This window comes from Euphorbia lathyris, chromosome 4 (assembly GCF_963576675.1).
Source record: "Euphorbia lathyris chromosome 4, ddEupLath1.1, whole genome shotgun sequence".
Taxonomy (NCBI): domain Eukaryota; kingdom Viridiplantae; phylum Streptophyta; class Magnoliopsida; order Malpighiales; family Euphorbiaceae; genus Euphorbia; species Euphorbia lathyris.
In genome coordinates this window covers 64,061,460-64,133,548 of record NC_088913.1, presented here as the reverse complement: position 1 = coordinate 64,133,548, position 72,089 = coordinate 64,061,460, and the positions used below count along the sequence as shown (strand labels likewise).

At 36.7% G+C, this 72,089-nt stretch overlaps 2 protein-coding genes and 2 non-coding genes across 8 annotated transcripts in view; all 4 read right to left on the bottom strand.

The window, feature by feature from the left end:
• LOC136226784 (uncharacterized) overlaps positions 1-8,311 on the bottom strand; it is a 10,750-nt gene extending 2,439 nt beyond the window's left edge. For 2 of the 3 annotated variants that reach the window (XM_066015435.1, XM_066015434.1), the window contains exons 1-9: positions 8,080-8,311; positions 7,816-7,925; positions 6,383-6,446; positions 6,176-6,286; positions 5,538-5,600; positions 2,018-2,087; positions 1,341-1,381; positions 269-349; positions 4-39 (exon numbers count right to left, since the gene is read on the bottom strand). In XM_066015435.1, coding sequence (XP_065871507.1) covers positions 4-39; positions 269-349; positions 1,341-1,381; positions 2,018-2,087; positions 5,538-5,600; positions 6,176-6,286; positions 6,383-6,446; positions 7,816-7,925; positions 8,080-8,190 — 687 coding nt within the window. In that variant the 5' untranslated portion in view covers positions 8,191-8,311. Of the gene's footprint in view, positions 1-3; positions 40-268; positions 350-1,340; positions 1,382-2,017; positions 2,088-5,537; positions 5,601-6,175; positions 6,287-6,382; positions 6,447-7,815; positions 7,926-8,079 lie in introns of those variants that run through there. The other variant, XM_066015437.1, reaches the window with a different exon arrangement.
• An 11,346-nt stretch (positions 8,312-19,657) lies between these two features.
• Positions 19,658-19,729, bottom strand: TRNAW-CCA (transfer RNA tryptophan (anticodon CCA)). The gene has a single exon. It is a non-coding gene; the product is annotated as a tRNA-Trp (tRNA).
• A 15,884-nt stretch (positions 19,730-35,613) lies between these two features.
• Positions 35,614-46,363, bottom strand: LOC136226788 (uncharacterized). 3 transcript variants are annotated; one of them, XM_066015441.1, is made up of 14 exons: positions 46,132-46,363; positions 45,868-45,977; positions 44,435-44,498; positions 44,228-44,338; positions 43,590-43,652; positions 40,070-40,139; positions 39,393-39,433; positions 38,321-38,401; positions 38,056-38,091; positions 37,594-37,677; positions 37,059-37,192; positions 36,504-36,592; positions 36,223-36,371; positions 35,614-35,970 (listed from the first exon to the last, which is right to left on the bottom strand). In XM_066015441.1, the coding sequence occupies exons 1-14, from the start codon at positions 46,240-46,242 to the stop codon at positions 35,824-35,826; spliced, it is 1,290 nt and encodes a 429-aa protein (XP_065871513.1). In that variant the 5' UTR covers positions 46,243-46,363; the 3' UTR covers positions 35,614-35,823. The 3 variants fall into 3 exon arrangements, with proteins under 3 accessions (XP_065871513.1, XP_065871512.1, XP_065871514.1); XM_066015440.1 differs by having other exon boundaries at positions 35,614-35,965; XM_066015442.1 differs by lacking the exon at positions 46,132-46,363 and having other exon boundaries at positions 35,614-35,965; positions 45,872-45,942.
• Positions 46,364-57,708: 11,345 nt separating this feature from the next.
• On the bottom strand, positions 57,709-57,780 carry TRNAW-CCA (transfer RNA tryptophan (anticodon CCA)). Its single transcript has one exon. It is a non-coding gene; the product is annotated as a tRNA-Trp (tRNA).
• Positions 57,781-72,089: the final 14,309 nt, after the last annotated feature.

The window sequence follows — 72,089 nt, the reverse complement described above, 5'->3', positions numbered from 1 at the left end:
GACCTCTTCGTGAGCTGCATAATCACGGTCAGCAATGACCTGCAAATAAGGATTAGAAGAAATGACACAAGATCAAACTCAGAAGAATTTTTTTTTAAAAAAATAAAATTAATAAAGCTCCCAGATCATATTGTGATTCCAAGAAATAGAAGTGAAAAAAAAGATAGTTTTTTAGTTAAAACAACTCACAAGTGCCATTCTACTATTGCACTCGTGATAATTAGACATAGAAGGAAACATAAATAAGTCACCAAAAGAAAGAGTATACCTCGGAGAATTGTTTCTCTTCATCATTTAATACAACAGCTTTAGAAAACCCATCATGGTTCAGGAAATCTGCAAATGGAATCTACAGAATAACCTAATGATTCAAAGCACTTTAATATGAAAAAATGAACACAGAAGACAAGAATTGTCATCGAATCGGACTCGATTGAATTACACCAAATCCGATACATTAACCTTGTTTGGATCAAATCCCATGCAAGAAAATATTTGAATCTATTTACTAGAATTCAATTCAGTACCAAACCATTTCCTATGTTTGGAAAACATATCTAATATACAAGAATTAGTAATTGAGAAAATATGTCCTTCACAAGCTACTCTTAATTGAATTATCACAAAATTGGGCCATCTTTGCCCTAATTCACACATCACAAGCTACTCTAAAATATGAGAAAATCACTTCTTGTATTTTTTTTTCCAAACATGAAAATTGTGCAAATAGAATTTCAATTGAATTGATTCCACCCAAAATGGGGGTTTCCAGAAACTCTGTAAATGATTTTTGAAGGCTGTTTTGTCCATTAGTCCAGCTGATTTTGAAATACCTGTCCATATCCAAACCCTAATGCATTAAAGATGATCTAGTCCATACTTGTGGCCAAATCTCTTTAAAAATTAACAAAAGTGAAAATAAAATAACAGAATTAAGTTTTATGCATGCCAACTTAATAATATAATCAAAATTAACGAATTGTTATAGGTGCATGTACATGTGAGTAGAGAAGTATAATGTCAGATAATTGATATAACAAATCATGTCCCACTATACCTAAAGAAATGTACATGTACAACCAAGAAAATATAAGACTGAACTGGGAAAACAATCATGACAAATATATTTACATATTCAATTTAAAATAATTGTATTAAATAATTAATATATTAGTATTACCTTCAGGTCAAGATCCATATTTATGCACTCTATTATAGATAATAGTAAAGACACTAGGGTTCTAATTGGACAATTTTATAAATATTTCAAAAATTCAGATGCTCTTACACCAGAATCAATTCAGATAAGGTTTCAATATAATTTCATGATAAGGCATTACCAGAGATACACTTTTTCTGCTTCCCCAAGCTCGAGATTTAACTGTCATATTCACACACATACAAAAAAATATCACCATAGCTTTCTTTTTTTGGTGAACAAGGAAAGCTAAGAAAAAAAAAACAGGAAAAGGGAAAAAAAAAAAGAGCAACAAAGCAGACTACACTAAGTAGCAATTAATCTGGGGAAAGAAGTTCCCAAATAATCTTCCCAAAGGAGATCTTGAATTCCAGGAAACTATCGTTATAGCTTGACATACTCCAAAAGGAGTTAGTGCTAGCACTTAAACAGCAACAGCAAATTAAAACGAAATCAGCTTTCTGATTTTTCTTTTCACAACATACAAATTTAAGTATTTCTGAAGCAATCTATATCATTAGGACCATCATCCAGTCCATTTATACTTTATACAAGATTAGCTGTTTGATTAACTCATAGTATTCAACCCATCATTTATACTTTATACAAGATAGCTGTTTGAGCAACAAAGTTGGAAAAATATTTGCAGATTAGAAAAAACAGTATTGAGTAACCAATTGGGGTTAAAGAGGGAGAAAATCTTTAAAAAGATTTGAATGTTCTTAATGGTAGAAAAAGCTCTTTATGTTCAAAACAGGAATTTAAGTACGAACAACCAGAAACAGAGAATGACCCAAGTTATCAAAAGAAGTTCCTCACCTATAGCATATGCATGCATGAAATCCTGAAATGTGATGCTCCTTGAAATTTGAGGGTAATCCTCAAGAATCTACAAAGGAGAAAATTATTATGACAAAAATACACAAGGAGCATTAACAATCACACGTCTTCATTAGGTACAATTAAGCCTGAATCAGTATGATTTGAAGTTTTAAGGATTTCATCATCTCATATCTTGAAATGGCAAAATATCTTCAAGGATATGAGATACTGACACATATTTCTTCCCATCATACTGATCATAACACCAAACTCCTCTTTCTTTCAAGCTATTATCAAAATATAGGATAATAGCTTGATGCTAACACATCTATTAATCTCTTTCTATCCCCATTTCTTTACTTTTTTCTTGAGATAGTAAGAGCCAAAGAAGTGGAAAGATTAGTATCTTAACTACTCTCCACTTTATCATCTGCAAAAACTTGAGCCAAAATGGGAGCTTTACATGAGATTACTGCTGCTAATATGTTCTCCATTCTAATTTTGGACGGACATGATTAGATCTTTTTAATTTTTCAAGAACTTGTTTGGGATATTATAATTTCTACAAGTCAAAACAGTAAAAAGAAACCCTGATTGTGCAATTCCGTATAAGATTGTTTGTTAATTTAAAAGCCCAGTCTAATGAGTAAATGAACTTAGAAGAAAGATGGCTTATGAAACAGGCAAAAGCTGGTGAAAAGAAGGAAAAAGTGTATAGAAGTTGGATTTACAGTTCACATCTGCAAGACAAAAATTTCAGATTCCAAGCTTGTAAACTAACCAATAAAAAGCAAAATGTACTTACTGGTTCCATTGTAAAGAAATATTTTTCTATTTGAGCTTTTTGTTTGATTGTTTCCTCATAAACGGAGCTTGGAGAAATCATGTCCAACTCACTTTTGCTCCAGAATTTTCAAACAACGAAAAACTATAAAATGCCTAAATACAAATGTGTTTCTGATCAGTTAGAAAGCAACAACACCGAAAGACTAAGCCACTCAAGCTTGAACCTCACAAATGTATTTCTGATCAGTTAGAAAGAAGGGAAAAGTACAAAAATAAACCTTGTGGTTACGCCCATTTTCGAACAACACCCATGTGGTTTAAAAGTTTGCAAAGTGGTACCATGTACTTCATTCCGTTAGCAAACACGTACCAAATTGACTAACGGTGTTAAAAGTCAAAGGAAAAAGAGTTAGTTTGGTCCTTATATTTATTTATTTTTATAAATTGACCTCCTTATTATCTAATTATCACAAACAAACCCCAAAATAAAAAATAAAAATCAAATATACCATCTTCTCCATCTCTCTTTAATTTCTTATTTTTTTCTTCTTTCTCTCTCCTCTCTCTTAATTCCTCTCTCTAAAATTCAATGTGTTGATCAATGATTTTGTGATTAAAAGAAAAACACCATAGTTCCCAAATCCCATTCGGTTATTTAACACTTCCAATAGAAATTAATCCATATGGTACTGTTTGAGTTCACATGGGTTCAAAGCAGGACCTTACTCAATCTCCTTGCTTAAAGAATGGACTGATAAATTTTCAGATGAATTGAAATTCAAGGTTTGGAAGTCCGGCCAAAGCCCCGAAGAAGCAATGTTCCTGAATCCTGACTGATGCTATTCGCCAGTTTTCCCATGGGAAGTAGACAACTTCAAAATTTCTTATAGAAACAAATTATATGCTCACATTTTTAGTCTAGTGCAAAGCTATACCTAGTACAGATGAACCCAAAGTGTGGACATAACCACAGTTACAGGCTCAAGTTTGAGCCTTATAGTATAGTTTTGGGAGCTAGCTACTTCAGTTTAAGTAAGGTCTCAGGTTCGAGTTTTTTATATGACAAAAACAGTTATTTACTTTGAGAGCCTTCCGAGCTCGAATTCAGTAAAAGGATACTGAAATACCAAAAAATTTATGTATACTAGTCTCAGTACGTTTTGAAAACCAAAGTAATTAAAGGAGAAGTTCAACTTTTATTATGTGCTTTTCAATGAGTTTGAGCAATGGTTGAAAGCAGGTTCAAATCATCTATATGATAACATATCAGCACTGGCAAGATTCAACCTTTTTCTTTCTATTATGTTTCTGATGAATATCAAATAGAACATGGTTTGTCATTGATGTTGTTGAGCGAATTCGTTAGCTGGGCAGAGTCCCTTTAAATCGAATGGGATTTGGGAATAATGGTGCTTTTCTTTTAATCAGAAAATCATAGATTATTGATCAACACATTGAATTTTAGAGAGAGAAATTAAGAGAGAGAAGAGAGAAAGAAGAAAAGAAAAATAAAAAATTAAAGAGAGATGGAGAAGATGGTATATTTGATTTTTATTTTTTATTTTGAGGTTTGTTTGTGATAATTAGATAATAAGGAGGTCAATTTATAAAAATAAATAAATATAAGGACCAAACTAACTCTTTTTCCTTTAACTTTTAACACCGTTAGTCAATTTGGTACGTGTTTGCTAACGGAATGAAATACATGGTACCACTTTGCAAACTTTTAAACCACATGGGTGTTGTTCGAAAATGGGCGTAACCACAAGGTTTATTTTTGTACTTTTCCCTAGAAAGAAATAGCACTGAAATAAGCCACTCAAGCTTGAACCTCACAACTTAAGATGCCTGAATATATATTTTTTTTTGAGGGAAAAGTACAAAAGTGACCTCTGTAGTTTTATCAATTTGCAAGTAGAGGAATGTGGTATATTTTTTTTTTTTTGCAAAAGAGTGCATGTGCTTTACATAGTTAACAAAAAAAGAATTTTACTAATATCATTTGCCACCTCATCAAGTTAACATGCCACATCATCAATTCAATATTTCATATGTGCCATGTCAGAAAATTCAACAAGTCAACATTACAAGTCATCGAAGTCAACATGCCACATAATCAATTCAGTATTTCATATGTGCCATGTCAGAAAATTCAACAAGTCAACATTACAAGTCATCGAAGTCAACATGGCACATCATTGAATACTAACACCATTAGTCAATTTTTTTTTTTTTTTTTTTTTTTTTTTTTTTTTTTTGCTGATTGTGTAAAGCACATGCCCCCTCTTACAATAAAAATACCACGTTTCTCTGCTTGCAAATCGATGAAACCACATGGATTATTTTTGTACTTTTCCCTTATTCTTTTATTAAGGGCAATATGACAGGCAAAATTCTTGTTGTTTGACCCAACCTTGAACTTTGAACCATGGCCATGTCAACCTGTTTACCGTTTTGTTTTAAGAAGGTAGAATGATTTTGAATAAAAAAGAAGATTGTCCTACAGATATATAGTAGTTCTTCCAATACAACAGCCCAGGACAGAGCATGTATGAAACCACTGATTGCAACACCAAATGGATCCAAAAGGACCAGAACAGTAAAAATGCATCACTCAAAGTGAAATAGGTATTGTGTAGCAAATGAAAGATGAAACAAAATTTGTAGAGAATTTTAGAATTAATGAAAGAAAAATTCTTTTCATGAAAATGAACAACATTATAACATTCACCGTGCTATGCATTTCTTCAAGCTGAGGAAGACAGCTGATGTAAGGGCCCCATTCAGTTTCCTCCTATTAAGGGAAAGAAGAGGGGAAATAGTCATTAGTAATGCTACTTGCATTAGAATGCAGCATAGTCAATCATGTATCTACTATTTACTGTTAAAATTTTCTGGATAGCAACTAAACCGAGTTGGATAACTTGAAGGCATAGAGAGACACGTGTGAAAAAAAAACCTTTATCTTTGATCCCTCCTCTTTTTGGTTTATGTGTAGCCAAATCAACAAGACAACTTTCAAAAGAGACGAATTTTCTCTGTCAAAGCACAAAGATGACCGGCTTTATGTCCTGACTTAACTTTAGGACTGAGAAAGGAAAGCTCTATATGACATTATTTTTCATGTGCTACTTGACCTTTTTGTTCAATGTCAGATTCACCTCGAGGTTCTATATTGTTATTTTGAGCACTTAAAATAAAAACTATTAAGGGGCCACAAGATCCAAAAGAGCTTCTCAAATTTCAGTGTAACAGCTAAGAAAATACATAAGAACTCTCTTGAAGCATATAAATATATAATGTTAAGATTTGAAAATTATTCTTCAATGAAACATATAATTTCCATATAGAACACGTATTATATTTTACCTTGCAAACTTTCTGCTCAACCAGAAGCACAAGAGCAAGCTTTGCAACACTCCCAATTTTATTGTCTAACAAGACTGAAAGTTTTGGGAGTAGACTATTTGATGCTATTTGCTGCAAATTCGTGTAAATAAAACTTCAACCACTTTATGTTATAGCTTACTACAGTCAAATTACTCTTCCAACAGAAAAAGCAAAATACACCCATACCGCACTATATGGAACCCTCAAGATGCAGTCTCCAGTTTGTATTCTTTCTGAAGCAAATAATGACCTGAATTTATACATATTATAATCAGACCAACAATATATATAATAAGAGAGAGAGAAAGAGAGAAAGAGAGAGAGATGCATCATTGGACACATTTTCACAACAGAAAAATATTTTCCAATGATGGTTGCTAACTTGCTGCTTATCTTAAGCAAACGAGTTTACATCCATAAACTTATAAAGATAAAGAAAATAAAAAATAAAAATCATAAAAAAACAATTAACCCTTGTTTACAAAGTACAAACTAATACAAGCTCTAGTAAAAATAAAATGTATAGACCATACCTCAACTTTCCAAATAATATTTAAATATCACAAGTATTCAACCTGTGTCTCAAAACTCCCCAATTTCTACTCCCTTTTTTTCAGAAAAAAAAAAGCCATTTTGACCAGAATCAGCCCCTGGAAACCTGACATTGGCATCCATGTAATAATGCATACAATGACATGGATGATGTGTTTTGTTATCAAGTTGACTTCTTTTATTACATGTCATCCGAGTTAACATATGGAATCCAAGTCAGCATATGTAGGATTACATAGATACCAACATGGCATTTCCAGCAAGCTGATCATTTGATTCTGGTCAAAACAATTTTTTTCTGGAATGAAATTGAAATTGATAGGTTCCTTTACACATTGAACTTTTACGGCATTTTCAAAACTATCAAGAAAGCTCAGGGACATTATTGCATTTTTTACCCGTAAAAGCTGCAGCTACTCCTAAAATATAGGAACACACCTAATAAGCTATTTAAGGGAGGACACATTTGTGTACGCACAATCATAACAGTCTTACGTGCCATATTACCAACATGGCATTTCGAGCAAGTTGATCATCTGATTCTGGTCAAAACAGCTTTTTCTGGAATGAAACTGAAATTGATAGCTTCGTTTACACATTAAAATTTTGGGGCATTTTCAAAACTTTCGAGAAAGTTCAGGGACATTAGTGCACTTTCACCCGTAAAAGCTCCAGATACTTCTAAAATATAGGAATACACCCAGGTAGAAGGATACATTTGTTTGTTGTAAGGCACAATCATAACAACCTTATGTGCCAAACAGCTACCAGATAAAAATGGCACACCCACAACAAAGAGATGCCAGGCCAAAATATCCAGGCATTTCTTTACACATAGCAGGGGCAGTTAGAAACACTTTCCTGTGAAACTCAAATGGTGGTGGTGGGCATAAACATTCCGTTTTGAGAAATTCGATGTATATGAAGGTACTTAATTGCTTACGTTAATAATACTATCCAACCATTGATATGAAGCCACACATTCATCATCAAATTTACAGAATTTGGTAAAAATTCAGACAAATTGCAGTTGATAATTCCATAACTCGGAAAAGAAAAGAAAAAACCTGCCATGTGGGGATTTCCCAATGTATAGCTTGGATGAAACTGCAACACCCGCTTTCCTCTCCAACCAAGGCAAAAAATCTTCAGTTTCCTCGTCGAAATGACTCAAGACCTGTCAGGATAAAGCAACAAGCCGATTAAAATTGCAAATTATGTTGAAAAAATCCCGCAATATAAACAATTAGCGGATATCTTCACATAATAATAATGATTAGTAACAGGATATGCTTTGAAATGACAAAATTGAAAGTGAAAGTGTACGTCACCTGCGGTTGAGAAATGGAGGAGAAATTTGGGGAAACGGAGAAACGATGAGAGATGACGAGGAAGCGGCGTAGAGAGCAACATGGTTGTAGGATGGCAGCACGCAGTAGCATTTGAATAAAACCAAGGCAAAAAGTGCAAGTGGTCGAGCTCGAGCTCAGCACGCACTAGCCTAGCAATGGGTGCTGCTGAAATCCAACAGTGACATGCTTGCTTGCCATCTTTGGAAAGTCTTTCATCGCTTAATAAACAGTTGACCCCTGAACTTATACAAAAAATAAAAATAAAAATAAAAAAAAATAAAAAAAATAAAAAATAAAAAAAATTGACTGGTACTCTAAACTTACGAAATATGTCCTTAAAAATATTACGATTAAGTCCTAAATCTATAAAAACCTCACCAAAATATATAAAACCAAAATATATAAAACAAAAAGTTAATTTGTAACACGCTGGTCCAATATCATGTAGATATTGTCCAGTCTGGCCCAATTTCAACACATTGGGCCTCACGGCTTCAAAACGCGTTTGTATGTATTGGATTCACATTTTACTAATAAGCCACAATCACTCCCTCTCCATTTCCGATGTGGGATTCAGTTCCCAATCACTCCCTCTCCATTTCCGATGTGGGATTCAGTTCATTCCTGCCCTCATCGTCATCCCTTAGGGCCGCTCCTTGCTCAGACCTTCTACCCCGGCGCCACTCTCTCCGGACCGGCACTCCCTCTCCATTTCCGATGTGGGATTCAGTTCCCAATCACTCCCTCTCCATTTCCGATGTGGGATTCAGTTCATTCCTGCCCTCATCGTCATCCCTTAGGGCCGCTCCTTGCTCAGGCCTTCTACCCCGGCGCCACTCTCTCCGGACCGGGTCGTTACAAGCCCACCAGCTTCCGCCTGGTTCGTCCCCGAACCACACATCGTACGTGGAGAGTCGGCTCTGATACCAATTGTAACACCCTGGTCCAATACCATGTAAATATTGTCCGCTCTGGCCCAATTCCAACACATTGGGCCTCACGGCTTTAAAACGCGTCTGCATGTATTGGATTCACATTTTACTAATAAGCCCCAATCACTCCCTCTCCATTTCCGATGTGGGATTCAGTTCCCAATCACTCCCTCTCCATTTCGGATGTGGGATTCAGTTCATTCCTGCCCCCATCGCCATCCCTTAGGGCCGCTCCTTGCTCATGCCTTCTACCCCGACGCCACCCTCTCCAGACCGGGTCGTTACATAATTTATTTTAAAGGTTTATAATTATAAATTATGGCTTTTATTTTTTAAGTTTTAATTTTTTTTTATAAATTGCAATGCATATCGCTTAAAAAAAAGTTCATGTGTCAAATGGATGATGGTAAGCAGTTCAGGGGTCATAGGTCACTTTAAACAAATTAAAATTAAGATAACCAATAAATTATTTTAAGCAAGTTGAACCTTAGGGGTCTCCGAGATGTGATTTTCTGCTGTCTTTGGTCACGTTCAACCTGCACACACACATCAAACTCCAAAAATCATTAGTCCAGATGCTATATTGACCTACCAGTCTTTAGATTCGAATAAAAACTCCTTTTGGTGTGACTTTTGGTGGATCAATTCGCCGAAATAAATAAGATGAAGTTCAAGTGTGTGCTGTTTTGGCGATATTTTGCCTAAAAACACCCAGAAATGCCTAATAACTACAAAAAGTAATAAAATGAGTGCGAAAAACTAAATGAAAGATATAAATGCATACAAGTGCGAGAAATGTTCGCTTATTTACCAAAAACTAATTAAAACTACCTTAAAAAACGTACCTAAAGATAGGGGGTTTTGACCCTATCACATTCGCGAACATTCTTTTAGAACAATTCTCATTTTTGTTGAAGAAAAAGCCTTCTCGAAGGCTGGTTTCAGCCCGTAAGGTGACTACTCACTCATGCTCATATTCAACTCACAAAAGATATTTTTAGAAAACAAGAGATAAAATGATAACTGGATAGATAATAGATCAACCAGTGATCTAGATAATAATTCAAAGATACAATCTGATATCCATAGCATCCTAGCAAGGAGCTATAAATAGAGTACTAGAAAGCATTAAAATAAAGATAATAAAACAACAACTTAAAAGTCAGTAACGGTAGAACAGTTTAGGACAAGACAAAGCAGTCCACGAAGTAGGACAAGCACAAGTAGACAACAAACTACTCACAAACAAACAAATTGTTCAACTTCCCATGTGTCACAAAAGGACAACATGCAAATAACTATTGTTTTAACTTTATTACGGTCATCATTAGAATTCAAGATTTCTTCTCCTCATGCAGCTGCATCACGTGACCTCTCTTTCTCTCTCCTAGTTTGACTGTTCTTGACTCCACTTGAGAAGAATCAGACACAAAAGAGAACAACTAAATAAGGCAATTTATAAGAATTATGGATAGTATTTGGCTCTTTTGGGTTCTAATTTGAGTCTAAATCCCGTAAAAATTCAGGTATAAATTGCACTTATCAAGCTCCAACTCCCTCATAAGGTACACAATATACAATACCCTTGGTAATTCAAAATCTATATTTTTACTCCATTCTTTAGATCAGAAACTAATTTGGGGTCGGGAATCTGGGCAAGCTTGCTTTATTTTGCACGAAGACTTCTCTACAAATTTGCACTCAGTTACCACCATGCTGCTCTGGTCAAGAACACAATCTGAATCCTTATATACCTACTTCTGAATCTTTTAACAAACAAAATTTTCTACCATGTTATCATGACAAAGTTTCTTCAGGGGTGTGGGGCGCTTGCAATGTTCAAACCGAGTACCTAGGGAGCCCTAAGGTTCCCTGTCAGCTATAGCTTGGTTTTTGCATCATCAGACAAAAGATCCAAGTTAACGTTAACATCATTATAATCTTTAGAAACTTAATGGGCTTTTGTGTATCGTGAGTAAATATCTTCTTTTATATCGAGTAATTACTTCTACTTTCTTTGACACAACCTCTAACGAGTTATCATTTCACACTCGTAAAGAAATCAATAGCCTCTTTGTCAGAATCACTGGTTCACAAGATGTTTAAAGAAGGTGATAATATTGACATTTCATCAAGGGATACTTTATTAGTATGTTTCTCAGATGGAGTGTTTTCGTTCAAAATGAATCAGGAAAATGATAAATAACAACAAAAGGGAAGGAAATAGAGAAATAACTAACCTGATAATCAAATTTTCTTCTCTTCGTCAAACTAAAGGAATGAATGATGTTTTCTACAATATTTACAGTAAACTCCAAGTGAATGTGACACGGTTCCTAGAACTAGACATGAGTCTATATACCTTTTGAAAACTTAAAACAACAGTCAATTATTACACAATGTAGTTTAATTTAATCTTAGGATCAATGTAAAGTCAGAATAATTAATATCCTTTCTTGTCAATGCTCAATTAACAGAAGGGAGGGGAGCATCTGCTTTAGACAAGCCCAACAATAGCCCAAAGTACCTTAAAGACCCATTTTAACAAAAGGATGCCAAGCTAAACTGCCTCCAAAAGGGCAAACTAGTTTTTTTTAACACCACCAGAACATATATAAAGTGTAGAACAGTAAATATAACTCAAGCTTCTCATTATGACTTGTATTATCTCTCTTTTTTATTTATTTCGTTAACTTTAACATCAGAGTGTACATTGATATAATATCCCAATAAATCTTATTTAGTTTCTAGAATTATAAATTTTTAGAATTGAATTGGAACAGTTAATTATGACTTGTAATTAGTTTTTAGAGAATTTAAAAGATATTAAAAGAGGAAGGGCTAATCTGAAATTTGACCACCATTAAAGAAATAAGTCTGCACCGGTACGCATCATCTGCTTCCTTTGCCTTTCAAGTTCCATTTTTGTTCTCCATTCTTCTCTAACCTTAATCTTCTTCAATTGTTCACTGTTCTTTTGCGTTCTGTATACCGAAATGAAGCTCTCAACTCCATCTACAAGTACATGTAAGTTTTATTGTGGGATTTTGACTTTTAAAAATCGTTTAGAGAGAGTTTATCACTTTTGTTATTCTCTCTGTTTCTCTACCATATGTTCATTTTTTTGCAATTATAACACAAAAAATGGACTCAGTGTGATCGATTTACCTATGGATACTCTAGTTTTTGATGCATGCAAGGAATTTTGAGGGGTAATCGGAACTACACCGGGAAAAATTAAGAAATCTACCAAAGTTCAGTTTTCCGGTCGAGTTTGGGTGTTTTGAGAGTGGTTATAGACTGATGGAATCATAAGAAACAAAGAGGTACAATTAGTAACCAACTTTAATTTTTCTAGTAGGCGGATCCGACCATCGATGATATTTTCTAATGACATACGAAATTAGTGCAGAACAAAATATTGTGTTAATTTCAGAATATTTGAAACAATATTAATTCTTAGACCTTGACCAAATTTCTTACCGTTTAGTCTCTATAAATTACTAAAATATAATCATTGTAAGGAAAATAATTAAGTTAAATATAATTTTTGGATCCTCGTTAAAAAAATTCAGAATATATAAGTTTAAAATAATACTTAATTAATTAATTATGCTCTTAGACTTATTGAGTATTTAGTTTGATCGGGATATATATTATGAATATGAATTATAAATATAAATGTTTATATGTTGTTTGAAGATGAGTCATTTTGGAAGTAAAACATTGGAATTATTGACAGTTATGGAATTGATGGATGATTGATGTCTAACCGGGTTGATAAATTGCAGTCTATGGAGTCCCGGTTTGGACTTTTGATATTTTGAATATAGAAGTGTATTTTATTACAGGGTTGACCCTAGTTATTACTAGGAGGACGTTCGTTTACAAAGGAGACTCTACCGAATTTTCAGTGGAAATTCTGTAAAACGTGACGAAATAAATTTCGATATTTTCCTAAACTTATATAAATTCTAAAAATAATATTATTGTTGAAACACCTTTCCACATGATTTTGATTTGACAAAATTATTTAAGTAAAATTAAATATATTCTAAACACACTAAGTTTAAATGCTTTGATTTATAATACTAATGTGTTTGTTCAATGTTAAGTTATATTGCTTATAAGACATAAAGACTAAAAGGCTTTAAGCCCAATACGGAAGTCAAAGCCTAAGTCAAACAGATCAAGACCACTTGGTCCGCGTGTGCAAAACGCTGCCGTTGTGTACAAAACGCAGCTCAACGAGAGAAGGTTCGAGAAGACCTTCGTTGAACAACTTCGGAACGAAGCTGCTGAGTTGTATCGACAAAGAGTACAAGACAGCAGCTGAGCAAGAACAACTTCCAGACAAAGTATTTCTACTTTGGGTAAAGTTCAGAAGACACAGAAAGCTGTCTAGTTGACCTTACCATAAATGGAGAGACATTCTGCCGGACTGACTAAAAGCTGCTCAGCACTGACCGAAGACAGAAGATACTTGAATCTGATTGGCCGAGAGCACTGAGCAGGACTGAGTGACAACGACAGGAAGCCGTTTCCCTCCAACGGTTATTTCAAAATTCGAAATAACTGATGCCTCAGACGTCTCTATAAATAGGGCCTTTCAGTTGCTTCATAAAACACAGAACTTTATCAAGCCATTACGCTGACCAAAATTCTACTCAAAGTTCTGTGAGAAAGCAAAGCAAATACTTACACCAAATTATATATCTTTCGTGTAAAAGTCTAGAGTGATTATTCAATCATCTAAGGTGTCTTAGCAATTGTTGTTTAGGACAAATCTTTATCATTTCTAGAGATTAGAAATGAGAGGCTGAGTACTCGGTTATAGTACTCAGCGAGAGATTAGGAGTGAGTGGAGGTATAGAGGAAGGTACTCTTGTTATAGGTGGGGATCGCTTGTGTAATAGATTTTAAAAGAATATCACGACCAGCACAAGATAAAAACTTGGTCCCCCAACTATTAAACCGTTTTCTCAGACGCTCCTTTAGAAAACTGAAAATAGCCGCTTTGGACTGCCTTATCAGAGAAGGCAAACCCAAATATTTACCAGTGTCAAGAGGAAGACTTACATTCAGAAGTGCTTTAATCTCTAATCGCAGATCTTCATTAACATTGGGACTAAAGAATATTCCTGACTTTTGTAAATTGATTGCTTGCCCAGAAGTCACTTCATATCTCCTAAGAATGTCCATGACCACTTTAGTCTCATCAATACTAGCATTAAAGAACAAAAAAGAATCATCAGCAAATAGCAGGTGGGACACAGACGGAGCTCTTCTATGAATACTACAGCCATGAATCAAACCATCTGATTCAGCACGATAAAGTTGTTTGGAGAAGACCTCAGCACAAAGAATAAACAAGTAAGGAGATAAAGGATCCCCTTGTCTTAAGCCTCTACTAGGAATAATTGGTCTAAGCAACTCCCCATTCACAGCAATTGAGTATGAAACAGTAGTGACACAAAGCATTAACCAAGAGATCCACTACGAATGAAAGCCTAGATGAGCCAAAACAGCTTGTAAAAAACCCCATTCAACTCTATCATAAGCTTTGCTGATGTCAATTTTAAGGGCCACATTGCCAACTCTACCCCTATTCCGGCGTTTCATAAAATGTATAGACTCAAATGCAACTAACACATTGTCAATGATAGAACTACCAGGAACAAAAGCAGACTGACTTTCGGATATAATATCAGGAAGGACAACTTTAAGCTGGTTCGCCAAAACCTTAGCAATAATTTTGTAGAGTACATTGCATAAGGCAATTGGCCTCAGATCCTTTACCCATTCCGGATTTTCACATTTAGGAATCAAGGTAATAATGGTATCGCTAAGATTAGCCGGAAATTCCCCTCTATTTAACCAACCAGAACAAGCATGAAAAAACATCATCACCTAACAAATTCCAAAAGTGTTGATAAAAACCTGGATTTAGACCATCAGGTCCAGGAGCTTTATCCGTCTGCATTTGAAAAACAACACTTTTGAACTCATCAACAGAAAACGGAGCAATTAGAATAGCATTCATATCAGCAGTAACCACTTCAGCAAGAACAGAAACCGTAGAGAAATCAGAGTTACCGCTGGGAGCAAAAACCTTAGTGAAATAATCTTTTAAAGTTGAACCCAAGCTAAACTGACCTTCCACCATTACCCCATCCTCACCACGAATTCGGCTAATTCTATTATGATTTAATCTGCCTCGCATACAAGCTTGAAAAAATTTAGAATTACAATCTCCCCCTTTGAGCCAAAAATCTTTAGACTTTTGTTGTAGGGAGACCTCCTCTTGATATAATAAATCATCCCAACATCTTTTTAGTATCCAGAAAACGGGTGACATCAGACGCATCAGTACTACCTCTAAGCCGTTCTAAAATACTTTTACAATTTGCAATCTTCCTTGTAAAACAGCTTCTAAAATTGCGGCCCCATTGATCCATAGATAACGAAACAGCCGCTAAACGAGAAACCATATTAGCACCTCTACCCACATTCCAATGTCGACGCACAATATCCTCGAAACCATCTTCCAAAAGCCAACTCATATCAAACCTGAACAGGTGTTTCCGTCTGTGACAAGACCTAACCGAAAAATCCAACAAGAGAGGAGAATGGTCAGAATAAGATGCCACTAAATTTGATAGTCTATGATTCTCAAACCTCAATAACCAGCTGTCGGAACAAAAAGCCCTGTCAAGCTTCTCCCTCACCCAGCCGTTAGTCCCCCTACCACGTTCCCAAGTAAATTTATCACCCAGCAACACTAATTCACGCAAGTTACAGTTGGAAATAGCTTCAGAAAATTTAGTAATTAAGGATTGTGGATAAATAGGCCCTCCAAGCTTCTCAGACTGATCCAATAGGCAATTAAAATTGCCAATAAACAAAGTCGGCAGAATAGACGTTGAGGCAATTTGCTGAAGTAAAGACCAAGAGAGAAACTGCTCAAAACGGTTAGCATACCCATAAAAACACACCAAACGCCAATCCCCAGAACTATCAGTTATACGAAGCTCAATATGGTGATCCGAGTAACTGACAATTTCCACCCCTGCTTCATTCATCCATAACACCGCCAAACCACCACTATGACCAAAACTATTAACCGAGAAACAATTGCTGAAATTCAACCGTTTCCTAACCATCTCAATACGCCTATCATCACATAAAGTTTCAATCAAAAAAACCACTCCGGGGGAATGATCTTTCACAAGCTCAGTAAGACTACGAATTGCACGGGTATTCCCTAAACCCCTGCAATTCCAACTAAGACATCTCATTTGGACCGGCGGACCTGGGCTGCAGGTCTCGCCGATTCAGGAATAGAGGAAGATTCAATATCATGTTGTGAATTAGAATTTTCCTTGATGCTTAAACTGTGCTCTGACCCCGACTTCAAAACACTACCCTCTTCATTGCCAGATGTAGGTTCTTTATCACTCCTAAAATCTTTAGCCCTTCGACGCTTACGATCTTCTTGAAGATTTAACCCTTCTTCTTCATTAGGAACCATCTCAACATCACCTCCCTGTGCGTCAATACCTCCAATAGCATCAGTTGAATGAGATGAAAGAACCTTACTATTAGGGGAAGACCATGAATTAATAATACCCCAATTACTACCTCCCAAACTGCCTCCGCCAGGCGCCCGTAACCATTTGGATCCACCCTGATCCCCACCCCTGTGAATCGGTGCTTTAAGCCATTCCCCCCACTCTTTCTTTATTTCAGATGAATGGGCTTCAAATAAACGTTCACAGAAACGATCCGGATGACCAATCAAACCACAAATGTAGCAGAAAATCCCAAGTCTTTCATATTTAAAGTGAACAAAAGTCCAATCTCCTTGAGCTTTCCTGATTTTTTTGAATCTTTTTAACGGTTTCTGAGTGTCAATCAAAACACGGATCCTCATATATTGTCGATAAACACCAATGCTATTATTGGGGTCGTACTCCCGGAAACAACCAATGAAATTACCCAATTGCTTCCCCACCGCTTCTGACATAGCCCCAATTGATAAATCATACACCTGAATCCATATTTCCAAACAACTAAGATCAACCAATTTAGGATTAGAGTCTACCTCCCAGTAGTTTAGTACTAAGGCGTAATTGTCGAAAGACCAAGGACCACCAGCAAGAACTCTATCACGATCAACTAGATGAAAAAACTCAAAAGAGTACAGATTGGTGTCGATTTCTTGAATTGAAATTCCTCTGCCATGCCTCCACAAATTTGAAAGTTTGATTTTCATCGCTGGGAAATTGATATGTTTATCCGATACGAACTGCCCTACAAGGCACAAACCCTTTTCCGTTTTTCCCCTTCAATTGGGGTCAGCCCTAAATCGAGCCCTTCCTCCTCTTCATCCCTGATATGTAACCCAGACAAAACAGATTCCATGGATAAATCAGAAAAAGAAGGCCTGTGAAAAACAGAACTGAAATTGACGCCGACAATAAAAGACTCGGAAGAAGAACCCCGCAAATCGCAGCAGAGAGAGACAAGGAGGAGAAAAACCAGGCCACTAAAAACCCTCACAAAGAATCGCCAGAGAATCGCGCCTCCCCACAGATAGGAAGGATGAACGATGAGAAGAAAAACAGATTTAAAAACCTAGGTCACAGAAAACAACTCTCACCAATGGAAGAGACAGAGCAAACTTTCACTAAGGAAGAGACCACTGAACTTTATCCATTTTTTATTTATTTATTAATGTTGCATTATATAATGAGTTTTTTTTTCTTTTAACTAAAAAATGTATAAGTTTTTATATATATATATATATATAAAATGACTTTTGTATTAAAAAGAGGTTAAAGAATAATCATTCTAAATACAAGATAGAATTTTCAAATAAGGACGGAATAAAAAGCTCATATGCTGTGAGCTGGTGAGCCGGAAGATTTATCGTTATTTACAGCTCAGAAGATTTATAGTTATTTCTTCATGTACCATTTCAAAATAAGAAAATGACCTAGAGACATTTAGAATATTTCCGACCAACACAACCATATTCTTCAAGGAAATATGATATGCTAAAAAGATCGCATGACATAGAATAAATTGACATATTTCAAGTTATTCCATTTATCCGTTATATATTTAAGTTTCAAGTTGATAAAAAAATAACAAACTAAAATTGTTATTTTAACATTCCAACAAAAGAAAAAAAAAACAAACATCAATTTCATGATACATTAAACCACATGATTTTTTTCTGTAATTTATCTTAATAATAATAACAAGAGTAAAAGGTCCAAATTTACTCACATTATATTTGGAGTAGTACATATTTACCCTTAATATATGAAATGATAAATTTTGCTTTCAACCTTTTCAAATAAAATAAATTTTACCTCTATTTAACAAAACAATTAAAGTTGACGAATACAATGTATGTAGACGGTAATATACGCGATTAAGGCTACTGAGGCCAGGCAATGGTTTCCACTCTGGATAGAGTATGACTCCTTGGTTACAGTGAACCTTTTGAAGGAAAAACGGAAAGAAGTTCCATGGAAGTTCATGCTTGATTGGTTGCACTGTTTGGATATTCTTAACACCATAACTGTATTCATCTCTCATGTTTTCAGGAAGGAGAATACAGTTGCAGATTGCCTCTCCCGCACAGGTACGACTGCCTCAATGGATCAGTGGTGGGATGGGTATCCCCCTTTTTGTTCTCAGTTCGTATTTTATGATGCTAATATAACTGTTTATAGAAGATTTAACTAGTCTTCTAGCCTGGGACATAGAGTCTATTGAAAGGTTCTCTTTTGATTCTGGTTGTCCTCCCCGCAATCGAATCACTTTTTCGAGAAATACGAGACATCTAAGTCCTTTTCTATTCATTTATTTTATTTTTTTTTATTTTTTCAATTTTTGTATTCTTTTCTTTTTATATTAATAAATTTAGTTGCATGGAGTTGATTTACTTTGTCTTATACCAATTTAGTTGGAATAAGTCGAGTTTCCCCCAACTTCCTGTTTTTACTTAAAAAAAAAAAAAGATGAATATAATGTATCAATGTGCTTATTGTTTACATACAGCTTATGGAGCATATTGAATAAATGAATACATCAATAGTATCTAAAGGTAATTTAATAGTGTTTTTAACATAGAGATAATGTACTAAATAGCTTTAATGTTTTTGCGAAATAACCAATTTAATTTTTAACGTATAGAATTTCAGTCACAATTTTTTTTACAAATTGTACAATTAAAGCTCTTAGATAAACCAACATGTATTATTTAATATATAATAGCTGAAATAAGTAAATAATTTTACTAATTTTTATTTATAAAATTTTTGATTTTATGATTTTGAAACCTAATCTTCTTTTAGGTATTGTTTTTCTTCTTTTTCAAATTATTTCATTAAGGAAAATAGAAAGCGTTTTTCTATGAGATTTTTATTGTATTGTGTATTTTTAAAAGATAGATAGCCAACATGTATTATTTAATATATATAATAGCTAAAATAAGTAAATAATTGTACTATTTCAGGAAAAAAAGAGTAAATAATTGTACTAATTTTTATTTATAAAATTTTGAAACGGTTTTTATGAGATTCTGATTGTATTGTGCATTTTTAAAAAGTTGGACCTGACGTGAATCGAACACGCAACCTTCTGATCTGGAGTCAGACGCGCTACAATTGCACCACAGATCCTAATTGTTGTAAACTCAAGGTTAATGACTTAAGAATAATGTTTAATCAACTAATGCATTGTCTCGGTGGAGTGTAATTAAAGTAAGGTAATGTAAGATGAAGTAAGGCTCTGTTCTTTATTACTGAAAAAAACTGAACTGAACTGAACTGAACTGAATGCTACTGAACTGAACTGAACTGAACTGAACTGAATGATACTGAATACTGAACTGAACTGAATTTAACTGAATGCTACTGAACTTAACTGAATGATACCGAACTTAACCGAATTTAATCGAACGTAACAATAATGATGATATTAGACTTTAAAATAATTTAATGATAATATTGGACATTAATAAGCTTATAATAATAATAATAATAATAATAATAATAATAATATGATGATCCGTGAAACCAAACCGGGCCGAATCATAAACACGGGCCCAACCTATATTTAGGCCCATGGTTCAAGATCAAACGGGCTCCGAATAAAGGAAGCGGGTAAAATGAGTAACCGCCCCGAAATCCTAAACGGAGCATTAAACCTCCCAAACCTCCCACTCAAAACAAACGAGACCACGTTTGTAGCCACGTAAGGGACGTGGTCTGGAAAGAGTAACCGCCCCCGACGGTTACCTAGGAACACTTATAAAAAGGACATAGAAGCAAATGGGAAGGTACATTTTTTTCACATCTTTTCCCCACAATACCAGTATCAATTTACCAACCTTCCCATAAAACTGACTTGATCGTCGGAGAGTTTTTCCGGAGATCCTGTCTCCGGTTCTGTTTTGCAGGTAACCGCGGCGAAGATCATCAAATCGAATCTAGCAAGTTATCATTGGTGCGGTGAGCGTGGACCTTTTTTACCAACATTTGGTTAAAGGTACCCTAAGAACATGTCAGAACCATCACGAACGGCCAGAGTTACAACTAGATCAGCTAGTACGAACTCAAGAGGTCCACGGCAGCCTGCGAGTACACAGCCTGTGGTACCCAGCTCGTCGAATCCTTCAGGGCAGTTGAGTCCCTTATTGGAGGTCCAAGTGCAAACTGAGATGGAGATGTCTAATAGCGATTTTGTACAAATGGCAGGACAGGTCTTGGCTTCGAATATGAGCCAAGCGGCTGGGGATCGAATGATTAGTTTGTTAACTGCAATCGCTGAACATAATACCGCCGTAACGACTGCCCCTCAAGAGCCTGTTGTCATCTCCACACAACAACCAACTATTCCTGCCATATCTCCGCTTCCACAGCCATCTCGAGAGCCAAATCGGATGAGTCAGAGTAGTCGCATGACACCACATAGCCATCCAGACCACTACTCACACCAAGATCCTATTATGACGATCCATCCGACCTGGCAGTCATCCCAACCAATGTCAGGAATGCAAGGAATTCTTCCGCTACGACAAACGGAACCCTTTGACCACGAACATTCAGGGTCGATGACGTCTGGAGGGAATATGTCTGGGCGGGAGCATACTTGGAATTTTGATCCTATAACTGGACAGCGGTTAGCCCCACGGCGAGAACAAGTGACGACATGGTATGGCGGGTGGACGTCACCCAGAATTCATCAGCAACGGATGGAAGAAGTTCGGCGGGAACCCAATACTGAATTGGAAGATCAACTGCGAAGCATGATGGAGCGGATGGGATACACAACTAGGGCAAGAGCAGCGGTGCAGAGTGATTCACCTTTTGCCCCATCATTGCGAGAATTTATTCCAGATCACAGAATAAAAGCACCGACGATACCTAAATATTATGGGGATCCAAATTCTGACCCTGAGGCGCATGTCAGAAACTATAGAGAGTTGATGGATGTTGCAGGAGCAAGCGAAAGCATAATTTGTCGATTGTTCTCGACCACTTTGGGAGGAGCAGCATCCGATTGGTTTCGGTCCCTACCAACTGAATCTATTCACAACTGGAATCAATACAGTCGTGATTTCTGTGCAAAGTTCGTGGGCTGTAAGGCAGCGGATGTGACGAATAGGCAGCTGAAGGAGATCAAACAGAGAAACTATAATTCCCTAAGGGAATTTGTAGTCGCATTCAATGATATTCTGGTGCGGTTACAGAACCCAGATATCGTGAGCATTCGCAACATCATGGCGGATGGAACCACAGATTGGAGCATGCGGGAGGAAATCATCCGCAATAAACCACGCACAGTGGCTGAACTCATGAAGATAGCAAAAGAATTCATGGAAGTGGACGATGTTAACAGGGAGCATAGAGCTCAAACCCGGCGAGAAAGAGATGCGGCTAGATCCACCTCGGACAATCGCCGCCATCAAGGCCAAGCATATTCTAAGGGTAATCTGGTTCGAAAAAGCGATCGTTCCTTTAAAGGGGGGGGGGGGGATATCAAACACCATTGAACACGACTCGTCATGAGGTGTTACTTTGGATTGAGAAAAACCCTCTGAAAAAGGATGTGCAGTTTCCTGAGGTGAAAGGTCGAACCAATTTGGGGCGATATCCTAACAAATATTGCAGGTTCCACAGATTGAACGGCCATGACACGAACGATTGCTATGAATTGAAGAGGGAGATTGAAAAGCTGATTGAGAGGGGAAAACTGAGTCAATTCATTAGAAAAGAAACGATTGATGAGAAAGCAACGCTCCCGCATGAGGTAGAAGCAAGGCCAGAAAAAAAGCAGAAAAAGGGGTGATTAACGTGATAGCAGGCGGGATCTATGAGCCTCCAACAAAAAGGGCTCGCCGTGAACAGCGAAAAAGCAACACGCGTAGGGGGATGCCCTCAACTACTCATTTGTGCGAATCACGGAGCCGCATGCGGATGCTTTGGTGATTACGATGGCCATTGAAGGATGGGACGTTAAGCGGGTCCTTATTGATACAGGCAGTTCTTGCAATGTCATTACTCGAACTGCATTCAACAAATTGGGAATTGACGACGAGCGAGTGGAACATACATTCATGGATGTAACTGGTTTTGGAGGTCAATCATCTCAAACAAGTGGACAGGTGGTGTTGGAGACAGAAATGGGCGACAAGAATCTAAAATGGCGAGGTGATCTAGAATTCGCAATTGTTGATCTCCCATTGGCCTACAACATAATTCTGGGGCGTCCGTTCCTGTCGAAAACGGAGTCGCTCATCTCAATGAAGCATTTGACATTGCATTTGCCAACACACCAAGGGCGAGTCATTGTTGAAGGGGATCAACTTATATCTCAACAAGCTTATACATTGTCACTTGAACCGAAGCCAGATGGAGAGGATAAAGTTGATGAGAAGTTGTCGGCTGAAGCGTTAGGAGAAACAGAACTATTCGCCATCTCAAATGATAAGAACGTACGGATAGCGACAGGACTTCCAAAGGAAACGAAGAAAACCATTACCGAGGTGTTGATCCAATGCGAGTCGGCATTCGCCACTCCGAATGAAGTGCTGAAGGGGATAAGTCCAGATATAGCAACCCATCGTTTGAATGTGGACAAAGGTGCAACCCCAGTGCGACAGAAAAAGAGAGGACATGCTCCAGAACGGCAGAAGGCGATTGAAAAAGCAGTGGCGGATTTGCTAGAATCAGATGCAATTCGAGAAGTCACCTATCCGGAGTGGCTAGCCAATGTGGTGCTAGTCAAAAAGCCAAATGGAACGTACAGAATGTGCGTCGACTTCAAAGATCTGAATAAAGCTTGTCCGAAGGATATGTATCCGCTACCTAACATTGATATATTGGTAGATGGGACTGCGGGATTTGAAGCTTTATCGTTCACCGACGTGAAATCCAGTTACCACCAGATACCAATGGAGAAGGCGGATGAGATCAAGACGTCGTTCATAACTCATCAGGCGACTTATTGCTTCAAGATGATGCCCTTTGGACTGAAAAATGCGGGAGCAACATATCAACGGATGATGAACAAGATATTTTCAGACAAATCAGGCGAGAACTTCTCGATTTATGTAGATGACATGATCATTAAAAGCAAGAAGATGCAGGACCACCCGCAGGATATTAAAGAAATCCTGGAGGTACTGATCAAATATGGCCTCAAATTGAACCCAGAGAAATGCACGTTTGGAGCAAGAGCATGAAAGTTCCTGGGTTTCATTGTTAGCGGCAAAGGAGTTGAGGCGAATCATGAGAAGGTTAAAGCAGTGATGGAGATGAAGACACCGAGGAACATAAGAGAAGTACAGAGACTGAACGGGCGGTTGGTGGCATTAGGGCGATTCATATCATGCTCAACTAGGAGATGTCTACCTTTCTACAATGCCATCAAAAAATCTAAGTCCTTTGAATGGACGTCGGATTGTCAAGAAGCATTTGAGGGGATAAAGCGATGGCTATGCTATCCGCCCTTGATGAGCAGGCCAGAGGATGGAGAAGATTTATTTCTTTACGTATCCGTCACCAGTATGGCGATATGCACGGTGATGGTGCGGGAAGAAGAGGGGCAACAATATCCAGTGTACTATGTGAGCAAAGTCTTGAAAGACGCAGAACTTCGGTATTCAAGGTTAGACAAAATGGCCCTCGCAGTGATAACCACGGCGGCTAGGTTAAAGCCATACTTTCAGGCGCATACTATCATTGTGAGAACTGGAATCCCAATGTGAAAGGTACTACAGAAACCTGACGCATCCGGCCGATTAATGGAGTGGTCAATTCGGTTGGGAGAGTTCGATATTCGCTACGAAGGAAGACCAGCTCTAAAAAGTCAAGTACTTGCCGATTTCGTGAATGAGTTCACGTGGGATGAAGACGAATGTCCAAAAGCACAAAAAGAAGAATGGAGTATGTTCACAGATGGGGCATTGTCCACAGATGGAGCTGGACTGGGAGTCGTCATTAAGGGACCGGATGTTATTCGCCTGTACTATGCGGCAAAGTTAACATTCGAAACTACCAATAATGCCGCGGAGTATGAAGCAATGATATGCGGATTGAAGTTGCTTAACGAACTTACGCCAGAAAGAGTGGTCATCTACAGCGATTCTAAACTCATGATAAATCAGATCACAAAAAATTATCTGGTGAAACAGGAGGATCTGGTTAAGTATCATCAGGTGGTCGGCAGACTGACGCAGGAGTTAACAAACAAGGGAGTCGTCTGGGAAATGGTGCATATTCCGAGAGGCCAGAACACAAAGGCTGACGAGTTGGCAAAAGCAGCGGCGAGTAGAGAACCATGGAGTCAAAAAGCATGCAATTTGGAAATAAGGTCAGCACCAGCATTCAAAGTCGATCAGATTATGGTCATCGAAGAGCTGGAAGATGATGAAGATTGGCGGATGCCCATCCGCCAATATCTGGAACATGGAGATTTGCCGGTTGATAAAAGCTTAGCCAGAAAACTAATTGGGCAGTCAGCGAGATACTCAATTCGAGATGGAACTTTATACCGGAAATCATATACATGTCCATGGTTGAAATGTATTAGCCGCAATGAAGGAGACTATGTACTGCGAGAACTCCATGAAGGAATTTGTGGCGCACATGAAGCATCCGCGGCGTTGGCAAGAAAAGTCAAATTGATGGGATATTATTGGCCAAATGTGGTGGAGGATTCCCAAAAGATGGTAGCGGAATGTCACAGCTGTCAAATCCATGCGAATGAAAAGCATGTTCCCGGAGCCGAACAAGTCACTATAATGACGGCGTGGCCATTCGCAACATGGGGGATCGATATAGTGGGCCCGTTCCCAGAAACGACAAAGAAAAGGAAGTACTTGATAGTCGCAGTCGACCACTTCAGCAAATGGGTAGAAGCGGAGGCAGTAACCGCTCAAACACCTGAGCGAATGATCGAGTTCTTACGAGAGAACATTATCATGCGGTTTGGAATCCCACAAACGCTTATAACTGATAATGGCATCCAGTTCAACTGTGAAAAATTCAAAGCATATTGCGAAAGCATGGGGATCAAAAATCATTTTTCTTCTGTAAATCATCCCCAATCGAATGGTATGACAGAGGTTACCAACAGGGCCATGATTCAGGGAATCAAGAAGCGGCTAGGCGATAAAAAAACATGTTGGGCGGATGAGATACCTCATATGCTATGGGCATATAGAACTTCTGTAAAGGCAGCAACAGGCGAAACACCTTTCTCGCTGGTTTATGGAGCCGAAGCAGTCCTGCCTGTTGAAATCAAGTCGCCCACAGATCGGATAATTTATTATTGTGACACCCAAAATCCTATCAACATTAGAGATGCATTGGATTCTGTAGAAGAACGAAGAGAAAAAGCTTACATGCAAATGGCAGTATACCGCAATAGAATCAAGAAGTATCATGACAGAAGGGTGCGAAAGGTGATAATCAACAAGAGCGACTTGGTCTTGAAAAAAGCGGATAAAATACAATCCAGAGAAGGCAAAGGCAAATTAGGCGTCAACTGGCTCGGGCCTTACAAGGTATCCAAGAAGCTGGGACCATCGACTTTTGAACTAGAAGAAATGAGCGGAAAAAAGCTCCCGCGCACCTGGAATCTAGAGAATCTACGCCTATATAAACAGGCCGAGTAGTTCAGGGAAATGACAAGTACTCTTTTTCCTTTTATGAGTTTTTCCCACTGGGTTTTCTGATAAAAGGTTTTAATGAGGCTTTGATCCCGCACAGTTTGTATACCCATGTAACAAGAAGTCTTTTTTCTTTATCAATAAAGATATTCAATTGTTGCATCATTCGCAAAACCTTATATTTAATCTTAAACACACATAAATGTGTTGCCTATTAAAGAAAGGCGGATGCATGATTACGCATCATTCGCAAAACCTTATGATTAACCTTATGATTATTTTTGAAAGAAAAATTATAAGGCATAAAATTAAGCGAATAAACGAGTACTCAAAAAATTGCGAAAAGGGTCTGGCCACCCTAATGAAAACAAAACTAACTACGAAAAATTACAAGTGTGAAGTCGGCAAGAGGCAAGGGTCACATACGAAAATAACCGGCATTAAAGCGACGAAGGATAAAACAACAATTGCACATATATGAAAAGCGGCGGCAAGGTCGCTCGGTTGATATATATACTGGCAGTTTGTTACATACAACAGTTCGGATATAAATAAAATTATACTACAGTTTTTTCTCCTTCGCCTCTATTGCCCCCTTCGCCTTCAGCGGCTCCTTCATCTTCTCCTGTGGGATGATCTGCTTCAAGCAAATCCCCAACAATCAAATCAGTAACCGCATCAGAGCGAGAAACATCTTGTTCAACGTGGGAAACATCTTGTGGTGCCCCTCCTTCTACGTTCTGATTTGGGATCTCACAGCTAATTGGAGAATCATAAAAACTCTGCCAATCCAGGAGAAGTACCTCATCCATATCAGCATCCTCGGCCTCCAACTTGTCCCATTTCTCAGCTAAATCCTTTTTAGGAATGGGAACCTTGGGGCGATTAAGTACATGATCTGGATGTCCATGCTCATAAGCCGCATGAATCCGCTCTCCATACCAATAGATGCGAGCACCATCTTCAGCTGTGATCTCCTCGGCCCTCCTCTTTTGCATCTCCAAGGCTTCCTTGGACGAATTCAGATCATCAATGACTTTCTGAAGCTCATCGGACTTAGCCTGGAGGGATTTGAGAGCTTCCTCCTTCTCGCTCATAGCCTTCTGACAAGCACCTTCAAGGACCTTTACTTTGCCTTGGACATCATCAAAAAGCGACTTCTGAGTCGCCAATTCAGTACCAAGGCTTTCCAACTCTCTAGCTCGTTCAGCATCCCTGCAGAGAGCACCCTCCGCGAAATTGATAATCTGCATATAAGGCGATACGCGAATAAAAAGAGCGAATAAAGACATGGGTTTGAAGGATAGAACATAAGTGGAAAGCAATATACCTCTATAGCTCGCTTCTCAATCCCCTCCATGGCAGTCGGAAGCGGCACCTGTTCGCGCACACGAGAAGCGGAGGGAAGTCGCCCAAGGACATTGCATATGGAAGAAACAATGTCCCTACAGGAAAAGCTCACGGCTTTACCAAAGGTTCTGGTCCACCATCCGCTGATATCAGGAATCGGCTATGGATACACAAGGAGAAGGGTCAGGAGAACAGCGAAAACTGACAAGAGAAAATAAATAACGCAAGAAGAGAGAATAAATTATGATACCTCATGAAATGGGGGACCGCCCTTGGCTTTGGATGGAGTGGACGTAGATGTACCACCGACAGTCAAGGATACGGAGGTATTCTTCTTCCTAGGGGGAGAAGACTCCACATCCACATTACTCTTCCGCTTCCTATTTAAGGGAAGCTCCTCAGAAACAGAAGCGGGGCCCCTGTGAAACGGAAGCAATTAGGGGGGAAGCCGCCTCAACAGAAGGAGTCGCCCCCACAGGATAATTCGCCCCTGCAACGGAAGTTGTTCCCGCCATCCGCTTCTTCATTCTCGCCAGGGCTTTCGCTTCCCGATCTGCAGCGAGTTGAGATAAAGGATCACCCCTGCAAAGGGTTAAAAGAAATCATCAACTTGGAAATAAGTTAATAGTACCTTGTACAAAAACGCGATAAGGGATATAGACAACACGATCTCCCTCGCGGTAGGCAATCGCTACTCGACTTCTTAGCATATGGAATGCCTGATCATATGTCCATACAAAAGGAGGAGTGCTCTTCAAGAACTTTATAATATCGGATTCGTCCTTGCTGGGGTAACCAAAGTTGAAACTCTTTACATTGGGTCAGCCCCAGCAGCGAAGAAAGTTTGGATTCCCTTCATGGAACTTAATGAAGAAATAGGACTTATCCCACTCGCGGATTTTGTTCGACTTCTCATCAAAGCCGTAGTAACCGCTCTGTCGGATGAAAGTAAAGTACTCCCCCGAACTCTTGAAATGATGAAGCTTGGAGAAAATCTTGAGCGAGAGGGGAACCTCCAGACAATCCGCCAAAAATTTATCCAAGGTTAAGTCGGCCCATCCGTTGGGATGCAGTTGTCCGGGTGCGATTCCATAACCACCAAGGATGGAAGCAATCTCATCCGCCAGCGGATACGTGAAACCGCAGATAATCTGGGCGACAAAAATGGTGAAATGCCCCTTTGGGTAGTCGCCCGGCCCTCTATTCTCCCCGGGAATGATGGTTTCCAGACCTTGGAGCCAAGGATACTGCTCCCACAAGTCATCAATCGTCTCGCGGCAAACTAGGCTTCCCAACCTGTCCTTTTTTGGTAATAAACGGGGAGTTGGGACAGGTGGTGGAATCAACTTCTTAGGGTCAAAACCTAGACCCTCATCAGTTGTATTCGCCAGATGGAGAAAATCGGCGGGATGGGAATCAGACCAAGGAGAGCTGGTTGAAACTTCATCAACCATCTCATCAACCTCATGAGACACCTCGCGAACGTAATTTTCGTCGAACGGTGCGAAATCGAGGTCAGGGTTCGACATATTAACGAAGAAAGACGAGCAGAAATAAGAAAAGGGTCGAACGAGTTACAAGTTGCGGAAAGGAACACTTACATGTGAAAGAGAACACAGAGAAGAACGAACGCTAAAGGGTTGACGCCGGAGAAGAAATGACGGAGAACGAAAGAACCACTTTCGAATTTTGAATATCCAGACGAAGACGAAGAGTCCCCTATAGCATATGAAAAGACCCTAAAGGGCTCTTGCCAAACTAAGGGGGAGGCATGTGATGATCCGTGAAACCAAACCGGGCCGAATCATAAACACGGGCCCAACCTATACTTAGGCCCATGGTTCAAGATCAAACGGGCTCCGAATAAAGGAAGCGGGTAAAATGAGTAACCGCCCCGAAATCCTAAATGGAGCATTAAACCTCCCAAACCTCCCACTCAAAACAAACGAGACCACGTTTGTAGCCACGTAAGGGACGTGGCCTGGAAAGAGTAACCGCCCCCGGCGGTTACCTAGGAACACTTATAAAAAGGACATAGAAGCAAATGGGAAGGTACATTTTTTTCACATCTTTTCCCCACAATACCAGTATCAATTTACCAACCTTCCCATAAAACTGACTTGATCGTCGGAGAGTTTTTCCGGAGATCCTGTCTCCGGTTCTGTTTTGCAGGTAACCGCGGCGAAGATCATCAAATCGAATCTAGCAAGTTATCATAATATTATTATTTCTACCAAAAAAAAATAATATTAATAATAAATAAACATATTATTAAAGATTAAACTAAATTAAATATCAAATAAAATCTAGGCTCGATAAAATCCTATGACATTAAATAAAAATGAGTCTAATTTAAATTAAAAATATAAATTACATACAAACACAAATTTATATATAATTTAAAGCCTATGAAATTAAATACAAATTTTTATATGAATACACACTCTTAACTTTTTATTACAATTAAGTATTAAGGTACAAAAATACCTTTAACGTTTTGGGTCCGGGGTTATTTTACTCCTAACGTCTAAATATGAATTTTCATATGAATACAAAATCTTGACTCAATTTATCAATGTTAAGAGTAAAATTGCTATTGGCTTCTAATATTAGGGATAAAATTGCACTATTTGAGATATTAAGGTAGTTGAGCCAGTTAATTTTTTAGAGCATTGTAATGTAAACGTATTAATATACTAATATTTATTTACTTTTCGCAAAATTTGCAAATAAGTTGCACCAAATAATTATAATTATAATAAATAATGATAATATATATAATGACAAAGCATAAATTATATATAAATATAATTATAATGAAAATAGATAAATTAATATATAATAAATTATAATAATTATAATAAATTGCTGAAATTATAAATAAATAATGATAATAATAATAAATTATATATAAATAATAATAATATATAATAATTATAATAAATAATGATAAATTATTGAATACTGAAACTGAATACTGAACTGAATTGAACTGAACTGAACTGATTACTACTGAACTGAACTGAACTGAACTGATTGTTACTGAAATTAAGTAATAAAGAATATGGCCTAAGTGATGTGTATGAAATAGATTGTTATGTTTGGATAGAATGTAAGATAAATGATGATTTCATAATGTAATTATATAAAATTACTTTTATATCATTTCATTTTTATAAATAAAATAAAAGACAGATGGTATTTTTTTGAAGAAAAAAATATGTACCATGATTCTCCTCAAATTTGGGATGTAAGAAAAATTATCAAAAATTCACCATCACCTACCATCACTTACTATGCTCTTCAATTACACCTCAATACAAATAAAATTACCTAATTAAACTTATATTCACTTACTTTTAAATACCATTATCCAAACAATTTCTACGAAAATCATTTTTATTTGATATAAATTACCTAGGAAAAACGGGTAGGCTACCCGTTTTCCTTTAGGGAAAACGGGTTTATTTTATTTTTTTAATTATAATAAATATTAAAAATTGATTGGACGCTTCAATACGTATTTTTTATAATTAAATTTATCTATACTTTTTTTCTATCCAATCAATACATAATTTATCAATAATTAAATTTACGTTCTAAAAGTTGTCAAAAAAAAAATTTACGTTCTAAAAGATAAATACATATAAATTAACAAATAAAAATTAATTGCACGCGTTAATACGTATTTTTTTATTTTCAATCAATAATTTATATATACGTTTTTTCTATCCAGTCAATACATAATTTACGTATAATTAAATTTACGTTCTAAAAGGTAAATAAATATAGTTTACCAAACAAAAATTAATTGGACACTTCAATACGTATTTTTTATTTACAATCAATAATTTATCTATACGTTTTTTCTATCCAATCAATATATAATTTATCTATAATTAATATTTATTATAATTAAAAAAAATAAACCCGTTTTTCCTAGGTAAAAACGGGTAGGCTACCCGTTTTACCTAGGAAAAACAGGTAGTTCATACTACCGGTCCATGGACCGGACCGTATGGGCTACCCGTTTAGAGCAAATTCAACGAAAAAAAATCGTTTTAAGTTCGATTCGTTAAATTTCAGATTATTGGTAAATACGGAACTTAGATGTTTAAGTATTTTTCTTTGTTTTGAAGGCATGATTTTTCTTCGTTTTGTTCTTCAGGGTTGAGAGAATTTAACTTTTTTGAATGAAAAATGAAAAGGGTAAAAATGTCAAACAGGAGGCGACGGTAAGTAAAATAGGTGCGACGTATAGCAAAACCCTATAATTATCAAATTAAAACAAAATAAAAAAGTTGATATTAAAAAAAAATATAGTTTCAAACTCATTTGAATAAGTTATATTAATTTTGCACTATAAAGGGGTAAGAAATACTACTTTTATGGAGTTAAGGGGGTAAAAAGGATTATAAAAGGTGGGAAATACCACTTTTATGAAGTTAAGAGGTAAATAGGACATTCGATGAGTTGGCGAGGGGTAAAATGACCAATTTGGATAAGTTAAAGAGGTAAAAAATACCATTTTTATGAAGTTAAGGGGGTAAATAGAACATTCGATTAGTTGAATGGGTAAAATGACCAATTTCAACAAATTAGGCCTAAAAATATGTAGACACTATCATTAATGGTAAGAAATTGTAAAATTGTGTACTTAACGTTTTCAATATAAAGCAATTGGACACAAATAGTGGAGGAGTCTGCCTTTAATTGTTTGAAGTGTGAAAAATAAATTCAACTAATATTAGTTGAGTTTAAATGTTTTTTTTTTTTTTTTTTACCTCTACACGGTTTGACCTGGAGCAAAAAGAAAATATACATGCACAACCTTCATCTCTCACGGTTCAATTAGCATCCGAAAAATAAAACAAAACAAACAAACATGCACAACCTTTATTAAAAGATAAGGTAATAAAATAGATTTAAAGTTTTTAAAAAAACTATTAATTTAGACTCTATATATAAAATAATATAAATATAAGCTTAACATTTATAAAAGAATACTAATTTAAGTCTCGATAATGAAACGTGACACGTTATTCATATTATTCCGTTAAGTTCTGCCAACTGTAAATGGAAAGAGAAATATGAAAATGATGTGTCATATATATCGAGGCTTAAAATTAGTACTATTTTGTAAATGACTATTTTATACGTGACATCTAAATTGATATTTTCCTAAACACTTGAGACCTATTTTGATACTCATCCTTTTTATTAACTGAAACTATCGATTTTTAATATAATAAACTTGAAATCGGTCCATTAATACCAATTTATCTTATTAACGATTAGCTAATACTTTCAGTTAAGTTTTTCAGTTACATTTATTTATTTCTTTTAATAGTTATAATTTTTATTCTTTCAAAAAAATAGTTATAATTTTTATACTTTCAAAAACAATACCTTACAGATAGTTTGGACTGTATTGAGTGTGGAGAAACGGAAAGCCAAATACATGTTTTGCGTGATTGTCCAAAAGCGGTAGAAATATGACTCAGATTCAGTCCAAGTACTCATCGTACCCGCTTTTTCAATATAGATTGCAAAAAAATGGCTTTGGAAGAACTTAACGTATATGGTTCTGTATGATGGTATCCCCTGGTCGTGTCTGTTCTTAATGTGCTTATGGTGGATTTGGAAATGGTGCTGTCAAATGGTGTTTGGAGATGAGGAGTGGGTACGAGATAAGGTGGTGTTCGTCATGGCTCGAGCGAAGGAAGTTATAAATGCACGACTTTTGCTAGTTAATGCCGAATGTGCTAAAAGTAGGGATATTTGGATTCGCTGGTATCCACCGAACCCGTCCTGGATTAAGGTAAATACTGATGGTGCCAATAAAGGGAACCAAGGCCAAGCATCAGCATGGAGCTTAATCAGGGATGAGCAGGGACACTAGAGATGTGGATTTATGGTGAATCTCGGCGTTTGTACGACAGTATTAGCCGAACTCTAGGGTCGCTACTTTGGGCTTAAAATGGCTTGGGATAGAGGTTACAGAACGGTCCAAGTGGAACTTGATTCACAGACTGTACTGGCAATGATACATGGGGTGACTAGCGGGCATCATCGACTAGCTTTGCTATTGATGAGATGTCAGGAGTACATGAGTCGAGATTGGGAGCTAAGTCTGATTCATACGTTTCGTGAAGGAAATCAGATTGCTGACTGGATGACGAACTTCGCAGGATCACTTTGGATCATCACAAGTGTGATGTGCCTCCCGTCGACCTCCAAGCTATTCTTCGTGGGGATCAGCTTGGCCGACACTCCCATAAAATAAGTCGTTAATATGTTTGTTTGTTTTTTCTTATTTTGTTTGGGTTTTCACCCTCCTCTCATTACCCAAAAAAAACATTTAAATCACGTAAATATCCAACTAAAATCAATTAAATTACAATCTAATTAGAGTTCACATTATAGAAAAAAAAAATCATATGCAAACATAACTTAATTATATACAATGATTGATCAATTATTTTTTTTTTTTTTTTGTACAATTTCACATTTAAAACATAAATAAATAAATTCAAACATGAATTATTAACCGAAATATTTTACATTTAAAACAAAAACTAAAAATTGAAGAAATCTATTTGTATAAATCCAAACTTAAACCGTCGATTCAATTAACTGATTTTTTTGTTTAATTTTTCAATTTCCAATTCAGTTACCAGTTTGATCGGCTTCATCGCCCTCATCTAACTATGAAGAGCGCGTCGATACCTAGACCAGACCCTGAACCAAGGACATGAATACGCCGGTCTAGGATCTAAGACTGAATGGAGCCCAAAAGAATTGTAGGTCTATATATATAGAGTAATTTTTTTTTTATATATATTTATATTAATACCATTTAAGTTTTAAATGGTTCCAATAATTAATATTTTTTACTTAAAAGAGACCATTCTTCAAAAAAAAAAAAGAGAGACCCAATTGAAATTTTAAATATAAGTTGAAGGTTAATTTAAAGAAATTGTGAAATATTTTTTTCATTTTGGATAAATAAATGTATCTAATGAACTTAACAATACGTACCGTATATTTATTAATGAAATACTTTTTTTATTTTTTTTTGACAACTTACTTTTTTTATTTATTATCTATCAAAATACATCATTTTTAATTTTTATGTACAATTTTTTTTTTTATTAAAAGGGATCATTTTTTTTTTCTTTTTTCATCTAGAACCAATAAATTATCAGGACCAACCTTATCGACACCCCCATGCTTCACCATTATCTCTGGCAGTTAACCGTTCAGTTAGGTTTTCCTATTAACGTTTTTTATTCTTTTTTTTTTCAATGGTTAAACAAAAGTAACCATTAGCTATAATTTTTATCCAACCCTAAATATTTAAACAATAATATACAAATAATTATTGTATTGAATATTTAAATCATGCAATTTTAATTATTCAAACAAAATCAATTAGAATACAACCTAATTAAAGTTCATATTATAACAGAGAAAAATAAAATAAAGGCCATTAAACATAACCTAATTATATATAACAATTCATCAATTAGTCTATACAATTTCACATTTAAATAATAATATTTTTTTTTAGATTTGATATAATATATATATTATTCTACATTCAAAACCAAAATTGAAAATCGAAGAAAATACTTGTATAAACCAAAACTAAAACAGTCGGTTCAGTTAATTGGTTTTTTTTGTTCAATTTTCCAGTTTCCAATTCGGTTACTAGTTTGATCAGCTTTGTCACCCTTATCTGTCTGTCGACAGCATGTCGACACCCGTGCTTACTGTCTCTATCTGTAGTAGCAGCGGGCCAACCCTGCACTGTCTCTATCTCTAGTAGTGGCGGAGCCAACCCTAGAGCTAGAGAGGCAATTATCTAAGGCCCAACCAGTTAGAGCTGGACAAAAAAAAGTTTTAGCCTCGAACACATCAAAGCGATACTGAGCCTCAACACTTAAAGGTGCCTAGCCCTACCTTTAATTTGTTTTCAATCAATTTTTATGAATTATAATTTAATTCAAAAATTAAGTATTTGAAATCTCAAAAGAAAAGAAAAAAACCTTCCATGGGACACATTTTCACGTTTTGTAGTGTTACCAGTGATCAATTTTACCAGCGATCAAAATCTCAAAGGATCTTCACATTTTCAACCTTCCATGGGATACAATAAATGGTTATCACAGCTTTAATCTCTCTATTCTTCTGCCCATTATGCCCTTGTATTATCCCCTAATTGCCAGCTTCCATGATCAGTGTCTACTGCACAGTAATTTTTGAGCCATGCAGATGCAGATTCAAGGACACGAAGCTCACCCATAAGGAGATATAAAGCCATTTGCTTTCGAAGACTGTATCTTTTACACTCGAAGCTTGAATTAGCATTAGCAGGCCCCAATTCCTGTACTTTACATCAACAAAAGCTTCAAACAACTTGCACGGACACGGACACGGACACAGGAGCGTTATTTCTAAAACATAACCTTCACAAAATAGCCTTCAAACGAAAACGGACACGAAACACATACACGCTACTAAAGAGGAGTGTTCGTGCAACATAGCTCACTTGGGTCTTTAAACAGCAAATTTTCAGTAGTTTTATAACCTAGAGCCTGACATGAACTATGAATTAGAAGAAACTATGCATGAATTCTTTACCTTTATACAGGCAATGTATTCCTGAATAATTTGATCGATTCTTAACAACAAGAACTCGTGTGCTTGGATCTCTCTGCTGCCATTTTTCAGAGCTTGACGAGCCAAACGGCCATCAGTTCGAGCAGCTTCATTGACCAAATTGCTTAGATCTGAATATTCCACTTTACTGATTAGTAAAATGAATAAACAAATTTTACATGAACTGGCTTGGAAAAAATATTACCAATTCTGCAACATATAAGAGTTTCAGACCAGGTGAATCAGTACAATTTGAAACGCACCTTCATAAGAGATGCTAGATAAAACACGTGCAAATGCACGAAGTGACGGTGGCAGACCCTTCCCTTTTCCTGAAGCCGATTTCACTTCCCTGTGTGATGATGAAGTCGTCAGAAAAGGAACTGTACATTCATAACAACTACCTCAAGTCATGCCAGATTGAGCACTAAAGCAACGATTTAAACCTCCAATATTTAAATGAAAAATGCGCCATAAGCATATTAGTGATTATGAATGTAAACAAATTGAAATATAGACAAACTTGCTCATTTTAACTTGGACATAATTTTATAGATTCAAAAGAGGCAAATGTTTAGCACAGATATCATAATCAGGAGCATGTTTATCTAATTGAAACATCACAGTTGCAGGATAAAGAACATATTGCAATAGCTAAAAGCTTTTGCTCAAGACCTTAAGCATTTATACTATTCAATCAAAACTCAAGATTTGCTCTAATTTTGTTGTTTATTCTAACAAAACAATATTGAGATAGCTCCACCAATGATTCAACATAATTTTCAATATCAAATTGTAAAGCGAGCCTGAGTACTGACTTGATTACAAAAGTATTCCATGAAGAGTCTACGCCATTATCATCTTCAACTGTCGGTAAATGATATTTTTGGAGAATTTCCGACTTCATTTCACGCAATAAATCATCATGGGGTATATTAAGCTGTATCTTCACCTAGAAACACCAAAATCATTTGTAAAAGCATACTTACTAATAGGAATACAGGATGAAAAGCACTAATGGAACATGATATTATAGTAATCTCACTAAGATGAAAAGATAGAGTCCTCATTTAAAAATTTCAAAATAAAGATATATACAGCTTTTCAATACTGATTAAGTGAATTTACTGTGAACTATAAATTCCTGAAAAGGTCTGAAACAGAGAACAGCAGTGACAACAGTTACATTCTTAATTAAATATTGAAAGCAGAATATAGACAGCTTTATAATACTGAGTCTGTCAATTATTTACTACAGATATTGAGAATTGAGCCGAAACATCTTTGATGTATGAAAACTCCTTGCAAGATCATACAACTAAGCAGACTTGCAACTTCGGATCCAAGGCTAACCTGGTCATGGATGTTATAAGGTAGTGCAAACCCAAAATCCAGGAGCAAGGTAGCATTTGAAAATTTTCCATACCTAATAAGTACCTGCATGAATGTCTCGAATGAATTTATTTTTATTTTCTTTTAAAAAAAGTATCTTATTCCATATTCATTAACTTAGAATCTTTTCTTTTAGTTCAACTTCCTAATAATTCACAATTTATTACATCTGTAACAAGCACATAGAAGAGATGGGAATCCTCATGTGAGGATTGGGCTAAACGAGGACCTATAGAAAGGATTACCCTAAAGCAATGTACACTGAGCATGCAACTATGTTACTGTAATTTGATCCTAGCTATTTTGCTCAAAAAGTTTAATAATGCGCTTAAAGTGGTTGAGCTTCATAAAAAAGATTATTTTTCACATTTCAGACACAGAAATACTTCATGTGAATGGAGATGAAATATTTCAATCTCTGACCTCTTCGTGAGCTGCATAATCACGGTCAGCAATGACCTGCAAATAAGGATTAGAAGAAATGACACAAGATCAAACTCAGAAGAATTTTTTTTTAAAAAAATAAAATTAATAAAGCTCCCAGATCATATTGTGATTCCAAGAAATAGAAGTGAAAAAAAAGATAGTTTTTTAGTTAAAACAACTCACAAGTGCCATTCTACTATTGCACTCGTGATAATTAGACATAGAAGGAAACATAAATAAGTCACCAAAAGAAAGAGTATACCTCGGAGAATTGTTTCTCTTCATCATTTAATACAACAGCTTTAGAAAACCCATCATGGTTCAGGAAATCTGCAAATGGAATCTACAGAATAACCTAATGATTCAAAGCACTTTAATATGAAAAAATGAACACAGAAGACAAGAATTGTCATCGAATCGGACTCGATTGAATTACACCAAATCCGATACATTAACCTTGTTTGGATCAAATCCCATGCAAGAAAATATTTGAATCTATTTACTAGAATTCAATTCAGTACCAAACCATTTCCTATGTTTGGAAAACATATCTAATATACAAGAATTAGTAATTGAGAAAATATGTCCTTCACAAGCTACTCTTAATTGAATTATCACAAAATTGGGCCATCTTTGCCCTAATTCACACATCACAAGCTACTCTAAAATATGAGAAAATCACTTCTTGTATTTTTTTTTCCAAACATGAAAATTGTGCAAATAGAATTTCAATTGAATTGATTCCACCCAAAATGGGGGTTTCCAGAAACTCTGTAAATGATTTTTGAAGGCTGTTTTGTCCATTAGTCCAGCTGATTTTGAAATACCTGTCCATATCCAAACCCTAATGCATTAAAGATGATCTAGTCCATACTTGTGGCCAAATCTCTTTAAAAATTAACAAAAGTGAAAATAAAATAACAGAATTAAGTTTTATGCATGCCAACTTAATAATATAATCAAAATTAACGAATTGTTATAGGTGCATGTACATGTGAGTAGAGAAGTATAATGTCAGATAATTGATATAACAAATCATGTCCCACTATACCTAAAGAAATGTACATGTACAACCAAGAAAATATAAGACTGAACTGGGAAAACAATCATGACAAATATATTTACATATTCAATTTAAAATAATTGTATTAAATAATTAATATATTAGTATTACCTTCAGGTCAAGATCCATATTTATGCACTCTATTATAGATAATAGTAAAGACACTAGGGTTCTAATTGGACAATTTTATAAATATTTCAAAAATTCAGATGCTCTTACACCAGAATCAATTCAGATAAGGTTTCAATATAATTTCATGATAAGGCATTACCAGAGATACACTTTTTCTGCTTCCCCAAGCTCGAGATTTAACTGTCATATTCACACACATACAAAAAAATATCACCATAGCTTTCTTTTTTTGGTGAACAAGGAAAGCTAAGAAAAAAAAAACAGGAAAAGGGAAAAAAAAAAAGAGCAACAAAGCAGACTACACTAAGTAGCAATTAATCTGGGGAAAGAAGTTCCCAAATAATCTTCCCAAAGGAGATCTTGAATTCCAGGAAACTATCGTTATAGCTTGACATACTCCAAAAGGAGTTAGTGCTAGCACTTAAACAGCAACAGCAAATTAAAACGAAATCAGCTTTCTGATTTTTCTTTTCACAACATACAAATTTAAGTATTTCTGAAGCAATCTATATCATTAGGACCATCATCCAGTCCATTTATACTTTATACAAGATTAGCTGTTTGATTAACTCATAGTATTCAACCCATCATTTATACTTTATACAAGATAGCTGTTTGAGCAACAAAGTTGGAAAAATATTTGCAGATTAGAAAAAACAGTATTGAGTAACCAATTGGGGTTAAAGAGGGAGAAAATCTTTAAAAAGATTTGAATGTTCTTAATGGTAGAAAAAGCTCTTTATGTTCAAAACAGGAATTTAAGTACGAACAACCAGAAACAGAGAATGACCCAAGTTATCAAAAGAAGTTCCTCACCTATAGCATATGCATGCATGAAATCCTGAAATGTGATGCTCCTTGAAATTTGAGGGTAATCCTCAAGAATCTACAAAGGAGAAAATTATTATGACAAAAATACACAAGGAGCATTAACAATCACACGTCTTCATTAGGTACAATTAAGCCTGAATCAGTATGATTTGAAGTTTTAAGGATTTCATCATCTCATATCTTGAAATGGCAAAATATCTTCAAGGATATGAGATACTGACACATATTTCTTCCCATCATACTGATCATAACACCAAACTCCTCTTTCTTTCAAGCTATTATCAAAATATAGGATAATAGCTTGATGCTAACACATCTATTAATCTCTTTCTATCCCCATTTCTTTACTTTTTTCTTGAGATAGTAAGAGCCAAAGAAGTGGAAAGATTAGTATCTTAACTACTCTCCACTTTATCATCTGCAAAAACTTGAGCCAAAATGGGAGCTTTACATGAGATTACTGCTGCTAATATGTTCTCCATTCTAATTTTGGACGGACATGATTAGATCTTTTTAATTTTTCAAGAACTTGTTTGGGATATTATAATTTCTACAAGTCAAAACAGTAAAAAGAAACCCTGATTGTGCAATTCCGTATAAGATTGTTTGTTAATTTAAAAGCCCAGTCTAATGAGTAAATGAACTTAGAAGAAAGATGGCTTATGAAACAGGCAAAAGCTGGTGAAAAGAAGGAAAAAGTGTATAGAAGTTGGATTTACAGTTCACATCTGCAAGACAAAAATTTCAGATTCCAAGCTTGTAAACTAACCAATAAAAAGCAAAATGTACTTACTGGTTCCATTGTAAAGAAATATTTTTCTATTTGAGCTTTTTGTTTGATTGTTTCCTCATAAACGGAGCTTGGAGAAATCATGTCCAACTCACTTTTGCTCCAGAATTTTCAAACAACGAAAAACTATAAAATGCCTAAATACAAATGTGTTTCTGATCAGTTAGAAAGCAACAACACCGAAAGACTAAGCCACTCAAGCTTGAACCTCACAAATGTATTTCTGATCAGTTAGAAAGAAGGGAAAAGTACAAAAATAAACCTTGTGGTTACGCCCATTTTCGAACAACACCCATGTGGTTTAAAAGTTTGCAAAGTGGTACCATGTACTTCATTCCGTTAGCAAACACGTACCAAATTGACTAACGGTGTTAAAAGTCAAAGGAAAAAGAGTTAGTTTGGTCCTTATATTTATTTATTTTTATAAATTGACCTCCTTATTATCTAATTATCACAAACAAACCCCAAAATAAAAAATAAAAATCAAATATACCATCTTCTCCATCTCTCTTTAATTTCTTATTTTTTTCTTCTTTCTCTCTCCTCTCTCTTAATTCCTCTCTCTAAAATTCAATGTGTTGATCAATGATTTTGTGATTAAAAGAAAAACACCATAGTTCCCAAATCCCATTCGGTTATTTAACACTTCCAATAGAAATTAATCCATATGGTACTGTTTGAGTTCACATGGGTTCAAAGCAGGACCTTACTCAATCTCCTTGCTTAAAGAATGGACTGATAAATTTTCAGATGAATTGAAATTCAAGGTTTGGAAGTCCGGCCAAAGCCCCGAAGAAGCAATGTTCCTGAATCCTGACTGATGCTATTCGCCAGTTTTCCCATGGGAAGTAGACAACTTCAAAATTTCTTATAGAAACAAATTATATGCTCACATTTTTAGTCTAGTGCAAAGCTATACCTAGTACAGATGAACCCAAAGTGTGGACATAACCACAGTTACAGGCTCAAGTTTGAGCCTTATAGTATAGTTTTGGGAGCTAGCTACTTCAGTTTAAGTAAGGTCTCAGGTTCGAGTTTTTTATATGACAAAAACAGTTATTTACTTTGAGAGCCTTCCGAGCTCGAATTCAGTAAAAGGATACTGAAATACCAAAAAATTTATGTATACTAGTCTCAGTACGTTTTGAAAACCAAAGTAATTAAAGGAGAAGTTCAACTTTTATTATGTGCTTTTCAATGAGTTTGAGCAATGGTTGAAAGCAGGTTCAAATCATCTATATGATAACATATCAGCACTGGCAAGATTCAACCTTTTTCTTTCTATTATGTTTCTGATGAATATCAAATAGAACATGGTTTGTCATTGATGTTGTTGAGCGAATTCGTTAGCTGGGCAGAGTCCCTTTAAATCGAATGGGATTTGGGAATAATGGTGCTTTTCTTTTAATCAGAAAATCATAGATTATTGATCAACACATTGAATTTTAGAGAGAGAAATTAAGAGAGAGAAGAGAGAAAGAAGAAAAGAAAAATAAAAAATTAAAGAGAGATGGAGAAGATGGTATATTTGATTTTTATTTTTTATTTTGAGGTTTGTTTGTGATAATTAGATAATAAGGAGGTCAATTTATAAAAATAAATAAATATAAGGACCAAACTAACTCTTTTTCCTTTAACTTTTAACACCGTTAGTCAATTTGGTACGTGTTTGCTAACGGAATGAAATACATGGTACCACTTTGCAAACTTTTAAACCACATGGGTGTTGTTCGAAAATGGGCGTAACCACAAGGTTTATTTTTGTACTTTTCCCTAGAAAGAAATAGCACTGAAATAAGCCACTCAAGCTTGAACCTCACAACTTAAGATGCCTGAATATATATTTTTTTTTGAGGGAAAAGTACAAAAGTGACCTCTGTAGTTTTATCAATTTGCAAGTAGAGGAATGTGGTATATTTTTTTTTTTTTGCAAAAGAGTGCATGTGCTTTACATAGTTAACAAAAAAAGAATTTTACTAATATCATTTGCCACCTCATCAAGTTAACATGCCACATCATCAATTCAATATTTCATATGTGCCATGTCAGAAAATTCAACAAGTCAACATTACAAGTCATCGAAGTCAACATGCCACATAATCAATTCAGTATTTCATATGTGCCATGTCAGAAAATTCAACAAGTCAACATTACAAGTCATCGAAGTCAACATGGCACATCATTGAATACTAACACCATTAGTCAATTTTTTTTTTTTTTTTTTTTTTTTTTTTTTTTTTTTGCTGATTGTGTAAAGCACATGCCCCCTCTTACAATAAAAATACCACGTTTCTCTGCTTGCAAATCGATGAAACCACATGGATTATTTTTGTACTTTTCCCTTATTCTTTTATTAAGGGCAATATGACAGGCAAAATTCTTGTTGTTTGACCCAACCTTGAACTTTGAACCATGGCCATGTCAACCTGTTTACCGTTTTGTTTTAAGAAGGTAGAATGATTTTGAATAAAAAAGAAGATTGTCCTACAGATATATAGTAGTTCTTCCAATACAACAGCCCAGGACAGAGCATGTATGAAACCACTGATTGCAACACCAAATGGATCCAAAAGGACCAGAACAGTAAAAATGCATCACTCAAAGTGAAATAGGTATTGTGTAGCAAATGAAAGATGAAACAAAATTTGTAGAGAATTTTAGAATTAATGAAAGAAAAATTCTTTTCATGAAAATGAACAACATTATAACATTCACCGTGCTATGCATTTCTTCAAGCTGAGGAAGACAGCTGATGTAAGGGCCCCATTCAGTTTCCTCCTATTAAGGGAAAGAAGAGGGGAAATAGTCATTAGTAATGCTACTTGCATTAGAATGCAGCATAGTCAATCATGTATCTACTATTTACTGTTAAAATTTTCTGGATAGCAACTAAACCGAGTTGGATAACTTGAAGGCATAGAGAGACACGTGTGAAAAAAAAACCTTTATCTTTGATCCCTCCTCTTTTTGGTTTATGTGTAGCCAAATCAACAAGACAACTTTCAAAAGAGACGAATTTTCTCTGTCAAAGCACAAAGATGACCGGCTTTATGTCCTGACTTAACTTTAGGACTGAGAAAGGAAAGCTCTATATGACATTATTTTTCATGTGCTACTTGACCTTTTTGTTCAATGTCAGATTCACCTCGAGGTTCTATATTGTTATTTTGAGCACTTAAAATAAAAACTATTAAGGGGCCACAAGATCCAAAAGAGCTTCTCAAATTTCAGTGTAACAGCTAAGAAAATACATAAGAACTCTCTTGAAGCATATAAATATATAATGTTAAGATTTGAAAATTATTCTTCAATGAAACATATAATTTCCATATAGAACACGTATTATATTTTACCTTGCAAACTTTCTGCTCAACCAGAAGCACAAGAGCAAGCTTTGCAACACTCCCAATTTTATTGTCTAACAAGACTGAAAGTTTTGGGAGTAGACTATTTGATGCTATTTGCTGCAAATTCGTGTAAATAAAACTTCAACCACTTTATGTTATAGCTTACTACAGTCAAATTACTCTTCCAACAGAAAAAGCAAAATACACCCATACCGCACTATATGGAACCCTCAAGATGCAGTCTCCAGTTTGTATTCTTTCTGAAGCAAATAATGACCTGAATTTATACATATTATAATCAGACCAACAATATATATAATAAGAGAGAGAGAAAGAGAGAAAGAGAGAGAGATGCATCATTGGACACATTTTCACAACAGAAAAATATTTTCCAATGATGGTTGCTAACTTGCTGCTTATCTTAAGCAAACGAGTTTACATCCATAAACTTATAAAGATAAAGAAAATAAAAAATAAAAATCATAAAAAAACAATTAACCCTTGTTTACAAAGTACAAACTAATACAAGCTCTAGTAAAAATAAAATGTATAGACCATACCTCAACTTTCCAAATAATATTTAAATATCACAAGTATTCAACCTGTGTCTCAAAACTCCCCAATTTCTACTCCCTTTTTTTCAGAAAAAAAAAAGCCATTTTGACCAGAATCAGCCCCTGGAAACCTGACATTGGCATCCATGTAATAATGCATACAATGACATGGATGATGTGTTTTGTTATCAAGTTGACTTCTTTTATTACATGTCATCCGAGTTAACATATGGAATCCAAGTCAGCATATGTAGGATTACATAGATACCAACATGGCATTTCCAGCAAGCTGATCATTTGATTCTGGTCAAAACAATTTTTTTCTGGAATGAAATTGAAATTGATAGGTTCCTTTACACATTGAACTTTTACGGCATTTTCAAAACTATCAAGAAAGCTCAGGGACATTATTGCATTTTTTACCCGTAAAAGCTGCAGCTACTCCTAAAATATAGGAACACACCTAATAAGCTATTTAAGGGAGGACACATTTGTGTACGCACAATCATAACAGTCTTACGTGCCATATTACCAACATGGCATTTCGAGCAAGTTGATCATCTGATTCTGGTCAAAACAGCTTTTTCTGGAATGAAACTGAAATTGATAGCTTCGTTTACACATTAAAATTTTGGGGCATTTTCAAAACTTTCGAGAAAGTTCAGGGACATTAGTGCACTTTCACCCGTAAAAGCTCCAGATACTTCTAAAATATAGGAATACACCCAGGTAGAAGGATACATTTGTTTGTTGTAAGGCACAATCATAACAACCTTATGTGCCAAACAGCTACCAGATAAAAATGGCACACCCACAACAAAGAGATGCCAGGCCAAAATATCCAGGCATTTCTTTACACATAGCAGGGGCAGTTAGAAACACTTTCCTGTGAAACTCAAATGGTGGTGGTGGGCATAAACATTCCGTTTTGAGAAATTCGATGTATATGAAGGTACTTAATTGCTTACGTTAATAATACTATCCAACCATTGATATGAAGCCACACATTCATCATCAAATTTACAGAATTTGGTAAAAATTCAGACAAATTGCAGTTGATAATTCCATAACTCGGAAAAGAAAAGAAAAAACCTGCCATGTGGGGATTTCCCAATGTATAGCTTGGATGAAACTGCAACACCCGCTTTCCTCTCCAACCAAGGCAAAAAATCTTCAGTTTCCTCGTCGAAATGACTCAAGACCTGTCAGGATAAAGCAACAAGCCGATTAAAATTGCAAATTATGTTGAAAAAATCCCGCAATATAAACAATTAGCGGATATCTTCACATAATAATAATGATTAGTAACAGGATATGCTTTGAAATGACAAAATTGAAAGTGAAAGTGTACGTCACCTGCGGTTGAGAAATGGAGGAGAAATTTGGGGAAACGGAGAAACGATGAGAGATGACGAGGAAGCGGCGTAGAGAGCAACATGGTTGTAGGATGGCAGCACGCAGTAGCATTTGAATAAAACCAAGGCAAAAAGTGCAAGTGGTCGAGCTCGAGCTCAGCACGCACTAGCCTAGCAATGGGTGCTGCTGAAATCCAACAGTGACATGCTTGCTTGCCATCTTTGGAAAGTCTTTCATCGCTTAATAAACAGTTGACCCCTGAACTTATACAAAAAATAAAAATAAAAATAAAAAAAAATAAAAAAAATAAAAAATAAAAAAAATTGACTGGTACTCTAAACTTACGAAATATGTCCTTAAAAATATTACGATTAAGTCCTAAATCTATAAAAACCTCACCAAAATATATAAAACCAAAATATATAAAACAAAAAGTTAATTTGTAACACGCTGGTCCAATATCATGTAGATATTGTCCAGTCTGGTCCAATTTCAACACATTGGGCCTCACGGCTTCAAAACGCGTTTGTATGTATTGGATTCACATTTTACTAATAAGCCACAATCACTCCCTCTCCATTTCCGATGTGGGATTCAGTTCCCAATCACTCCCTCTCCATTTCCGATGTGGGATTCAGTTCATTCCTGCCCTCATCGTCATCCCTTAGGGCCGCTCCTTGCTCAGACCTTCTACCCCGGCGCCACTCTCTCCGGACCGGCACTCCCTCTCCATTTCCGATGTGGGATTCAGTTCCCAATCACTCCCTCTCCATTTCCGATGTGGGATTCAGTTCATTCCTGCCCTCATCGTCATCCCTTAGGGCCGCTCCTTGCTCAGGCCTTCTACCCCGGCGCCACTCTCTCCGGACCGGGTCGTTACAAGCCCACCAGCTTCCGCCTGGTTCGTCCCCGAACCACACATCGTACGTGGAGAGTCGGCTCTGATACCAATTGTAACACCCTGGTCCAATACCATGTAAATATTGTCCGCTCTGGCCCAATTCCAACACATTGGGCCTCACGGCTTTAAAACGCGTCTGCATGTATTGGATTCACATTTTACTAATAAGCCCCAATCACTCCCTCTCCATTTCCGATGTGGGATTCAGTTCCCAATCACTCCCTCTCCATTTCGGATGTGGGATTCAGTTCATTCCTGCCCCCATCGCCATCCCTTAGGGCCGCTCCTTGCTCATGCCTTCTACCCCGACGCCACCCTCTCCAGACCGGGTCGTTACATAATTTATTTTAAAGGTTTATAATTATAAATTATGGCTTTTATTTTTTAAGTTTTAATTTTTTTTTATAAATTGCAATGCATATCGCTTAAAAAAAAGTTCATGTGTCAAATGGATGATGGTAAGCAGTTCAGGGGTCATAGGTCACTTTAAACAAATTAAAATTAAGATAACCAATAAATTATTTTAAGCAAGTTGAACCTTAGGGGTCTCCGAGATGTGATTTTCTGCTGTCTTTGGTCACGTTCAACCTGCACACACACATCAAACTCCAAAAATCATTAGTCCAGATGCTATATTGACCTACCAGTCTTTAGATTCGAATAAAAACTCCTTTTGGTGTGACTTTTGGTGGATCAATTCGCCGAAATAAATAAGATGAAGTTCAAGTGTGTGCTGTTTTGGCGATATTTTGCCTAAAAACACCCAGAAATGCCTAATAACTACAAAAAGTAATAAAATGAGTGCGAAAAACTAAATGAAAGATATAAATGCATACAAGTGCGAGAAATGTTCGCTTATTTACCAAAAACTAATTAAAACTACCTTAAAAAACGTACCTAAAGATAGGGGGTTTTGACCCTATCACATTCGCGAACATTCTTTTAGAACAATTCTCATTTTTGTTGAAGAAAAAGCCTTCTCGAAGGCTGGTTTCAGCCCGTAAGGTGACTACTCACTCATGCTCATATTCAACTCACAAAAGATATTTTTAGAAAACAAGAGATAAAATGATAACTGGATAGATAATAGATCAACCAGTGATCTAGATAATAATTCAAAGATACAATCTGATATCCATAGCATCCTAGCAAGGAGCTATAAATAGAGTACTAGAAAGCATTAAAATAAAGATAATAAAACAACAACTTAAAAGTCAGTAACGGTAGAACAGTTTAGGACAAGACAAAGCAGTCCACGAAGTAGGACAAGCACAAGTAGACAACAAACTACTCACAAACAAACAAATTGTTCAACTTCCCATGTGTCACAAAAGGACAACATGCAAATAACTATTGTTTTAACTTTATTACGGTCATCATTAGAATTCAAGATTTCTTCTCCTCATGCAGCTGCATCACGTGACCTCTCTTTCTCTCTCCTAGTTTGACTGTTCTTGACTCCACTTGAGAAGAATCAGACACAAAAGAGAACAACTAAATAAGGCAATTTATAAGAATTATGGATAGTATTTGGCTCTTTTGGGTTCTAATTTGAGTCTAAATCCCGTAAAAATTCAGGTATAAATTGCACTTATCAAGCTCCAACTCCCTCATAAGGTACACAATATACAATACCCTTGGTAATTCAAAATCTATATTTTTACTCCATTCTTTAGATCAGAAACTAATTTGGGGTCGGGAATCTGGGCAAGCTTGCTTTATTTTGCACGAAGACTTCTCTACAAATTTGCACTCAGTTACCACCATGCTGCTCTGGTCAAGAACACAATCTGAATCCTTATATACCTACTTCTGAATCTTTTAACAAACAAAATTTTCTACCATGTTATCATGACAAAGTTTCTTCAGGGGTGTGGGGCGCTTGCAATGTTCAAACCGAGTACCTAGGGAGCCCTAAGGTTCCCTGTCAGCTATAGCTTGGTTTTTGCATCATCAGACAAAAGATCCAAGTTAACGTTAACATCATTATAATCTTTAGAAACTTAATGGGCTTTTGTGTATCGTGAGTAAATATCTTCTTTTATATCGAGTAATTACTTCTACTTTCTTTGACACAACCTCTAACGAGTTATCATTTCACACTCGTAAAGAAATCAATAGCCTCTTTGTCAGAATCACTGGTTCACAAGATGTTTAAAGAAGGTGATAATATTGACATTTCATCAAGGGATACTTTATTAGTATGTTTCTCAGATGGAGTGTTTTCGTTCAAAATGAATCAGGAAAATGATAAATAACAACAAAAGGGAAGGAAATAGAGAAATAACTAACCTGATAATCAAATTTTCTTCTCTTCGTCAAACTAAAGGAATGAATGATGTTTTCTACAATATTTACAGTAAACTCCAAGTGAATGTGACACGGTTCCTAGAACTAGACATGAGTCTATATACCTTTTGAAAACTTAAAACAACAGTCAATTATTACACAATGTAGTTTAATTTAATCTTAGGATCAATGTAAAGTCAGAATAATTAATATCCTTTCTTGTCAATGCTCAATTAACAGAAGGGAGGGGAGCATCTGCTTTAGACAAGCCCAACAATAGCCCAAAGTACCTTAAAGACCCATTTTAACAAAAGGATGCCAAGCTAAACTGCCTCCAAAAGGGCAAACTAGTTTTTTTTAACACCACCAGAACATATATAAAGTGTAGAACAGTAAATATAACTCAAGCTTCTCATTATGACTTGTATTATCTCTCTTTTTTATTTATTTCGTTAACTTTAACATCAGAGTGTACATTGATATAATATCCCAATAAATCTTATTTAGTTTCTAGAATTATAAATTTTTAGAATTGAATTGGAACAGTTAATTATGACTTGTAATTAGTTTTTAGAGAATTTAAAAGATATTAAAAGAGGAAGGGCTAATCTGAAATTTGACCACCATTAAAGAAATAAGTCTGCACCGGTACGCATCATCTGCTTCCTTTGCCTTTCAAGTTCCATTTTTGTTCTCCATTCTTCTCTAACCTTAATCTTCTTCAATTGTTCACTGTTCTTTTGCGTTCTGTATACCGAAATGAAGCTCTCAACTCCATCTACAAGTACATGTAAGTTTTATTGTGGGATTTTGACTTTTAAAAATCGTTTAGAGAGAGTTTATCACTTTTGTTATTCTCTCTGTTTCTCTACCATATGTTCATTTTTTTGCAATTATAACACAAAAAATGGACTCAGTGTGATCGATTTACCTATGGATACTCTAGTTTTTGATGCATGCAAGGAATTTTGAGGGGTAATCGGAACTACACCGGGAAAAATTAAGAAATCTACCAAAGTTCAGTTTTCCGGTCGAGTTTGGGTGTTTTGAGAGTGGTTATAGACTGATGGAATCATAAGAAACAAAGAGGTACAATTAGTAACCAACTTTAATTTTTCTAGTAGGCGGATCCGACCATCGATGATATTTTCTAATGACATACGAAATTAGTGCAGAACAAAATATTGTGTTAATTTCAGAATATTTGAAACAATATTAATTCTTAGACCTTGACCAAATTTCTTACCGTTTAGTCTCTATAAATTACTAAAATATAATCATTGTAAGGAAAATAATTAAGTTAAATATAATTTTTGGATCCTCGTTAAAAAAATTCAGAATATATAAGTTTAAAATAATACTTAATTAATTAATTATGCTCTTAGACTTATTGAGTATTTAGTTTGATCGGGATATATATTATGAATATGAATTATAAATATAAATGTTTATATGTTGTTTGAAGATGAGTCATTTTGGAAGTAAAACATTGGAATTATTGACAGTTATGGAATTGATGGATGATTGATGTCTAACCGGGTTGATAAATTGCAGTCTATGGAGTCCCGGTTTGGACTTTTGATATTTTGAATATAGAAGTGTATTTTATTACAGGGTTGACCCTAGTTATTACTAGGAGGACGTTCGTTTACAAAGGAGACTCTACCGAATTTTCAGTGGAAATTCTGTAAAACGTGACGAAATAAATTTCGATATTTTCCTAAACTTATATAAATTCTAAAAATAATATTATTGTTGAAACACCTTTCCACATGATTTTGATTTGACAAAATTATTTAAGTAAAATTAAATATATTCTAAACACACTAAGTTTAAATGCTTTGATTTATAATACTAATGTGTTTGTTCAATGTTAAGTTATATTGCTTATAAGACATAAAGACTAAAAGGCTTTAAGCCCAATACGGAAGTCAAAGCCTAAGTCAAACAGATCAAGACCACTTGGTCCGCGTGTGCAAAACGCTGCCGTTGTGTACAAAACGCAGCTCAACGAGAGAAGGTTCGAGAAGACCTTCGTTGAACAACTTCGGAACGAAGCTGCTGAGTTGTATCGACAAAGAGTACAAGACAGCAGCTGAGCAAGAACAACTTCCAGACAAAGTATTTCTACTTTGGGTAAAGTTCAGAAGACACAGAAAGCTGTCTAGTTGACCTTACCATAAATGGAGAGACATTCTGCCGGACTGACTAAAAGCTGCTCAGCACTGACCGAAGACAGAAGATACTTGAATCTGATTGGCCGAGAGCACTGAGCAGGACTGAGTGACAACGACAGGAAGCCGTTTCCCTCCAACGGTTATTTCAAAATTCGAAATAACTGATGCCTCAGACGTCTCTATAAATAGGGCCTTTCAGTTGCTTCATAAAACACAGAACTTTATCAAGCCATTACGCTGACCAAAATTCTACTCAAAGTTCTGTGAGAAAGCAAAGCAAATACTTACACCAAATTATATATCTTTCGTGTAAAAGTCTAGAGTGATTATTCAATCATCTAAGGTGTCTTAGCAATTGTTGTTTAGGACAAATCTTTATCATTTCTAGAGATTAGAAATGAGAGGCTGAGTACTCGGTTATAGTACTCAGCGAGAGATTAGGAGTGAGTGGAGGTATAGAGGAAGGTACTCTTGTTATAGGTGGGGATCGCTTGTGTAATAGATTTTAAAAGAATATCACGACCAGCACAAGATAAAAACTTGGTCCCCCAACTATTAAACCGTTTTCTCAGACGCTCCTTTAGAAAACTGAAAATAGCCGCTTTGGACTGCCTTATCAGAGAAGGCAAACCCAAATATTTACCAGTGTCAAGAGGAAGACTTACATTCAGAAGTGCTTTAATCTCTAATCGCAGATCTTCATTAACATTGGGACTAAAGAATATTCCTGACTTTTGTAAATTGATTGCTTGCCCAGAAGTCACTTCATATCTCCTAAGAATGTCCATGACCACTTTAGTCTCATCAATACTAGCATTAAAGAACAAAAAAGAATCATCAGCAAATAGCAGGTGGGACACAGACGGAGCTCTTCTATGAATACTACAGCCATGAATCAAACCATCTGATTCAGCACGATAAAGTTGTTTGGAGAAGACCTCAGCACAAAGAATAAACAAGTAAGGAGATAAAGGATCCCCTTGTCTTAAGCCTCTACTAGGAATAATTGGTCTAAGCAACTCCCCATTCACAGCAATTGAGTATGAAACAGTAGTGACACAAAGCATTAACCAAGAGATCCACTACGAATGAAAGCCTAGATGAGCCAAAACAGCTTGTAAAAAACCCCATTCAACTCTATCATAAGCTTTGCTGATGTCAATTTTAAGGGCCACATTGCCAACTCTACCCCTATTCCGGCGTTTCATAAAATGTATAGACTCAAATGCAACTAACACATTGTCAATGATAGAACTACCAGGAACAAAAGCAGACTGACTTTCGGATATAATATCAGGAAGGACAACTTTAAGCTGGTTCGCCAAAACCTTAGCAATAATTTTGTAGAGTACATTGCATAAGGCAATTGGCCTCAGATCCTTTACCCATTCCGGATTTTCACATTTAGGAATCAAGGTAATAATGGTATCGCTAAGATTAGCCGGAAATTCCCCTCTATTTAACCAACCAGAACAAGCATGAAAAAACATCATCACCTAACAAATTCCAAAAGTGTTGATAAAAACCTGGATTTAGACCATCAGGTCCAGGAGCTTTATCCGTCTGCATTTGAAAAACAACACTTTTGAACTCATCAACAGAAAACGGAGCAATTAGAATAGCATTCATATCAGCAGTAACCACTTCAGCAAGAACAGAAACCGTAGAGAAATCAGAGTTACCGCTGGGAGCAAAAACCTTAGTGAAATAATCTTTTAAAGTTGAACCCAAGCTAAACTGACCTTCCACCATTACCCCATCCTCACCACGAATTCGGCTAATTCTATTATGATTTAATCTGCCTCGCATACAAGCTTGAAAAAATTTAGAATTACAATCTCCCCCTTTGAGCCAAAAATCTTTAGACTTTTGTTGTAGGGAGACCTCCTCTTGATATAATAAATCATCCCAACATCTTTTTAGTATCCAGAAAACGGGTGACATCAGACGCATCAGTACTACCTCTAAGCCGTTCTAAAATACTTTTACAATTTGCAATCTTCCTTGTAAAACAGCTTCTAAAATTGCGGCCCCATTGATCCATAGATAACGAAACAGCCGCTAAACGAGAAACCATATTAGCACCTCTACCCACATTCCAATGTCGACGCACAATATCCTCGAAACCATCTTCCAAAAGCCAACTCATATCAAACCTGAACAGGTGTTTCCGTCTGTGACAAGACCTAACCGAAAAATCCAACAAGAGAGGAGAATGGTCAGAATAAGATGCCACTAAATTTGATAGTCTATGATTCTCAAACCTCAATAACCAGCTGTCGGAACAAAAAGCCCTGTCAAGCTTCTCCCTCACCCAGCCGTTAGTCCCCCTACCACGTTCCCAAGTAAATTTATCACCCAGCAACACTAATTCACGCAAGTTACAGTTGGAAATAGCTTCAGAAAATTTAGTAATTAAGGATTGTGGATAAATAGGCCCTCCAAGCTTCTCAGACTGATCCAATAGGCAATTAAAATTGCCAATAAACAAAGTCGGCAGAATAGACGTTGAGGCAATTTGCTGAAGTAAAGACCAAGAGAGAAACTGCTCAAAACGGTTAGCATACCCATAAAAACACACCAAACGCCAATCCCCAGAACTATCAGTTATACGAAGCTCAATATGGTGATCCGAGTAACTGACAATTTCCACCCCTGCTTCATTCATCCATAACACCGCCAAACCACCACTATGACCAAAACTATTAACCGAGAAACAATTGCTGAAATTCAACCGTTTCCTAACCATCTCAATACGCCTATCATCACATAAAGTTTCAATCAAAAAAACCACTCCGGGGGAATGATCTTTCACAAGCTCAGTAAGACTACGAATTGCACGGGTATTCCCTAAACCCCTGCAATTCCAACTAAGACATCTCATTTGGACCGGCGGACCTGGGCTGCAGGTCTCGCCGATTCAGGAATAGAGGAAGATTCAATATCATGTTGTGAATTAGAATTTTCCTTGATGCTTAAACTGTGCTCTGACCCCGACTTCAAAACACTACCCTCTTCATTGCCAGATGTAGGTTCTTTATCACTCCTAAAATCTTTAGCCCTTCGACGCTTACGATCTTCTTGAAGATTTAACCCTTCTTCTTCATTAGGAACCATCTCAACATCACCTCCCTGTGCGTCAATACCTCCAATAGCATCAGTTGAATGAGATGAAAGAACCTTACTATTAGGGGAAGACCATGAATTAATAATACCCCAATTACTACCTCCCAAACTGCCTCCGCCAGGCGCCCGTAACCATTTGGATCCACCCTGATCCCCACCCCTGTGAATCGGTGCTTTAAGCCATTCCCCCCACTCTTTCTTTATTTCAGATGAATGGGCTTCAAATAAACGTTCACAGAAACGATCCGGATGACCAATCAAACCACAAATGTAGCAGAAAATCCCAAGTCTTTCATATTTAAAGTGAACAAAAGTCCAATCTCCTTGAGCTTTCCTGATTTTTTTGAATCTTTTTAACGGTTTCTGAGTGTCAATCAAAACACGGATCCTCATATATTGTCGATAAACACCAATGCTATTATTGGGGTCGTACTCCCGGAAACAACCAATGAAATTACCCAATTGCTTCCCCACCGCTTCTGACATAGCCCCAATTGATAAATCATACACCTGAATCCATATTTCCAAACAACTAAGATCAACCAATTTAGGATTAGAGTCTACCTCCCAGTAGTTTAGTACTAAGGCGTAATTGTCGAAAGACCAAGGACCACCAGCAAGAACTCTATCACGATCAACTAGATGAAAAAACTCAAAAGAGTACAGATTGGTGTCGATTTCTTGAATTGAAATTCCTCTGCCATGCCTCCACAAATTTGAAAGTTTGATTTTCATCGCTGGGAAATTGATATGTTTATCCGATACGAACTGCCCTACAAGGCACAAACCCTTTTCCGTTTTTCCCCTTCAATTGGGGTCAGCCCTAAATCGAGCCCTTCCTCCTCTTCATCCCTGATATGTAACCCAGACAAAACAGATTCCATGGATAAATCAGAAAAAGAAGGCCTGTGAAAAACAGAACTGAAATTGACGCCGACAATAAAAGACTCGGAAGAAGAACCCCGCAAATCGCAGCAGAGAGAGACAAGGAGGAGAAAAACCAGGCCACTAAAAACCCTCACAAAGAATCGCCAGAGAATCGCGCCTCCCCACAGATAGGAAGGATGAACGATGAGAAGAAAAACAGATTTAAAAACCTAGGTCACAGAAAACAACTCTCACCAATGGAAGAGACAGAGCAAACTTTCACTAAGGAAGAGACCACTGAACTTTATCCATTTTTTATTTATTTATTAATGTTGCATTATATAATGAGTTTTTTTTTCTTTTAACTAAAAAATGTATAAGTTTTTATATATATATATATATATAAAATGACTTTTGTATTAAAAAGAGGTTAAAGAATAATCATTCTAAATACAAGATAGAATTTTCAAATAAGGACGGAATAAAAAGCTCATATGCTGTGAGCTGGTGAGCCGGAAGATTTATCGTTATTTACAGCTCAGAAGATTTATAGTTATTTCTTCATGTACCATTTCAAAATAAGAAAATGACCTAGAGACATTTAGAATATTTCCGACCAACACAACCATATTCTTCAAGGAAATATGATATGCTAAAAAGATCGCATGACATAGAATAAATTGACATATTTCAAGTTATTCCATTTATCCGTTATATATTTAAGTTTCAAGTTGATAAAAAAATAACAAACTAAAATTGTTATTTTAACATTCCAACAAAAGAAAAAAAAAACAAACATCAATTTCATGATACATTAAACCACATGATTTTTTTCTGTAATTTATCTTAATAATAATAACAAGAGTAAAAGGTCCAAATTTACTCACATTATATTTGGAGTAGTACATATTTACCCTTAATATATGAAATGATAAATTTTGCTTTCAACCTTTTCAAATAAAATAAATTTTACCTCTATTTAACAAAACAATTAAAGTTGACGAATACAATGTATGTAGACGGTAATATACGCGATTAAGGCTACTGAGGCCAGGCAATGGTTTCCACTCTGGATAGAGTATGACTCCTTGGTTACAGTGAACCTTTTGAAGGAAAAACGGAAAGAAGTTCCATGGAAGTTCATGCTTGATTGGTTGCACTGTTTGGATATTCTTAACACCATAACTGTATTCATCTCTCATGTTTTCAGGAAGGAGAATACAGTTGCAGATTGCCTCTCCCGCACAGGTACGACTGCCTCAATGGATCAGTGGTGGGATGGGTATCCCCCTTTTTGTTCTCAGTTCGTATTTTATGATGCTAATATAACTGTTTATAGAAGATTTAACTAGTCTTCTAGCCTGGGACATAGAGTCTATTGAAAGGTTCTCTTTTGATTCTGGTTGTCCTCCCCGCAATCGAATCACTTTTTCGAGAAATACGAGACATCTAAGTCCTTTTCTATTCATTTATTTTATTTTTTTTTATTTTTTCAATTTTTGTATTCTTTTCTTTTTATATTAATAAATTTAGTTGCATGGAGTTGATTTACTTTGTCTTATACCAATTTAGTTGGAATAAGTCGAGTTTCCCCCAACTTCCTGTTTTTACTTAAAAAAAAAAAAAGATGAATATAATGTATCAATGTGCTTATTGTTTACATACAGCTTATGGAGCATATTGAATAAATGAATACATCAATAGTATCTAAAGGTAATTTAATAGTGTTTTTAACATAGAGATAATGTACTAAATAGCTTTAATGTTTTTGCGAATAACCAATTTAATTTTTAACGTATAGAATTTCAGTCACAATTTTTTTTACAAATTGTACAATTAAAGCTCTTAGATAAACCAACATGTATTATTTAATATATAATAGCTGAAATAAGTAAATAATTTTACTAATTTTTATTTATAAAATTTTTGATTTTATGATTTTGAAACCTAATCTTCTTTTAGGTATTGTTTTTCTTCTTTTTCAAATTATTTCATTAAGGAAAATAGAAAGCGTTTTTCTATGAGATTTTTATTGTATTGTGTATTTTTAAAAGATAGATAGCCAACATGTATTATTTAATATATATAATAGCTAAAATAAGTAAATAATTGTACTATTTCAGGAAAAAAAGAGTAAATAATTGTACTAATTTTTATTTATAAAATTTTGAAACGGTTTTTATGAGATTCTGATTGTATTGTGCATTTTTAAAAAGTTGGACCTGACGTGAATCGAACACGCAACCTTCTGATCTGGAGTCAGACGCGCTACAATTGCACCACAGATCCTAATTGTTGTAAACTCAAGGTTAATGACTTAAGAATAATGTTTAATCAACTAATGCATTGTCTCGGTGGAGTGTAATTAAAGTAAGGTAATGTAAGATGAAGTAAGGCTCTGTTCTTTATTACTGAAAAAAACTGAACTGAACTGAACTGAACTGAATGCTACTGAACTGAACTGAACTGAACTGAACTGAATGATACTGAATACTGAACTGAACTGAATTTAACTGAATGCTACTGAACTTAACTGAATGATACCGAACTTAACCGAATTTAATCGAACGTAACAATAATGATGATATTAGACTTTAAAATAATTTAATGATAATATTGGACATTAATAAGCTTATAATAATAATAATAATAATAATAATAATAATAATATGATGATCCGTGAAACCAAACCGGGCCGAATCATAAACACGGGCCCAACCTATATTTAGGCCCATGGTTCAAGATCAAACGGGCTCCGAATAAAGGAAGCGGGTAAAATGAGTAACCGCCCCGAAATCCTAAACGGAGCATTAAACCTCCCAAACCTCCCACTCAAAACAAACGAGACCACGTTTGTAGCCACGTAAGGGACGTGGTCTGGAAAGAGTAACCGCCCCCGACGGTTACCTAGGAACACTTATAAAAAGGACATAGAAGCAAATGGGAAGGTACATTTTTTTCACATCTTTTCCCCACAATACCAGTATCAATTTACCAACCTTCCCATAAAACTGACTTGATCGTCGGAGAGTTTTTCCGGAGATCCTGTCTCCGGTTCTGTTTTGCAGGTAACCGCGGCGAAGATCATCAAATCGAATCTAGCAAGTTATCATTGGTGCGGTGAGCGTGGACCTTTTTTACCAACATTTGGTTAAAGGTACCCTAAGAACATGTCAGAACCATCACGAACGGCCAGAGTTACAACTAGATCAGCTAGTACGAACTCAAGAGGTCCACGGCAGCCTGCGAGTACACAGCCTGTGGTACCCAGCTCGTCGAATCCTTCAGGGCAGTTGAGTCCCTTATTGGAGGTCCAAGTGCAAACTGAGATGGAGATGTCTAATAGCGATTTTGTACAAATGGCAGGACAGGTCTTGGCTTCGAATATGAGCCAAGCGGCTGGGGATCGAATGATTAGTTTGTTAACTGCAATCGCTGAACATAATACCGCCGTAACGACTGCCCCTCAAGAGCCTGTTGTCATCTCCACACAACAACCAACTATTCCTGCCATATCTCCGCTTCCACAGCCATCTCGAGAGCCAAATCGGATGAGTCAGAGTAGTCGCATGACACCACATAGCCATCCAGACCACTACTCACACCAAGATCCTATTATGACGATCCATCCGACCTGGCAGTCATCCCAACCAATGTCAGGAATGCAAGGAATTCTTCCGCTACGACAAACGGAACCCTTTGACCACGAACATTCAGGGTCGATGACGTCTGGAGGGAATATGTCTGGGCGGGAGCATACTTGGAATTTTGATCCTATAACTGGACAGCGGTTAGCCCCACGGCGAGAACAAGTGACGACATGGTATGGCGGGTGGACGTCACCCAGAATTCATCAGCAACGGATGGAAGAAGTTCGGCGGGAACCCAATACTGAATTGGAAGATCAACTGCGAAGCATGATGGAGCGGATGGGATACACAACTAGGGCAAGAGCAGCGGTGCAGAGTGATTCACCTTTTGCCCCATCATTGCGAGAATTTATTCCAGATCACAGAATAAAAGCACCGACGATACCTAAATATTATGGGGATCCAAATTCTGACCCTGAGGCGCATGTCAGAAACTATAGAGAGTTGATGGATGTTGCAGGAGCAAGCGAAAGCATAATTTGTCGATTGTTCTCGACCACTTTGGGAGGAGCAGCATCCGATTGGTTTCGGTCCCTACCAACTGAATCTATTCACAACTGGAATCAATACAGTCGTGATTTCTGTGCAAAGTTCGTGGGCTGTAAGGCAGCGGATGTGACGAATAGGCAGCTGAAGGAGATCAAACAGAGAAACTATAATTCCCTAAGGGAATTTGTAGTCGCATTCAATGATATTCTGGTGCGGTTACAGAACCCAGATATCGTGAGCATTCGCAACATCATGGCGGATGGAACCACAGATTGGAGCATGCGGGAGGAAATCATCTGCAATAAACCACGCACAGTGGCTGAACTCATGAAGATAGCAAAAGAATTCATGGAAGTGGACGATGTTAACAGGGAGCATAGAGCTCAAACCCGGCGAGAAAGAGATGCGGCTAGATCCACCTCGGACAATCGCCGCCATCAAGGCCAAGCATATTCTAAGGGTAATCTGGTTCGAAAAAGCGATCGTTCCTTTAAAGGGGGGGGGGGATATCAAACACCATTGAACACGACTCGTCATGAGGTGTTACTTTGGATTGAGAAAAACCCTCTGAAAAAGGATGTGCAGTTTCCTGAGGTGAAAGGTCGAACCAATTTGGGGCGATATCCTAACAAATATTGCAGGTTCCACAGATTGAACGGCCATGACACGAACGATTGCTATGAATTGAAGAGGGAGATTGAAAAGCTGATTGAGAGGGGAAAACTGAGTCAATTCATTAGAAAAGAAACGATTGATGAGAAAGCAACGCTCCCGCATGAGGTAGAAGCAAGGCCAGAAAAAAAGCAGAAAAAGGGGTGATTAACGTGATAGCAGGCGGGATCTATGAGCCTCCAACAAAAAGGGCTCGCCGTGAACAGCGAAAAAGCAACACGCGTAGGGGGATGCCCTCAACTACTCATTTGTGCGAATCACGGAGCCGCATGCGGATGCTTTGGTGATTACGATGGCCATTGAAGGATGGGACGTTAAGCGGGTCCTTATTGATACAGGCAGTTCTTGCAATGTCATTACTCGAACTGCATTCAACAAATTGGGAATTGACGACGAGCGAGTGGAACATACATTCATGGATGTAACTGGTTTTGGAGGTCAATCATCTCAAACAAGTGGACAGGTGGTGTTGGAGACAGAAATGGGCGACAAGAATCTAAAATGGCGAGGTGATCTAGAATTCGCAATTGTTGATCTCCCATTGGCCTACAACATAATTCTGGGGCGTCCGTTCCTGTCGAAAACGGAGTCGCTCATCTCAATGAAGCATTTGACATTGCATTTGCCAACACACCAAGGGCGAGTCATTGTTGAAGGGGATCAACTTATATCTCAACAAGCTTATACATTGTCACTTGAACCGAAGCCAGATGGAGAGGATAAAGTTGATGAGAAGTTGTCGGCTGAAGCGTTAGGAGAAACAGAACTATTCGCCATCTCAAATGATAAGAACGTACGGATAGCGACAGGACTTCCAAAGGAAACGAAGAAAACCATTACCGAGGTGTTGATCCAATGCGAGTCGGCATTCGCCACTCCGAATGAAGTGCTGAAGGGGATAAGTCCAGATATAGCAACCCATCGTTTGAATGTGGACAAAGGTGCAACCCCAGTGCGATAGAAAAAGAGAGGACATGCTCCAGAACGGCAGAAGGCGATTGAAAAAGCAGTGGCGGATTTGCTAGAATCAGATGCAATTCGAGAAGTCACCTATCCGGAGTGGCTAGCCAATGTGGTGCTAGTCAAAAAGCCAAATGGAACGTACAGAATGTGCGTCGACTTCAAAGATCTGAATAAAGCTTGTCCGAAGGATATGTATCCGCTACCTAACATTGATATATTGGTAGATGGGACTGCGGGATTTGAAGCTTTATCGTTCACCGACGTGAAATCCAGTTACCACCAGATACCAATGGAGAAGGCGGATGAGATCAAGACGTCGTTCATAACTCATCAGGCGACTTATTGCTTCAAGATGATGCCCTTTGGACTGAAAAATGCGGGAGCAACATATCAACGGATGATGAACAAGATATTTTCAGACAAATCAGGCGAGAACTTCTCGATTTATGTAGATGACATGATCATTAAAAGCAAGAAGATGCAGGACCACCCGCAGGATATTAAAGAAATCCTGGAGGTACTGATCAAATATGGCCTCAAATTGAACCCAGAGAAATGCACGTTTGGAGCAAGAGCAGGAAAGTTCCTGGGTTTCATTGTTAGCGGCAAAGGAGTTGAGGCGAATCATGAGAAGGTTAAAGCAGTGATGGAGATGAAGACACCGAGGAACATAAGAGAAGTACAGAGACTGAACGGGCGGTTGGTGGCATTAGGGCGATTCATATCATGCTCAACTAGGAGATGTCTACCTTTCTACAATGCCATCAAAAAATCTAAGTCCTTTGAATGGACGTCGGATTGTCAAGAAGCATTTGAGGGGATAAAGCGATGGCTATGCTATCCGCCCTTGATGAGCAGGCCAGAGGATGGAGAAGATTTATTTCTTTACGTATCCGTCACCAGTATGGCGATATGCACGGTGATGGTGCGGGAAGAAGAGGGGCAACAATATCCAGTGTACTATGTGAGCAAAGTCTTGAAAGACGCAGAACTTCGGTATTCAAGGTTAGACAAAATGGCCCTCGCAGTGATAACCACGGCGGCTAGGTTAAAGCCATACTTTCAGGCGCATACTATCATTGTGAGAACTGGAATCCCAATGTGAAAGGTACTACAGAAACCTGACGCATCCGGCCGATTAATGGAGTGGTCAATTCGGTTGGGAGAGTTCGATATTCGCTACGAAGGAAGACCAGCTCTAAAAAGTCAAGTACTTGCCGATTTCGTGAATGAGTTCACGTGGGATGAAGACGAATGTCCAAAAGCACAAAAAGAAGAATGGAGTATGTTCACAGATGGGGCATTGTCCACAGATGGAGCTGGACTGGGAGTCGTCATTAAGGGACCGGATGTTATTCGCCTGTACTATGCGGCAAAGTTAACATTCGAAACTACCAATAATGCCGCGGAGTATGAAGCAATGATATGCGGATTGAAGTTGCTTAACGAACTTACGCCAGAAAGAGTGGTCATCTACAGCGATTCTAAACTCATGATAAATCAGATCACAAAAAATTATCTGGTGAAACAGGAGGATCTGGTTAAGTATCATCAGGTGGTCGGCAGACTGACGCAGGAGTTAACAAACAAGGGAGTCGTCTGGGAAATGGTGCATATTCCGAGAGGCCAGAACACAAAGGCTGACGAGTTGGCAAAAGCAGCGGCGAGTAGAGAACCATGGAGTCAAAAAGCATGCAATTTGGAAATAAGGTCAGCACCATCATTCAAAGTCGATCAGATTATGGTCATCGAAGAGCTGGAAGATGATGAAGATTGGCGGATGCCCATCCGCCAATATCTGGAACATGGAGATTTGCCGGTTGATAAAAGCTTAGCCAGAAAACTAATTGGGCAGTCAGCGAGATACTCAATTCGAGATGGAACTTTATACCGGAAATCATATACATGTCCATGGTTGAAATGTATTAGCCGCAATGAAGGAGACTATGTACTGCGAGAACTCCATGAAGGAATTTGTGGCGCACATGAAGCATCCGCGGCGTTGGCAAGAAAAGTCAAATTGATGGGATATTATTGGCCAAATGTGGTGGAGGATTCCCAAAAGATGGTAGCGGAATGTCACAGCTGTCAAATCCATGCGAATGAAAAGCATGTTCCCGGAGCCGAACAAGTCACTATAATGACGGCGTGGCCATTCGCAACATGGGGGATCGATATAGTGGGCCCGTTCCCAGAAACGACAAAGAAAAGGAAGTACTTGATAGTCGCAGTCGACCACTTCAGCAAATGGGTAGAAGCGGAGGCAGTAACCGCTCAAACACCTGAGCGAATGATCGAGTTCTTACGAGAGAACATTATCATGCGGTTTGGAATCCCACAAACGCTTATAACTGATAATGGCATCCAGTTCAACTGTGAAAAATTCAAAGCATATTGCGAAAGCATGGGGATCAAAAATCATTTTTCTTCTGTAAATCATCCCCAATCGAATGGTATGACAGAGGTTACCAACAGGGCCATGATTCAGGGAATCAAGAAGCGGCTAGGCGATAAAAAAACATGTTGGGCGGATGAGATACCTCATATGCTATGGGCATATAGAACTTCTGTAAAGGCAGCAACAGGCGAAACACCTTTCTCGCTGGTTTATGGAGCCGAAGCAGTCCTGCCTGTTGAAATCAAGTCGCCCACAGATCGGATAATTTATTATTGTGACACCCAAAATCCTATCAACATTAGAGATGCATTGGATTCTGTAGAAGAACGAAGAGAAAAAGCTTACATGCAAATGGCAGTATACCGCAATAGAATCAAGAAGTATCATGACAGAAGGGTGCGAAAGGTGATAATCAACAAGAGCGACTTGGTCTTGAAAAAAGCGGATAAAATACAATCCAGAGAAGGCAAAGGCAAATTAGGCGTCAACTGGCTCGGGCCTTACAAGGTATCCAAGAAGCTGGGACCATCGACTTTTGAACTAGAAGAAATGAGCGGAAAAAAGCTCCCGCGCACCTGGAATCTAGAGAATCTACGCCTATATAAACAGGCCGAGTAGTTCAGGGAAATGACAAGTACTCTTTTTCCTTTTATGAGTTTTTCCCACTGGGTTTTCTGATAAAAGGTTTTAATGAGGCTTTGATCCCGCACAGTTTGTATACCCATGTAACAAGAAGTCTTTTTTCTTTATCAATAAAGATATTCAATTGTTGCATCATTCGCAAAACCTTATATTTAATCTTAAACACACATAAATGTGTTGCCTATTAAAGAAAGGCGGATGCATGATTACGCATCATTCGCAAAACCTTATGATTAACCTTATGATTATTTTTGAAAGAAAAATTATAAGGCATAAAATTAAGCGAATAAACGAGTACTCAAAAAATTGCGAAAAGGGTCTGGCCACCCTAATGAAAACAAAACTAACTACGAAAAATTACAAGTGTGAAGTCGGCAAGAGGCAAGGGTCACATACGAAAATAACCGGCATTAAAGCGACGAAGGATAAAACAACAATTGCACATATATGAAAAGCGGCGGCAAGGTCGCTCGGTTGATATATATACTGGCAGTTTGTTACATACAACAGTTCGGATATAAATAAAATTATACTACAGTTTTTTCTCCTTCGCCTCTATTGCCCCCTTCGCCTTCAGCGGCTCCTTCATCTTCTCCTGTGGGATGATCTGCTTCAAGCAAATCCCCAACAATCAAATCAGTAACCGCATCAGAGCGAGAAACATCTTGTTCAACGTGGGAAACATCTTGTGGTGCCCCTCCTTCTACGTTCTGATTTGGGATCTCACAGCTAATTGGAGAATCATAAAAACTCTGCCAATCCAGGAGAAGTACCTCATCCATATCAGCATCCTCGGCCTCCAACTTGTCCCATTTCTCAGCTAAATCCTTTTTAGGAATGGGAACCTTGGGGCGATTAAGTACATGATCTGGATGTCCATGCTCATAAGCCGCATGAATCCGCTCTCCATACCAATAGATGCGAGCACCATCTTCAGCTGTGATCTCCTCGGCCCTCCTCTTTTGCATCTCCAAGGCTTCCTTGGACGAATTCAGATCATCAATGACTTTCTGAAGCTCATCGGACTTAGCCTGGAGGGATTTGAGAGCTTCCTCCTTCTCGCTCATAGCCTTCTGACAAGCACCTTCAAGGACCTTTACTTTGCCTTGGACATCATCAAAAAGCGACTTCTGAGTCGCCAATTCAGTACCAAGGCTTTCCAACTCTCTAGCTCGTTCAGCATCCCTGCAGAGAGCACCCTCCGCGAAATTGATAATCTGCATATAAGGCGATACGCGAATAAAAAGAGCGAATAAAGACATGGGTTTGAAGGATAGAACATAAGTGGAAAGCAATATACCTCTATAGCTCGCTTCTCAATCCCCTCCATGGCAGTCGGAAGCGGCACCTGTTCGCGCACACGAGAAGCGGAGGGAAGTCGCCCAAGGACATTGCATATGGAAGAAACAATGTCCCTACAGGAAAAGCTCACGGCTTTACCAAAGGTTCTGGTCCACCATCCGCTGATATCAGGAATCGGCTATGGATACACAAGGAGAAGGGTCAGGAGAACAGCGAAAACTGACAAGAGAAAATAAATAACGCAAGAAGAGAGAATAAATTATGATACCTCATGAAATGGGGGACCGCCCTTGGCTTTGGATGGAGTGGACGTAGATGTACCACCGACAGTCAAGGATACGGAGGTATTCTTCTTCCTAGGGGGAGAAGACTCCACATCCACATTACTCTTCCGCTTCCTATTTAAGGGAAGCTCCTCAGAAACAGAAGCGGGGCCCCTGTGAAACGGAAGCAATTAGGGGGGAAGCCGCCTCAACAGAAGGAGTCGCCCCCACAGGATAATTCGCCCCTGCAACGGAAGTTGTTCCCGCCATCCGCTTCTTCATTCTCGCCAGGGCTTTCGCTTCCCGATCTGCAGCGAGTTGAGATAAAGGATCACCCCTGCAAAGGGTTAAAAGAAATCATCAACTTGGAAATAAGTTAATAGTACCTTGTACAAAAACGCGATAAGGGATATAGACAACACGATCTCCCTCGCGGTAGGCAATCGCTACTCGACTTCTTAGCATATGGAATGCCTGATCATATGTCCATACAAAAGGAGGAGTGCTCTTCAAGAACTTTATAATATCGGATTCGTCCTTGCTGGGGTAACCAAAGTTGAAACTCTTTACATTGGGTCAGCCCCAGCAGCGAAGAAAGTTTGGATTCCCTTCATGGAACTTAATGAAGAAATAGGACTTATCCCACTCGCGGATTTTGTTCGACTTCTCATCAAAGCCGTAGTAACCGCTCTGTCGGATGAAAGTAAAGTACTCCCCCGAACTCTTGAAATGATGAAGCTTGGAGAAAATCTTGAGCGAGAGGGGAACCTCCAGACAATCCGCCAAAAATTTATCCAAGGTTAAGTCGGCCCATCCGTTGGGATGCAGTTGTCCGGGTGCGATTCCATAACCACCAAGGATGGAAGCAATCTCATCCGCCAGCGGATACGTGAAACCGCAGATAATCTGGGCGACAAAAATGGTGAAATGCCCCTTTGGGTAGTCGCCCGGCCCTCTATTCTCCCCGGGAATGATGGTTTCCAGACCTTGGAGCCAAGGATACTGCTCCCACAAGTCATCAATCGTCTCGCGGCAAACTAGGCTTCCCAACCTGTCCTTTTTTGGTAATAAACGGGGAGTTGGGACAGGTGGTGGAATCAACTTCTTAGGGTCAAAACCTAGACCCTCATCAGTTGTATTCGCCAAATGGAGAAAATCGGCGGGATGGGAATCAGACCAAGGAGAGCTGGTTGAAACTTCATCAACCATCTCATCAACCTCATGAGACACCTCGCGAACGTAATTTTCGTCGAACGGTGCGAAATCGAGGTCAGGGTTCGACATATTAACGAAGAAAGACGAGCAGAAATAAGAAAAGGGTCGAACGAGTTACAAGTTGCGGAAAGGAACACTTACATGTGAAAGAGAACACAGAGAAGAACGAACGCTAAAGGGTTGACGCCGGAGAAGAAATGACGGAGAACGAAAGAACCACTTTCGAATTTTGAATATCCAGACGAAGACGAAGAGTCCCCTATAGCATATGAAAAGACCCTAAAGGGCTCTTGCCAAACTAAGGGGGAGGCATGTGATGATCCGTGAAACCAAACCGGGCCGAATCATAAACACGGGCCCAACCTATACTTAGGCCCATGGTTCAAGATCAAACGGGCTCCGAATAAAGGAAGCGGGTAAAATGAGTAACCGCCCCGAAATCCTAAATGGAGCATTAAACCTCCCAAACCTCCCACTCAAAACAAACGAGACCACGTTTGTAGCCACGTAAGGGACGTGGCCTGGAAAGAGTAACCGCCCCCGGCGGTTACCTAGGAACACTTATAAAAAGGACATAGAAGCAAATGGGAAGGTACATTTTTTTCACATCTTTTCCCCACAATACCAGTATCAATTTACCAACCTTCCCATAAAACTGACTTGATCGTCGGAGAGTTTTTCCGGAGATCCTGTCTCCGGTTCTGTTTTGCAGGTAACCGCGGCGAAGATCATCAAATCGAATCTAGCAAGTTATCATAATATTATTATTTCTACCAAAAAAAAATAATATTAATAATAAATAAACATATTATTAAAGATTAAACTAAATTAAATATCAAATAAAATCTAGGCTCGATAAAATCCTATGACATTAAATAAAAATGAGTCTAATTTAAATTAAAAATATAAATTACATACAAACACAAATTTATATATAATTTAAAGCCTATGAAATTAAATACAAATTTTTATATGAATACACACTCTTAACTTTTTATTACAATTAAGTATTAAGGTACAAAAATACCTTTAACGTTTTGGGTCCGGGGTTATTTTACTCCTAACGTCTAAATATGAATTTTCATATGAATACAAAATCTTGACTCAATTTATCAATGTTAAGAGTAAAATTGCTATTGGCTTCTAATATTAGGGATAAAATTGCACTATTTGAGATATTAAGGTAGTTGAGCCAGTTAATTTTTTAGAGCATTGTAATGTAAACGTATTAATATACTAATATTTATTTACTTTTCGCAAAATTTGCAAATAAGTTGCACCAAATAATTATAATTATAATAAATAATGATAATATATATAATGACAAAGCATAAATTATATATAAATATAATTATAATGAAAATAGATAAATTAATATATAATAAATTATAATAATTATAATAAATTGCTGAAATTATAAATAAATAATGATAATAATAATAAATTATATATAAATAATAATAATATATAATAATTATAATAAATAATGATAAATTATTGAATACTGAAACTGAATACTGAACTGAATTGAACTGAACTGAACTGATTACTACTGAACTGAACTGAACTGAACTGATTGTTACTGAAATTAAGTAATAAAGAATATGGCCTAAGTGATGTGTATGAAATAGATTGTTATGTTTGGATAGAATGTAAGATAAATGATGATTTCATAATGTAATTATATAAAATTACTTTTATATCATTTCATTTTTATAAATAAAATAAAAGACAGATGGTATTTTTTTGAAGAAAAAAATATGTACCATGATTCTCCTCAAATTTGGGATGTAAGAAAAATTATCAAAAATTCACCATCACCTACCATCACTTACTATGCTCTTCAATTACACCTCAATACAAATAAAATTACCTAATTAAACTTATATTCACTTACTTTTAAATACCATTATCCAAACAATTTCTACGAAAATCATTTTTATTTGATATAAATTACCTAGGAAAAACGGGTAGGCTACCCGTTTTCCTTTAGGGAAAACGGGTTTATTTTATTTTTTTAATTATAATAAATATTAAAAATTGATTGGACGCTTCAATACGTATTTTTTATAATTAAATTTATCTATACTTTTTTTCTATCCAATCAATACATAATTTATCAATAATTAAATTTACGTTCTAAAAGTTGTCAAAAAAAAAATTTACGTTCTAAAAGATAAATACATATAAATTAACAAATAAAAATTAATTGCACGCGTTAATACGTATTTTTTTATTTTCAATCAATAATTTATATATACGTTTTTTCTATCCAGTCAATACATAATTTACGTATAATTAAATTTACGTTCTAAAAGGTAAATAAATATAGTTTACCAAACAAAAATTAATTGGACACTTCAATACGTATTTTTTATTTACAATCAATAATTTATCTATACGTTTTTTCTATCCAATCAATATATAATTTATCTATAATTAATATTTATTATAATTAAAAAAAATAAACCCGTTTTTCCTAGGTAAAAACGGGTAGGCTACCCGTTTTACCTAGGAAAAACAGGTAGTTCATACTACCGGTCCATGGACCGGACCGTATGGGCTACCCGTTTAGAGCAAATTCAACGAAAAAAAATCGTTTTAAGTTCGATTCGTTAAATTTCAGATTATTGGTAAATACGGAACTTAGATGTTTAAGTATTTTTCTTTGTTTTGAAGGCATGATTTTTCTTCGTTTTGTTCTTCAGGGTTGAGAGAATTTAACTTTTTTGAATGAAAAATGAAAAGGGTAAAAATGTCAAACAGGAGGCGACGGTAAGTAAAATAGGTGCGACGTATAGCAAAACCCTATAATTATCAAATTAAAACAAAATAAAAAAGTTGATATTAAAAAAAAATATAGTTTCAAACTCATTTGAATAAGTTATATTAATTTTGCACTATAAAGGGGTAAGAAATACTACTTTTATGGAGTTAAGGGGGTAAAAAGGATTATAAAAGGTGGGAAATACCACTTTTATGAAGTTAAGAGGTAAATAGGACATTCGATGAGTTGGCGAGGGGTAAAATGACCAATTTGGATAAGTTAAAGAGGTAAAAAATACCATTTTTATGAAGTTAAGGGGGTAAATAGAACATTCGATTAGTTGAATGGGTAAAATGACCAATTTCAACAAATTAGGCCTAAAAATATGTAGACACTATCATTAATGGTAAGAAATTGTAAAATTGTGTACTTAACGTTTTCAATATAAAGCAATTGGACACAAATAGTGGAGGAGTCTGCCTTTAATTGTTTGAAGTGTGAAAAATAAATTCAACTAATATTAGTTGAGTTTAAATGTTTTTTTTTTTTTTTTTTACCTCTACACGGTTTGACCTGGAGCAAAAAGAAAATATACATGCACAACCTTCATCTCTCACGGTTCAATTAGCATCCGAAAAATAAAACAAAACAAACAAACATGCACAACCTTTATTAAAAGATAAGGTAATAAAATAGATTTAAAGTTTTTAAAAAAACTATTAATTTAGACTCTATATATAAAATAATATAAATATAAGCTTAACATTTATAAAAGAATACTAATTTAAGTCTCGATAATGAAACGTGACACGTTATTCATATTATTCCGTTAAGTTCTGCCAACTGTAAATGGAAAGAGAAATATGAAAATGATGTGTCATATATATCGAGGCTTAAAATTAGTACTATTTTGTAAATGACTATTTTATACGTGACATCTAAATTGATATTTTCCTAAACACTTGAGACCTATTTTGATACTCATCCTTTTTATTAACTGAAACTATCGATTTTTAATATAATAAACTTGAAATCGGTCCATTAATACCAATTTATCTTATTAACGATTAGCTAATACTTTCAGTTAAGTTTTTCAGTTACATTTATTTATTTCTTTTAATAGTTATAATTTTTATTCTTTCAAAAAAATAGTTATAATTTTTATACTTTCAAAAACAATACCTTACAGATAGTTTGGACTGTATTGAGTGTGGAGAAACGGAAAGCCAAATACATGTTTTGCGTGATTGTCCAAAAGCGGTAGAAATATGACTCAGATTCAGTCCAAGTACTCATCGTACCCGCTTTTTCAATATAGATTGCAAAAAAATGGCTTTGGAAGAACTTAACGTATATGGTTCTGTATGATGGTATCCCCTGGTCGTGTCTGTTCTTAATGTGCTTATGGTGGATTTGGAAATGGTGCTGTCAAATGGTGTTTGGAGATGAGGAGTGGGTACGAGATAAGGTGGTGTTCGTCATGGCTCGAGCGAAGGAAGTTATAAATGCACGACTTTTGCTAGTTAATGCCGAATGTGCTAAAAGTAGGGATATTTGGATTCGCTGGTATCCACCGAACCCGTCCTGGATTAAGGTAAATACTGATGGTGCCAATAAAGGGAACCAAGGCCAAGCATCAGCATGGAGCTTAATCAGGGATGAGCAGGGACACTAGAGATGTGGATTTATGGTGAATCTCGGCGTTTGTACGACAGTATTAGCCGAACTCTAGGGTCGCTACTTTGGGCTTAAAATGGCTTGGGATAGAGGTTACAGAACGGTCCAAGTGGAACTTGATTCACAGACTGTACTGGCAATGATACATGGGGTGACTAGCGGGCATCATCGACTAGCTTTGCTATTGATGAGATGTCAGGAGTACATGAGTCGAGATTGGGAGCTAAGTCTGATTCATACGTTTCGTGAAGGAAATCAGATTGCTGACTGGATGACGAACTTCGCAGGATCACTTTGGATCATCACAAGTGTGATGTGCCTCCCGTCGACCTCCAAGCTATTCTTCGTGGGGATCAGCTTGGCCGACACTCCCATAAAATAAGTCGTTAATATGTTTGTTTGTTTTTTCTTATTTTGTTTGGGTTTTCACCCTCCTCTCATTACCCAAAAAAAACATTTAAATCACGTAAATATCCAACTAAAATCAATTAAATTACAATCTAATTAGAGTTCACATTATAGAAAAAAAAAATCATATGCAAACATAACTTAATTATATA

Coding starts and splice junctions, on each gene's coding strand:
- LOC136226788 (XM_066015440.1), bottom strand. CDS start 46,242: ATGCTACTGCGTGCTGCCATCCTACAACCATGTTGCTCTCTACGCCGC. Junction 38,402..39,392: donor GCAGAAAAAGTGTATCTCTG/GTAATGCCTTAT, acceptor GTTATTCTGTAG/ATTCCATTTGCAGATTTCCT. Junction 36,372..36,503: donor ATCTAGCATCTCTTATGAAG/GTGCGTTTCAAA, acceptor TGGAATATTCAG/ATCTAAGCAATTTGGTCAAT.